The sequence below is a fragment of the Argiope bruennichi genome, chromosome X2 (genome assembly GCF_947563725.1).
Source record: "Argiope bruennichi chromosome X2, qqArgBrue1.1, whole genome shotgun sequence".
Lineage (NCBI taxonomy): Eukaryota > Metazoa > Arthropoda > Arachnida > Araneae > Araneidae > Argiope > Argiope bruennichi.
In genome coordinates this window covers 135,744,266-135,816,354 of record NC_079163.1, presented here as the reverse complement: position 1 = coordinate 135,816,354, position 72,089 = coordinate 135,744,266, and the positions used below count along the sequence as shown (strand labels likewise).

Below are 72,089 nucleotides of genomic sequence, written 5' to 3'. Positions count from 1 at the left end.
ATTAGAGCCAACAGTTTTTCACTTGCAACAGTTCAGCGAAGGCAAGAGTTTTTTTTTCTTTTTCAGTTGCAACAACTCATCAAAGGCAAGTTTGTTTGTTTTTTATTTGCAACAGTTCATCAAAGGCAAGTTTTTTTTTTTATTTGCAACAGTTCATCAAAGGCAAGTTTTTTTTTATTTGCAACAGTTCATCAAAGGCAAGTTTTTTTTTTATTTACAACAGTTCATCAAAGGCAAGTTTTTTTTTTATTTGCAACAGTTCATCAAAGGCAAGTTTGTTTTTTTTATTTGCAACAGTTCATCAAAGGCAAGTTTTTATTTTATTTGCAACAGTTCATCAAAGGCAAGTTTTTATTTTATTTGCAACAGTTCATCAAAGGCAAGTTTTTATTTTATTTGCAACAGTTCATCAAAGGCAAGTTTTTTTTTTTTTTTACTTGCAATGGTTAATCGAAGGAAGAGGTTTTTTCCCCTTGCAACAGCCATCATCACTTGATCACGACATATTCGATATATAGTTTATAATGGGTGGACATTCCATTAACCAATAAAGCCTTCACCAATTCATATATCTGATATCACTAACCTTCTCGCATAATGCATTATAAGTTGAAGAGAAGACAAGAAAGTAAAGAAAGTAGTATTTGTGGTACTGAATAACATTCGAAATCGTGTTTGTTTTTTCCTTCCTTCTCTTCTTAAGTTGCATATTCGTTCGTGCTCACTTGTGGAAAAGCTGGTAATTTTGAAACATTATGCTCATGCGCATCACTTCTACGCATCAATACAAAACATTAGCGGCGTAAGTTCAGTTCATGTCACAATTAACTGGTAACCATGACAAATTTATTTCCATTACCGTAGGTGAATAACTGGTAAGGTACACTGATGCAGTCAAAGAAGAACTTTACAGTAATGAGAGTTCTTTTCCAATAATCGTTTTACTACTTGCAAAAATCATAAGTTTAGTGTTATATATACAATTGCAGAACAGAAACTAATTTGTACATTTAATTGAACATTTGAAATATACAGAAACAATTTTGATGCTGCAATTTTTAAAAGAGAAATATAAAGTACTATATTCATTTCACATGTATTTAACTTAAAATTTGGTTATCTGAATTATTAGAAATGCTATTTTTATTTAAAAAAATTATTTATCACCAAACACCTTCTATAAAATAAACAGAATTTCCAAAAAAAAAACATCTTTTTTTACTGGGGAATAATCACATTTGATAAATATCCTTTGTATATTATTTGTATAATTATGATAAACAATAGTTTTTATTTCAAGACAATGTTTCGGAAACTTCATAGAAATGCTTAATGCACTGGTGCAAAAAACTATAATGTAAATTTAATTTCCTTTATAAATAATATTTTTGGAGTCTCAATGGTACGAGGAAAAATAATTACACATAATATAATTATATAATCAGTAATATAATTAATACATATAACATTCTCTAATTCAACGAACATAAAATATTGCAGAAACTATAAACGTAAAGCTTCGCACATAACATACACATATAATTTATATCATTCATCGATACAAACACTTTGATAATTTTTTCCACTTTCAAATTTACAATAAGTTTGCATTTCTAGATCAAATAATTATGGAATATACATTTACAATATGCATTTAATTGGTGCAATATACATTTAATAGTGCAAAATACATTAAGTAAAAAATAATTTCAAATAAAAAATATTAGATACAAGAAAACATTTAATAAAAAAAATTAAAAAATTAGATCAGAAGTTTCTTTAACATTTTTATATCCAATTACTAATTTTAAATATTAATATCTAAAATCACTTTTTAAAGTTCTTAAAAGTAAACTTTCGTAATTATTACTACTTCATGAGCAAACTAGCATTCATTTCATGAGACAAATGTCCTAATTTCAATTATTAATTTTAAAAATGCATAGAATTATTTATAATTATTATTAACCGAGTCATAATTAATAATAATAAATAGCAATCAATAACTTCTTTAATGTGCTGTAAGAATATTTAATCAATTTCATGAAGTCTTAACATACCTGCTTGTACTTATAAAATGAAATAATGCAGCAAACAAATAAACATTTGTTTTCTTTAGCAATTTAGATTTCATATTTGAGCTAATTCATTCCCATAATCCATAAAAATGAAATTGTGATCATAGAGAAAAATTTTCAGGATAACACATTTTTTTTGCAATAAATTCGAAACCGATATTTTAAACCAAAAATAAAATCTCACCTAAGCTTACTAATCATATTTTTGTCACACTATTCATTTCCGCAATTTTATATTCCTATATTTAAGGATGTCTCCTGGGACTTAAAATTGTATTTCCTATTGCTGTAATGACTGAAGAGATCTATTTATCATCAGCATTAAATGTACCATATTTAATTTTCAAGACATTTCCGTTATATCCATCTCGACAAAATTGCTCACAAATTCAAAATAAGGCAGTCGAAAATTTTATAAGCATAGAAAATTTCAATTCTATTACATGAATTTGAAGACAGTCCATTATAGTAAAATAGCCTTTGTTTAGCATTAAATACTGAAGTTCACTGCAAAAATGTTACAAAACAGATGAACATTCTAAATTGAATAAATTGTTGGAAGTTAAGCCAAATTTTGTAAGGATCACAAATTAAAATACAAAAACTAATAGAAGTACAAAAAAAAATTGCTCAAGATTATCATTAGTTAACTTGATAATGATAAGATTTCCCACAATTTCGAACGTTTTCTTAAATCAAATACGAATACGTTCCATTATACGTTCAATGAGATATTTTCATGGAAATGAATGTTAATAATTCTTATAATCCACATCAGCGAATTACTTCAGCCTATAAAATTTCGGGAAGATGAAATCACTAACAAAGGAATACTTTAAGTATATTATTTACACATATTTCATTTTTGAGATTCATCCAAATATTAAATATATATCATTGTAATAATATAAATCATTGAGTCCCATCCAGATTTTTTAGACTTTAAAATTTTATAAATTAACAATTGACGAAAAAATGTTCTGTTAAAAAATAATTTCTATATCGAGATTCATCTTAACATTAAAATTTTAAGAAAAAATTACTATGCTTGATGAGTAAACCAGAAAAGGAATTTAGACAGGCAAGAATCGTTAAAACTACAATGAAATAATACGTCCTTTCTAGTTGTATAAATCCTGTCATCTAAGTTTCTTGTAAAAAAATATGATGCTAGAAAATCGCAGAATTATATTTGTAGAAATTTGATCAATGGTTGACATACACATGAGCAGAATCATTAATGTACTGAAGAAAATATGACGAAACTTACAACAGAACCGTTTCTTTAATTAACAAATGAGTCATGTTAACTAATAGTTACAGTATTTTCATGATTAACCCATCGACATTTGATATTTTTAAGATTTCGTTGCTAATGCGATTTGAAAACACGGCAAATTGAAAAGATGTCATTTAGATATTAGAAGAGAATTACCTTTGTTCGATTAAGTGATGGAATTAACATACTAATGAGAAACTAAATTGCGTATTTTTTTTTTCAAATATGGAAATGTTTTAGTTTTGCACTAAAATCACAACGGAGGCAATTGCTATTACATATTTAGATTCATTGGCAGCCTTGTAAGATTTCCTTGCTTAGAATAGCCTTCGACTTATTTTTTTTATCTGTTTCACGGAAAACATGTATCGTGAAGTCAATAACTTCGATCGGTCGGTAGTTGGGAAATTGTTCTCCTAAAATTTGATTAAAATATATTTTATGGTTGAAAAAGAAGCCATAAAAATTAAAAGTAAATATAGATGCGCCATATTTTATACAGTAATCATGACTTTTAGTAATTGGTTGCAGTATTGACAAGATTCTTCATTTTTAGATTAAAGCTATGAAGAAAAATAAAGGTTGCTCGCAAGTCTTTTTGAGTAAATATATTATAATTATATAGCGGTTCCGATCATTTAGGCGCGTTTATTTCTTTTTAAAGATACGCTTGAATTCAAGGGAAACAATGCTACCATTCATCATTGAACTATTAGCATTTTTTTTAATTGTCTTGATGGAGTGAGAAATTGCTGCTCTTCTTTATAATAATATCCTACATAAGAACACAAGGATTATTTTGAAATAAATTTCGTAATTCTACATCGTGAACAGATGCCGTGGACGATACCTGAGCAAATTCCCCTCCAAACAACGATTTGAAGGTAGGTGTGGATGTTAAACCTGACGTCCAAGGTCACCATGTCCACATATGTCAGAAATTAGATTTCGGACCTAGGACTTATGAAAGTCGATAATGTACTAGTCTATTTCTATTAAGTTCAATACTTATTTTTGTTATCAATGCGCAATCCTTAATATTTTGCTATCCGATATCGTTTTTACCCGGTTTATATATGAAATGAATATTGAAGCTAAAACTAGTTTCTTCTCCCCCCCAAGAGACTCCCAAGGAAATGTTGAGAAAGGTTTCTTGGAATAAAACAGAAAACACCTTTTCTTAGAATTTTCTTTTTAAAGATCGCGAAATTTTGGTTTGGAATGGATCGAGTCTTTAGTGATGAACTTGATACCTAAATTATTCATTATGATCTTAATTTCCATAATAAAATTGAAAAACTGTACATTTTATTTGAATTTTGTTAGGTATTCAATCTTTGTCGGATTTCAGGCGAACCATGTTATCTATTTAGTTTTCCACTTAGTCAAAATACGCTTTTATATCTGTTAATGGCTATGCTTGAAAATTATCTTTTCGAATTTTCTACTGTTATTCGGGTTATTTACACTATAAAACGGTAAGATCTTTTCAATATCATTAGGGGGAAACTCTAGATATAAGGGAAAATAAGGAAAAGCAGAGATTGAATCGGAAAACGGAACTCTCTCAGCTAATCTGGGACAATGAGAGGTTTGAATACAGACAGAAATAAGATTTTCCAAACGCATTACTGATGGACATTCTACTGGATACAAAAATACTCCACTAAATGGTACTTTCCAGTTAACAGTAATTCAAATGAATAAAAGTAAGATATCCAGGTAAAATAATTTTAAAAATTATATTTTTAAATTAAAAATTAAATATTAGTGGCTTAATTCATTTTATTCATTAAGGATGATAAATGTAAGAAGTGCCAGAAGCGAAAATGTCAAGAAATCGCAAATATCTGCTTTTGCACATATCTAGGTATTTAAAAAAATTTAGGATTTTAATTCCCCCTCATGTGAAACTTCTTTTTGTTTCTGAAACAATAAATTAGTTTTAAATGCATTTAATACTTTCGGCGTCTAATTCACCCTGTAAAGAATATCTATCTTTATAGTCCGCTGAGAATTATTTAGAGATCTAATTTTTTTTTTCGTTTATGACATTATAAGGTATCATTTATATGCATGCAAGTGCAAAAACGAATCACAGATCAAAGCCTGTATGGTACATATCAGTCAGCGTGTAAGGCGTTACTTTAAAACTGCGAAAAACGGAAAGAATTTTTTCAAGGATTTGCTATAAAAACGTGAACGACCCATTTTAACTATTTATATATTTAAATTGATGATTCATGCATTTTAATATCGGACGTTACCAATTTTAGGGGTTTTTCTTTGCACTTAAATTTAGTTGCGCATAATAACTGATATTTATAACTCATTGATCATTTTGCACATCATTTAGTAACATTCATGTGTGAGTTCCTTCAGTTTTTTAAAAATAAAACCGATTCTGATTTTCGACTAGTTAAACAAACATGAATAATTATAACATTTTTAAAAAGACATCACATTAATGCTTTCAAATTTAAAGGTAGAATTCGACCTTTAAAATTATCTTAAAAATGAAGGTGGGTGGTAACAATAGATATGTCACAAAGAAAAATAGTATCGCATTTTTTTTTAAATTGGGGGTAACAGTTATTTTTAAAACATCTTTATCTAATTTTCACAGCATAACATCTGGAAAGATTAATAACAAAAATGGCAGCATACACAATTAATCTATTTCCAGAAAAATCAAATTACTCTTGAGAATAATCTCAGAAATTCGCCTACATATCCATACTAAAAATTAGTTTAGATAAGAAACGAACGTTGTATAAGAAATTCTTTTGAAAGTTTCGCATTGCATCATACCTAATTGAAGCATTTTTGAAAGACTTAAATTTCGAAGCTAGAACAGAAGTTATTGTCATAGTTTTTGAACTACAAAAATATATTAACATCTGGAATAAGATATTATGTAAAAAATCTTATGAAAGAATTATACTTTTCCATAATCGTTTTCATCGTGGGTTTTAACCTCATATCAGTATAACCTATTCCATTCAAGTGCCATACATTTCAATACTTCTGAAAATGTTTGAAATTTTATCCCTACAATTTTGGGAAATACAAAATGTTCACTTTGATAAATATTCCGAAATGGAAAAAGAATCTAGATCACTACAAGAACATTTTCTGTTGAACAGCAAATCGAATTGTAAATGAACGGAGCATTACTTTCGAGCTCATGTTGTTCAATGGCAAAAAAGAACTGAAGTAAACGCAAGAAATGAATCAAATCAAAAATAAAATTTAAAAAACCAAAGTGATTATGGTTGCATGTTTAAACTTTGCAACGACATCATTTCGAAAAATGTGCACATAATTCAAGCAAAGGAATAAAACATTATCATTAAGTGACAAGGCCTTACAAATCATCATCTCGATGCCTGACAATTATACACCAAAGAAAAACAATTTTCACGAAGGCATAACATCTAAAACAAAATCTAAAACAATTCCCATTTCAAACTCCAGTTTAAAGCATCTACTAAAGAGAACAGAAGATCCCTTAGATTTACATTTTCAAGAAAACAAGAAGCAACGTTTATTTCTCTTCAATATTTTTATTTAACATCAAAAGATTCAGTGGGGCAGAAAAACTGAATTTACTTTACTGAACTTTAACCAAAAAATTATAATTTATTCTTTTTATTCCGGACAGATTTAAATTTCAATTGAAGAAATACGAAAATTTTCGAAGCTCGTCAACTAAAGCATCAAAATATTAATTTATCAGAATGGAAACAAAGCTTAAAATATATAAATAAAATTTATATATTTTATCTTCTACACAACACATTATTTCACGTATCCATCCAATGAACATGTCTAAATTATTATACCCCGAGGAGATAGCACAAAAAACAGGAGTTATGCAGGCTATAAAAAATACGAATTCAAAATTGCAATGCATGTAAGAGTTTCCGAAACGAGGTAAGATTTTGTTTTAATCTCAAACTTCAGATCAGAGAGAATAACCTCTCCATCAAAGAATTAAAAACATATAAACGTATCAAAAAATAAGAATCCAAATAATGCATTTTGATTAAAACTTTGTCATATTCATTAATTAAACCATTCCGCCATGATTTTCATGAATTTGATTCGATTTTTCTTTAATATAACTTCGAATAGGCAGGTTCTGTACATAAATAAAACAAATAAACATCGCCCACTATTTTAAACTAAGAATTTAGACCAAGTTTTTGTGTAAGAATATAGACAATAATTTTAAAGATTTTTTAAAGACTCAATTTAATGATATCATCTAAAATATTACACGAGGCTTGAAAAAATTTAGTTGTAGATAACAGTCATTCTAAATGTAAATCAATATTTAGTACAACGTCAGAAGGTTAATAATGTATTTTACTGTCGTAACTGAAAAAAGTGAAAATAGTGGAATACTTTCGAAGTCAATATATATATTTCTAACTTGTCAGCTGGCACATATTTGACTATTCGTTAGATTGAGAAGTCAATGCACAGTCACTTCAAAAATTTATATTTTTTGAAATAATGCAAGGAATTTAAAATTTTATTTTTCAATATTTCACCATATTAAAAAAAATCCTACATATATTTAAAAGAGTTTTAAATGATTTTTCAATATTTTTGAAAAAAATTTCAAAATTTTTCGTAATTTAATTTTTTTTCACACTATCATTTTAAATTTAGTTAATTTCTAATTTATATAATTTAGAAAATTTTACTTTAAAAAATCTACGTGTTACATTAAATAAGCAGAAAGCGATTAATATTCCTGCTATAAGATCTCATTTAATACATTTTATTTGAACTGAGTGCTTTCATAATCTTATTAAAAAAATTTACAAGACACAAATAAACATTGTATATTAGACATATCATCACCTAATTTAATAATAAGCATGAATGATCAAAAATATTGTGCATTCTCATTGATAATTTAACTGTTATATAATTTTGATTAATTTAATTAATGACCAGTGATGGTCTTACATCTATTAAATTTTGAAGCATATTGATAATTAATAATATTCAGTTTTTATCATTTTATTTTATTTATTACTAGCCGCCTTTGGCGACCAGCAGGTTCGCCAATCTTAATGTCCGTTAAAATTTTAATAATTAAATATTTTATGCAATTTCTACTTTAATAGCTTCTTCATCAAAATATTTTAAAACTTCAAATTTTGATTATCATATAATTCATTCATAATATTATAAAGGCCTTCAGTCATAACGTAATATGTATCTCTCTCATTTTCTGTTAGCACCCGTAGAATTTATGCTTTAAATTAAAGTGGAAAGAATTTATCTTCAATTAATATAATAATATTTTTTACTGAAACAAAGCATTTTTTTATAATCTGATTACTGAAAATAGAGTCACTCAGCGTTTAAACTTTATGGGCACTAAAGAATATCTTTTTTAATTTATGTAATATCTCAAGAGTTGGTCAACAAAATTTTCTTAGATTCATTATGAGCAGATCGATTAATTAACAATGTTTAAATTTAAATGCATCAAACACTAAGAAAATAAAACGAATCGATTAAAATAAACGGTTGAAAACAGGTTTTAAAAAAACTACTTAAAAAACGATGTACTTAAAACTATAAGTATATACAAAAAATATATAACTAACATAAATACAATTTACTTACAAACGCATGCAACTAACCCAAAAATAATTTAAATCCATTGATAACGTTGTCATGGCAACAATCAGAACAGAATGCGCATGCGTGAATTTTCTTCGCCGGTTACGTAACGCAAATACGTGATTTTTTTCTACGCCAGTTGGGGTAACGCTATGCGGATTAGAAATTTTTAATTTCCTTTATTCTGTTTTATTTTAATTCAAAAGTACTTCAGAATGAATCTGAAAGATTGATTCATTAACAATGTTTAATTTTAAATTCATCAAACATTAAGAAAATAAACAGAACCGATTGAAATAATCCGCCGAAAAATTTTAACCCTAGCCTCATTACTGTTGGGAGAAAAAAAAACTGAAGCCTTTCTCGTTTGGCGCTGGGGATAATGGAAGATTTTTTTGGCGGAAAAGTTGGCGGTGGGGAAAATGGAAGATTTTTTTGGCGGGAAAGTTAGTTTTTAATTAATAATTAAAATTCTAATTAAAAATTCGAAAAAAGAAACCCCAGGTGCACATTCCCAACCTCCAAGGTATACATGTACCAAATTTGGTAGCTGTATGTCAAACGGTCTGGCCTGTAGAGCGCCAACACACACACACACATTGAGCTTTATTATAAGTATAGATTAAAACATTATTGCTCGAAAAGCTTAGCATTGTTACCTGAGAGAGGTTAGTTATTTCAATTCTGTGCTATTTCCAGAAACATTTTTTCAAATTACGTTATTTAAAATCACAAACAAATCGTTAATTAAAAAATAAATAAAGTTTGTTTTTTACCATGTTCTAAATTTCAGAAAGAAAACCAGTTTTCTAATTTCAATAAAATACTGTACATCGTTTAACGGATTGGTATAAACTAAAACGCTTAATTAACTTTGATTATTAAGCATTTAATTTTATTAATACAAAGACTAACTACTAATATATTTTGATATATAAAGATACTCTAATATATTATAAAGAATTTTTAAGATAATACTAATATGTTACAAGTTGGCATTGAGAATAGGTTTTAAAATTAAATAGTTAAGCTAATAAAAGTGAAAATTCATACTTAAATTGCTTATATTGCTTATTAATTATTATGTTCTTAATGCATGAGATTTAAATGCATACAAATAAGCGTTTGATTTAAAAAACTTAATCGTCTGACATTCTAACTAAGTATTAAGAATAATATGTTTATATTAATACCGTGTTTAGAAGTAAAACTGAATAGAATAAATCGAATAAATGCATTTAATATTTTTTTACTGGAGTTCTGATAAACAAAATGAGTTCCAGGTTTTTCAGTAGATTCTGCAGTGTCCTTAGAATAAAAGTGGTGCAATTTTACATTTTTCTTTATTATCTTTTACATTAATACTAGACAATTTGGTCTACGATTATTGAATTAAAGATTTCTCCTTTAGTAGTCGAGGAGAAGCAAGATTAAAGCTGAAAATTTATAAAAAGGAAAACGTATAAATGAAGCTTTGAATCGTCAATACGAAATACATTGTTAGAATGGTAACAAATGAATCAGAACTGCTATGAGATAACATAAATGGCAAACGTAAAGAACGATATTTTATAATCTCATTTTTTGCTTTGTAACTTGAAGATTTTAAGTTTTTATTCAAAACTGATTGAAATGAATATTTAAAAAGTGAATAAAATAGTTGGCATCCATTTTCCGTATTCTATTAATTTCAAACTGCACGATGTGACTCGATTATGGTATTTTAGATGTCATGAGAAAACATCATTCAACTATCAAATTCCCACGAAATAACTATGTGTACATATTATATCAAGCGCAAATACCTGAATGGAATGAATTTCCGAAAAATTCCAATGCTTCATTTCAAACCGAATGATTTGGTTCATTTTAATTCAGACTTCCCAAAAATTCTTTACAAATGATTATAATATTTACTATAAAATATTTCAACCTCTCTAGCTGTTGGCTATAATATTTTGTTGATACACATTACAGCAACTTTCTGTTATTGAAATTCCAATACTGACTCGCCCAATACGCTAAAATCAATTTCTTTTAAAAGTTATTCGTTTATTCGATCGAGATGAGTCATTGCTATCCCTAACATGAGCATTGTATTAATTAGGATGTATTATTTAAAGGCAATAACTCCAAATTTTACAAGTAAAAACCAGTGCTTAACTAATGCTAGTTCTGAGACAGATTAAGAAACGCAATGACATTCCTATTTATTCGTCTTTTCAAACTTTTTTTTTACTGAAAAAGCTTCAACTCATTTTTTTCTCATCACTCAAAATTTTTGCTACTCGAAATATGGAACACAATAAAATTCACATTTCAAGTACGAATGGAAATGAGATGCGAGTTTTCAGGCTTTTTATAGTTTAATTGGCTTCATAACTTCATTGTACAACAAAAAATTTCTGAAGACTGTATCTGTTTAAAATATATAAATTTTATTCAAGCACTAAAAAAGCATATGCAGGAACTACAGTCTTGGCAAGATGGTGAATTTTTAACACTCCATTCCCTCTAAAAGAACGAAAATCTGTTGGTGCAGCCTTTCCACAACCTATGAAAACCACATCTGAATCCATTTTATAATCAAGTGTTTAATCCAGAGCTGGAAACTTTTGTGAGCATTTCATTCTTACACAAGCGTGATGCGATTTGATATGCTTCATGTTTACCGACCTCTTCAGGCAAATATTGTGCTTTAACTACATAAAAGCTTAATTAAGTGATTCACATTCGTACACTAGTAAGACTTGTGTACTTAAAGATGAAAGACATCGCATTTTTATCAATGATAATATTAACTGCCGGTTTAAAATTCAAAAATTTGTTCTTTTATAATATTAATTTTGAATCCGAATTCATTTTGAAATCATATTAATTAAAGCCACAATTATCCAATACGTTGAAGGCTATTTTAAATAGGGTGCAATCTGATATGTACTATTTATAACAAATGAATGAAGTAGAGCTTCTGATACTAAGTCATAAATTTTCTAAAGCTCTAGTACAATACCTTTTCGAGTATTCGGATTTTCAATTAGGCAAATGATTAGAATTGCTGAGTTTCAGGAATGATGGGGGGGGGGCAGAATGCAGGTAGGTCTATTAAAAATATACATCATTGTAAATAAATTCGTCAAAAGAATAAATTCCATGAACTATAAAATATTAGGGCTATAATGTTTGTTAACACTAAATCCCTAAAATCATAAAATAAAGTTGAGAATAATTATTTGAATCTTAATTATTAATTGGTTATGGCATATTCAATTTTACAAGTCTTATAAAATAATTTTTAAAATTACATTTGTTTGAAATTTATTATTTCTTCATAATAAAAGTTCGTTCTTTTGATCTGATATAGCTTTAACCTTCTTACTGCCGCATTTTTAAAATCACTATTTAAATGCTGCGTTTGCTAACAAATTCAATTTTTTAAAGAATGGAACTGCTGTTATATGGCACCCGATAATGATATGATACGATTCAAATCTGTAACAGTAAAAAAGATAAGCACATGAAGATAAAAAAATAACGGGATGCAGTAAAATACTGACTGAATTACAACCTGCGAAAATGAGGGATAAGCATCCGAATGATGAGGGTCAACATCTAAAATATAACCTTTGAAAGAAAATAACTCGAAATATTTTTTATTCAACAAAATATCTGTCTTTAGAATAATTCAGTTCTGAAATTTTAAGAAAATATGCATATAAAACTGAGCTATTGACTTCTGAATTGAACACGAAAATTAGTGAAAGCTGAGTTGTTTGGATGGCAAAAAATTAATCTATGTATTGCCACGAAGCTATTTAAAAAATTAACAATGATAAGTCAAAAGTTCTGCTAAATGTCTCACTAAATTTGCTAGTTTTTAATGAGGGGGTTATAATTATTATTGGAACAACAAAATGCCTGCATCCGCCCCCCCCCACGATTTTAAACAATTCGGGCGATTGCATATTTATCGGCTATGATACACATTTCATTGTTAAACAGTAGTTAAACCCGATCCCATTATTATTAAGTTAAACTGGCTTTAAGTTAACAGAGGCGGCATTAGCAAGGGGGCATTTACTCTGTTGGCAACCACTTCCCTCTCCCCGTCTGCGAGAAATTTAAGAGTTCCATCATTTCAGAATGGTTATGGAGAGCTGAGTATTAACGATTATAACAATTTAAAAACCATCTTAAAGTTAATATACTGTATACAATCGAAACATCCGAATAAGGTTTAAGAGGTTAGACTACATTTGGCAAATTGATAAGCTGTCAAATCAATAGGATGTCGCTTTTATCGATAATCTTTGGTTGGACGTTTGATATCACCGATAATTTTTGGTTGGCGTTTTTTGGACAACGACGTCAGGTCCGCAGATTTTCCGCAGAAAAGAATCTGAGTATCTGAATTAAAAAAAAAAGGCCAAATAATATTTAATGTCCTTTAACTAAATTGAATTATTATGAATTATTTTAAAGAGAAATAAGAGAAAATAAGCTTGCCCTCTTGTTGGATTTATCGTGCCCCCCCCCACCGTAGACTATCTTCTGCCGCCGCCTCTGAGTTACCCCCCCCCCCCATCGTGTATGTTTCACCACTCTTGGCCAAGACTGCAGGGGAGAAATAATCTATACCGTTCAATTCCCTGCAAATGTGATGAATATTCATTGCATACATTTCATTTGCTGAGCGGAGATGCAAGAACAGAAACTGTGGTCTGCCGAGCATTGTAGGATTCGTTCCCAGTCACAAGGAATGTCGTGGTGGGTGAATCCCCCGAAACGCTCGAAGAACGATAGTGATGGGGCGGAGTCAGAAGTCGAATCGAGACATGAATCAGAGGGATAGAACTCCCTCAACATTGATTAAAACATTCACGAGTGCATAAATGTATATTTATAAATATAATTTCATTATAAAAACATACAAAGCTATAATTACAAAATTCAGAATTCAAAAACCTTTGCATTTTGAAGGCAATTTCTTTTGGTCTAATATCTTACAAATGTCGCAGTTAACGTCATATTTGACTTAAATTTTAAATAGATTGTTTTTAACAAATGCATTCCATATTCAATACAGGTGATTCATAGTCTATAACAACTGTTGTTCGTTCATTTTCTTTTAAATCGTTTAGATGAAAAAAAATACATAGTGTTTAAATTAATATTCTTTTAACTAAGTTTTTTTAAAAGCAATATTGAAACAAAATAAATTTTTCCAAAAATTACAATCTAAAAATAGGTTGTTTCAAAATTTAAAATCACAATTACTCATTCTATTTGAATTAATGAATATGGTTGATATTCTTGCAAATATAAACAATATGATAAATAGATAATGCACAGTAGATTTCAAACCGTAACTACTTTGATTTTGAGAGATTAACCCTCTCGATTCCAGCGGGGCGGTTTGGAGCGGCTGTTAGCCGTTTTAGGGGAGATGGGTATTAAAAGAGGCTACTCTACTGAACACTCAATGAGGTCCTCGTTATCTTCGACAATCGCGGCTTTTTCACAGTAGTTTCCCCTCTGCCTTAGGGCGGTAGGGGTTGAGGAGGAATTCACTAAATAGGTTGTTGGCGTACATTTTGTATTTTGAAAGGGTTTTAGTTTCTATTTTCACGTGTTGTTAGCTCAAAATTGGAAAGATTTTATGGCCATTTATAAAAGAAATGTTCCACTGAAGTTCTCTGGTAACGATGAATGTTATATAAGGATACCGACACGTTGTTTATTTTTCGGACAAGCATCAGAAGCCCTTTTCAGTAGTAAGACTATTGTAATGATATAAAGACAAACCATTGCATTGTCAATGCGGCCTATTCACATCGTAGTTTTCTCACAAAATGGGTAGCGACACTTGTTACTATGAAAGGAAGTCGTTTTACACTCCAAGCATCTTATTCTTTCATCAAAGGACTGTCGGAAATTCCGAGGCCGTGTACAAACTACCGCTTTTAAAATAGAATTAAAAGACAAAAAAAAAAAAAAAAAAAATTGGGAGTATTCTTTATCGCCCTCTTCAAAGAGTGAGATAAGTTATATAAATACGGAGTTCCTTTTTAGAATGCCATTCTGAAAATTTCTCTTCAGATGTGAATTTCTACTCTTTATTTTATGTACTGTGAATCGGGTGTTTGGATTATCAGAGTAATTTTTCTGTTGAAACGCTTATTATTTCTTCATTATGAGTAAAAGAAATCGTGAACACACTGAAGAAGAAATTAAAGCAATTTTACTTGATTCTGATGAAAGTGACAGTGATCTATTAGCGAAGATGATGGTTGGCCAAAAAATGATACTTTAGCTGATCTCTCATTTATTCTAAGCAAAGAAGCAGGAGATGAAACTAACGAGTGTCAGGTGAACGAGAGAGATAGAGATGAGGAGTAAAAAATGTTATATAATGTATATATTATCAAAAATTTGCAAATGATTCCCTCGTGTGTAAATTTGTGGAAGTTTAATATGAAGCTTTCGTTCAAAAATTTATCTTGTCTTAACAATACTATAGAAAACTTCACATAACATTTTAAAATCAGAAATTCAGCTTGAAAAATTCAACATGACAGTTCATACTAAAAAAGTAATATTTATGATTAATGTAATTTTAAATGTGTTAAATCTTCATATTTAGTTTATGAAGAATAATGTTTTAGTAAAATGTTCTGGCTGAAAACTGAAGGAATGTATTTTCGAAATATATTTCACTGAGTAATTTTTCCCCCGAATTTTATTTCATAAATTTTTGTATTTCATTATTAAATGAAGTTTTAAAAATATGTTATCTCATCTATCGAAACAATTCGATAGATGAGATATATAACGTTTGACGTAATATATTCCCTTGGTAAGAAAAAAATTTTAATAGTTATATTTTAAAAGATTAGTAAAAATGAGTGGCAAAATAAAGATATTTTTGGAATTTATATTCACCCTACATTCTTTTTCGATTATTTAATGTAAAAGCAAGAATGCGTAAGGTTTTGGGGGAAAAAAATGTGAAAACTTCTTTAAAAATTTAATTAAAGTTCTAAAACTTTTCTCTTAGTATCACTATCGAAAATGAAAAATAATATTTTAAATTTAAAAATTCAATAAAGATAATCGTTTATACTAAAAAAAATGCCAAAGACAATAATAAAAAAAATCTTAGCTGAGTGTCGAAAGAACATATTTTCGAAACATCTTTCAAAAAGAGCAATAACATTTTTTTTATCCAACGATTGTTTTTATTTCGGTATTAAATGAAGATTTAAAACATTATCTTGTTTATCACTGAAAAGCATTGACATCTATACTATGTAAAAAAATGTACTAATTGCATCGATATATGTATAATGTATGTTTTACATTACTATGTAAAAAATTTTTACATGGTAATATATGACATATTATTTAATTTTGGCAACAAAAAATGTAAAAGCCTATTGAGAAGTAAATGAAACATAAAGAGGTTTTTGAAATTGCTAGTAAAGCCAGTTTTTATTTAAATGGTTTGGAAGCCTAACATGAAACTTACAAAAAAAAAAAAAAAAAAAAAAAAAAAAAAAAAAAAAAAAAAAACTATTTTCTAAATTATAGAATAAATTTCAAATTTTTTGTAAAAAAAAAAAAAAAAATACCCCACAAAGATGATGAGCGAAACATTTCACACTAAAAAATATAAATACATTAGAATAAAACTCTTAAGCTGATGGAAAATGAATCTCGTTGCCGAAAACCGCAAGGCAATTATTCAAGGTAGAGCGTCGACAGTTTTATTACTTCAGAGTGCGGGGGGTAACTGCCCCTCAGCTAGTAAGAGTCCATGTCTTTCAGAGACCCGCTGAGAAAGTCTGGATGTTAAAGGGAGTGCCACTTGAAAAGTGCTTGGATTTTAAAGAGTTAAAGGGCGAACCTTAAATTTGGTTTTCTAAACTGTCCGAGTCCGAGCCATGACCATTGAGGAAATATGTGGCGTATCTTCGATTCTATGAATATGAAGTTAAAAGGACAAAAATCAAGTTTCGCGACGTTTTAACAGTTACTGCTATTGCATTCCAAGATTCATAAAGTAATTCCAGTGCATTAAGAGGTTAAATATTTTTAAGTTTGAATTTAACAATGTAGAAAATAATTTTATGAACGTGCTAAAATGAAATAAAAAGCATATGCATATATATTATACCTAAAATAAGCATTAAAATATCTTAAGACTTCCTAAACAATCGTATTAGATCAAAAAAATCTACAGATTCAAGATTCTCATATGATATTGCAGAATTGATTAAAAATATTGTATAGCATTTTATAATATACCGATGGCACGAATTTGCAAACTTCCGAGTCTAGATATCGACAACATAACTCACAAGCAACTTGCAAAAAAAAAAAAGGTACATATATTATATCCATACCAGCATTTAGAAATTATAAAAATTGTTAGAATAGAGTGTTTAGTTGATATTTTTAAATTTAAGTTTCTAATAAAATCAATGTATTATACTGTAAAGTAAATAGCAGGATTCTCATAAGAAGCAAAAAAAAAAAAAAAAAAAAAAAACTGTTTTCGCATAGCCAGAACCAGTTTTAATATTAGTTTACAATGCTAGGTTTTTTCCAATCTTTACATTTTGTACTACATAATTAATAGCATCATAAAAATATTTTCAAATAAAAAACGAATGCATTTTAAATGCTTTAGTTATATATCAAATAAAACATTTAAAACTTCTACTATTCAATCATTATTATTAAAATTTCAGCATTTTAATAAAATATAAATAAATATATGTTCAAGTTAAAACGTAAGTAACAAATAATATTTAATATCAATTACTAATTTTTTCCAATAATCCAATAGTTTTATTATTGGATTTTATTATTATTTATTATATTTAACCCAATAGTTTTATTATTAGATTAAGACATGGTTTGTTTAGTTATATTAACGTCCCGTTTTAAAGCAACACTAGGAGTATTTGGATTAATGCATGGATTCAGACAATGACTAAAAATGATTAAAATTTAGAATCTAACTCATTACTTTTAGACAAGCTGTGATATAAAATACCAATAATTTATGGGTAATACCGAATTAAATTCTTTTATATTGGAATTACCTACTCTCTGGTAACTTGAAAGTTCGATTAATAAATTTGAGAGCCACCAATTCCATTACAAAGAGATAAGCAAACGTTCATTACGCACAAATTTAGCACTTTCTCTTATATTGTCTGCAATGTAAAATATTTATCTCTGGTCATCTTCATTGTTCTTATTTACACAATTAAAAACATTTTATTAACAACTTACGCAATTACAAATTTGAACCGCGTTTGAGATTGACACGTTATACTGAAGACTGCTTTTATCAAGATTTAATAAAAAATATTTTACAAAATTTCAGAGTTTTAAAACATTAATCAAATGGTCATATTTGATATGCTATGTTAATAGAATTTTCATTTAATTTAAGCTCAAATAAGCTATCGCGGAGAAATAGAAAAAGTATCATAAAAGAAAGGATTGAAAAGTGAACAGGAAAAGTTACTTCATTCACTTAAAAGAAAATATATGGATGCCAGTCGAAGACGTTAAGTTGCGAAAAGCCCAAGAAAAACACACCATAATTTTGTGAACACACTTTAAGCGACAACCCCATGTGAAAGACATAAAAGAAACTTAATAAACTCCTGGTGTTTTACAAGAGCAGCTATAAAATATTTCATTTTTCCACTTACACCTAATAATATAATTGCTGTTTAAAAAGATCTGACAATTTAATATTTTTCATTTCGTATACTAAAAGATTTTTTTTAATCTTTATTTAAAAAATGTCAAGAAGTGAAAACTCATGAAAATGGATTTTTTAAATCTTCCAAATAATTTTCCAAACAGGAATTTATAAAATGTTTAAAACGTTTAACTGTACAGATGTAAATTTTGACGCTAGGGATTTGCAGTTTATGTTAAAATTTGTTGCTCTAATACAATATTCAAGATCCGCTACTGTTAAAAAAGTGGAGTTAAAATTATTCTTCGAAAATGAACGGACATTCATGTTTGCTAAATATTTTATACTGAGCCGTCAAGAATTGGGCCTTCAAAATGCACAGGTGTTTAAAAGTACATTATAAAGTTTGTAAAAACAAGGATACTTACCTAAATATCTAAAAAAATATTAACCATTAAGGGTTACTTACCATTATTAGAATTAATCTTTAACAATTATAATAAATAATGATTTCAACTTGATTATTGGTTAGTTATTTTAAAAACAATACCTGGAAAAAGAAAGCTAGAAAAAATACCTTAAGGTGCTAAAAATGTTCATTTGTTCTCACCTTCCCCCCCCAATTTTTTTCATGATTAAAAAAATACACGAGCAAGATAGCAATTTTGCACTTATTCTTGAAAACTTTCAAAGCTGTTAAAATGCAATCCAAATGAACTACTTTTAATGACTTGATATGTGCTATTATCCAATTATGCACTAAGAAAAAAAACTCCACAAATAAGAAATAAATTTACAGATGCAATTCTCTCAAGGAAGTCCATGAAACTAGAAATACATAAAAAACACATTTACCATAAAGGTGACTGCTTTTCCAGTCAAATTTATGTCAGCCTTTGTTTATAACTTCATGAATGTTACTTAGAATAGGTTCCAACCTTCTGTCATAGTTTGAAAAATTCATTCGTACTAAATAAACAAAACTTATACAAATGAACAAATATTTAAGTTACACTGAAATCTGAAATCAAGAAAATAAAATGAAAAGATTTAGTCTATTTGATTATTCGATATATTTTATATTTGATGTTCTCGGAACGATTACTAAAAATGAAAATTCATCTAATATAATTCACACGTTTATGATAAATGTTGCTGATTATTAAGAACTAGTGATCGCTTGAAGCTTTCTATTAACACGAATCAGTTGCAAGAACCGAATAAAAAATATCAGAACAATTAAAATACACAAGCATTAATACTCCAAACTGCTTCTAAAATCAAATTATTAATTGTAAACAGTCACATATTGATGTACAATTTGTAAAATTGTATATAAACTACCGAAAAAGGCAATTAGAACATTTTACAAGAGAAGCCCAAAGAAATTCTAAAGGGTCATGCATCGCATCCTATTTTTTTCTAACTCAATTTTTGACAACATTTTTTATTTTTTATTTCTGTAAGAAATGTGATCAGGAAATAAGTAAAAACCTTAAAACCAACTAAATTGAATTTATCACAAGATACAAAATTAACTTATTAACTAGAGGTACAAAATTGTAGTCGATACAAAATCCCTGAATCTCGTTTTGATGCATTCACAAATTTTAAATGCTACTTTTGTGCAATATAATTATTAAATGCTTTATCGGAAATTGCAGTCAAATAATATTATATCATAACTTCCCACATCTTATCAATGGCAGTACATGGAGTCTACGACCATATTTTCTATTTAATAGATACGATACATAGGATGAATAAAGAGATCTAGTTGGGTTTTACAGATATTTACACTCGTTTTAAATGAATTTGAGCATCATTTTGAGATGGACCTCATAAATTCAAACCGTGGTCAAATGACTAGAATGGATTCTGAGAATGCACTCGTTTCTCCAAACTTCCGCGTCACTTCAGCGGTGTGGCATTTGATTCCGCTTATTTGAATACAGACCAGACTTACACGACAGTTCTTCAGTGGAATGGAGTTTCAAACCTAGTCGCGAAGCTCCAATAATGAATATTCTGAGAAATCGAAATTTTAAATCACTGACAGAAAAAATATTCGATTCAGTTTAGAGATTCTTAGATTCTTTTAAAAAAATGCTTCTAAAAATATTAGCACAGTTCAAAACTTTCAGAGATAAAACAGTTCGAATTTATTATTCAAGCCCTTTTTAAGTGATTTAAAGAATTAATATAAACATTTCTTAGACATTTTTAACAAAATTTCATAAATTTTTGGCATAATTTTAAAAAAATTAAACATTTTAATGTGATATCACTATCATGTCTTTTAGATGAAACGCAATCCATATTTAATATATAATTTATCTTAATACTAAAGGAGAAACTGTATATGTCAATCCACTGGCATATTAGATCCAACTATTTGACCAAATTTAATCAAACTTGACACTAATCGATTTTGGATGGCAGGAAGTTACACCTTAAAGCAATTTTTTTTAATTTCAGTTTTAATGAATCAAATTAATAGAAATCTCTTGTCTTAGACTTCTGAACTTCTGAAAACATTACTACACAAAAATAACAGTGTAACATTTTTTTTTTTTTTTTTAATTTAAAGATAGTGTGACAAAAAAGTTCTCTTCAATGATAGATAGTTGAACAATGTTTCCAATTTTAACAACTTTTTGAGAATATTTTTGGATGCCATTAAATTGCCTATTATTCCATTTGATCGCATTGTTCGAATTAACTTGCCTATTATTCCATTCACTGTTCGAATATAAATTGCCTGTTTCGTTGTTCCATTATTCAATGAACTTGATGGATTCACTAGCTGCGATTTTAAATTTATATATAAAATTCCTGTTTATAAATATTTACGAAAAAAAAAATCGTTTATATTAGCTTACGATATTAACTGCTTCTTTCATTTATCATTTCACTTTCATTGAAAGAGCGCATTCATATTTTGCAATCTGCCTGCATTTGTATTGCCACTATTTCAAAAAACGGTATTAAATTCTGGAGAAGTTCATTACTAAAACTTTATTTCGTAAATGATTTACATGATTTACTTTTAAAAGAACATTATAGTAATTTTCTTAAGTTTTTGATGAATGGTAAAGTTTATTCTCTCTCAATTTCTCCAACTTCCACAGTACGTAAGAAGACAGTCACACTAATATGACCACACTAAAGAAACGATTTATTAAATATTTTTATTTATTCGTTTAAATCTGAATTTCATATGAATTTTGTTAATTATCTACAACCAACTGATTTTTTTACTCTGATTTTGTTTCAAATTTGCATTCTAAATCGACTAGAGATTTTTATTCGTTTCGACACGATTTGAGTTGATGGCTGCAGCAATTATGCAATTCGGAATCTACCAATTAATCTATTTTAATGCACGTAATTATTTAAAAAAATAATACATGTATTAAAATTACAGGAAAAAATGCTCAGAAATTTATATCACAAAAAAACTAATTTTTTAAACTTTAAAAAGTTTGTGTCAATATAATCTTTAGAAATATTGTGGAATAATGATAAAATTGAAGATAATTTTAATTAAAAATAATTAAAATATTAAAACGGCTCTTCCGAATGAGCACATACTATTCAAAAATATTTGTAAAATTAGGTAGTTTTAGAGGCTAATCTCGTATGGTGTCGTTTACCAATAAAGCAAAAGTTTTAAAAAATTACGTTGAATTTAATTAAAAATAAACATTTAATAAGAATTGATAACATATTCAATACAAGAATTACAATAGCCTCTCACGAGTCTAAAATAATTTAAAAATAAAAGCACATAACCTAATAAGGAACAACTAGTATACATAGGAATTAAATTTTGTTCATGAATCATTTTTAGAGTAGCATTTACTAAAATAGTTACCTTGTTATAAGTCGGTAATTAGTATAGTGAAATATATTCTTTTAAAAACTGAGTCTAGATTTTCTTATTGGATATTATTGTTGTGATTGAAAAATAATTCTGTAAATGCTAGTAATCAATTCATTTACTATTAATGCTCCAGGATTAATGACCTTTTATTTTATTAATTATATTTGATAAAAAGTGCTTTAATAATTAATAAGTCGTTTTTCTTCAAACAGCATGGCTGGCATTTCAAATATTTTATAATATATTAAATTAGTATAAATAAAATTTACATACATAAACAAATTTCAATCAATTTCTTTTCATAATCTTTTATAAAAATTATCAAAATTCGTTGAATATAATTTTATTTCTGTTTTTAAATAAGACGGTAAATTCACACTGATTAGCCGAGCTTTTGATTGATTTTAAGTAAAATTTGAAAATGTGTGTTCACCAAACTATACCGATAAAAAAAGTGATTGAAAGACCAAATGCAAAAATGTTATTAACTTATTAATTATTTAGTTAACTTAAAAAGTTACGCGATAATTCTTTAAAAAGAGCTCCATGCATTAAAGCTATAAATTTTCGATCATTCCCAAGTCTCGAAAACAATGACATAAAAAAAAATGTGATCCTATGAACTTTAACACCAATTTACAGCAGAAGGTTATTTTCTTAAGTCCAAAATAAAATTCTGTAAATGCTAGTAACTGTAATTGTAGTGCAATTCATCAATAGAAATGTGGATTCGAAATTTCACACCTGTAGGATTAAGGTCAAGATTTATTACGAAAATGTCATCTTTACGAACATGAAATAAATAAATCTGATATGGAAGCTTCAAATACATCATCAAAATTTGAAATCAGATTTTTTAACATTTTCAAAATATCAAAAAAAAAAAAAAAAAAAAATTGGTAAAAGTGAATTTTAGTGTGCACCCAGCTGCGCCAACAATGCCAAGTCGCCAATAAAGATGGCGGACAAAATAAACAAATACTTCCGCAGAACAGTTACGGTTACTATTTCCCGCCATCTAATTAGAACTTTTTACTGATAAGCATTTTTTTTTTTTTTTTCATACTGCCCGGTGCCTTCTACAGATGCCTTCGGCATCTGTAGATGGCACCGGGCAGAATTTTTTAACTTAAAAAAAAACATCCTACGGCTTCGCTAGCAGCGGGAGCGGGAACCTAGTAGCTTCGCTAGCACATTGAACATAAAGACTGTGTGGAAAACAGAAACAGTACATAACCAAGAGAAAAGAAAAAACGGAGAAATAAGCAATCGGAACATTCTCCATACAAAATTTCAAACAAACATACTTTCTCCACCTTCATCAACTTGTAAAAAAATATATTCCACTCACCTTCCATCCATTCTGCCGGTTCGATATCAAACCATTCTCAATACAAAATTTCAAACAAGCATCCTTTCCTAATTTCATTAACTCGTAAAATATATATGTATGCATATTTAAGTCGCCCTTCATCCATTCTACAGGTTCAAAATAATCCCGACATAACAAATTATGAAGGGAACCAACCGTTATAACACCAAAAGAATTACGAGAACTGCGAAGAATTCCATTTGCAGCTGTCTTTGAAAGTGAGAATGCAGACGATTTTTTTAAAGCGAATACTGACAATTAAAAATTGCAAAAGAATAAATATTTTCTGTTCGTATTCACATTCAAAAAAGAAAGAAGAAAATAACTTTTAATTATAAGCTTAAATTTCTTTATTTAATAAATTTTAATTATAATAAAGAACAAAAGTAAAATCTTTAATCGATATTTTTTTAATATTTTTAATTTAACATTTTTCATAATTTAATTGTAGTTTAAGTACAACTCAACCATTGCAAAAAGTAGTAAACAAAACAGCAGTACGGTTGCTATAAGAGGGATCCGATGGGTTGCAATATTGGCGATAATCGGCTGGTGCACACTAATCTTCACTCAGGCCAAAAAATTATAAAATGCTTAAAAAAGCGCGAAGCGATAAAGCGTTATGCGTTTCATTTAATCTCAATACTTTCAACAAATTCTGCAAGAAATATTAATCATTTTCCTCAGACCATTATTATCAATCCAAAATTTTTAGGTCATTAAAACATTCTAATTACGAATTACATGCAATCCTTTAAATCAGGCAAATAATAATCGAAATCAATGTAGACACTTTATATGCAAAAAAAAAAAAAAAATAAATAAATAAAAAAAAATAAAAAAATAAACACATTCTGCAAACAACTAGTAACGTATCAAACTTAACTAAAATAAACTACATCAATTCAAATTTTAACTTACAACAAATGCTCATAGAAACAAATATACAGCTCGTAACGATAATTTTTTTAAGAGTGAATCAAGAAACAAAAAAGTACCGACGCATAAAAAAAGCAAAGAAACTTACCGAATGAATTTTGTTAAAATAACAGCAACGTCAGCCTATATACGAAATTATTAAGTTGAAATGTATAATCCATTTTATAAAACACAGAATCGCTGACAGTTTGCTTTCCCATCGAACGACGAACTGAAAAAAAGTTTCAAGATTCAACTGCCCATGTGATGCGCGCGCATTTATGATAATTTTTGACGCCGACTCTGGGAAATAGAAAGCAAAGAAGACTAAAAACAAGCAGGTGGTTTGAAAAATGCTAAACAAAGTGGATCTCAGATCGGAATTGCCCTCTCTCCCTCTCTTTTTTTATTTATTTTTTAATCCTGAAAGTTATTATTCGTAAATGAATTGGAAAACAATGAAAACTCCGATTTTTTTTAATCCGTTTAGAAAGTTTTTCTGTTAAAAGATAATTCGATGGAACATTTATTTTGGAATTTTAAGTTTTCAAAAGCCGGCGTCCTGTCATAGGGATAATGCATCTTCCCCCTGATCTGGGCGTCCCGGGTTCGAATCCCGGTTCGGGCATGACGGTTGAAGAACGCAGAAAATACTGCAATTATGAATTGAGGGATTCGAACCACCGAAAAGACTTCGTTTCTATGTAGTAGCAGCGATTTCTTTTGCCGTATTTTTCGTATTTTGGATGGAAATTTGCATGTGAATGTGAGATAATGATGTTTGAAATTAATAAACTTAAATTCCGGTTCAAATTGCGTACTTTTCAGAAAAACACTCAAAACAAAGATTTTTCTCTTTCGAAAAAAAAAAAAAAAAAAAAAAAAAATCAACACTTAAATACACTATCTTTTAAAGTAGCAATTTATATAGAAAATGTTGACCTTTACAATTTTAAGCAATTTAAAATAAAATCACGAAAATTCTAACGTATCCTTTTTTCTTCCCTTTTGAAATTATTGCCTTTAGCGAATTCCAATACTTTTTATTCAAGAACTAGAATTTTTCAAACGTTGGTAAACATCATAAACAATTTTCTCGGATCAACTATTTCAAGTTTCACGATCGACTTTTCGAAATAGTACATGAAATAGCCAAAAATCCTGTTGTCTGCCCGAAACTGTTCAACTCCTTACCTCTGACACTTTAGTTTAGTTATATTAACGTCCCGTTGTAAAGCAACACTAGGGCTATTTTGGGACGGATCTCGTAATTTTGAACCATGGTCAGATGACGAGGACGACTCCTGAGCTAGCACCCCCCCTCTCCACACCACACCACACCAGTGGGAGGAAGTTTGGCATGACGGATTTAACGTGCAACAGACCCTCTCACACAACGGTTCTTTGGTAGAATCGGGTCTCGAACCTGAAACCCTACTTTTCACAAGCCGAGACCTTACCACCAGGCCACCGCGGCCTCTTACCTCTGACACATCAATTGAGGAACGAAGATTAATTTGGTTAGCATTTACTACTTTGCTTTGATTGAAAAAAGTTGTAATATTTTTTATTTCCTAATTGCTTCTTTTGATCGTATTCAAAACAAGGCGGTTTTGTATGGTTATAGCATGGTTAGCATTCCGAACTCTATCGGTGCAAGCTGGATCTCCAATGTTGAGTTGCACATCTAACAAGGGGAGGGCATGGGCTGGAAAATTGAGTTCGGGATGAGCTGTAATATAAGGATAAAAATATTAAAGCGCAATAGCGAAACGATTTTTAGAAAATAAACTTCAAACTTTTGTATTAGCTTACATACAATTAAATCGTCGCCAACGCTGAGCAGCCGATTAGTACAGTAGTCGCCAAGAGGTCTGTATCGCCGGTAAATTTAAAAAAAAAAAACAAAAAAACTTTTTTTTTTTTTTTTGCAAAATTATTTGTAATTCGTTAACTCTTCTTTTTATGCAAAAACAAATATTTATTCTCCCAAAATTTGAAGGTTGGCTTTTAAGTAGGAAAATAACAAATATGATTGGGTATTTTTCAAAATTACTTAAATTAACAATTCAGTGGCTAATCAGAATTGTAGCTGAAGTAGTCGTTTAGAAATCGGGAAGTCAGGATTCAACCTCATATATTTTTTTTAATTTCAAACTATCAATTTGCAAATGTATCTAATTTAAGTTATACGTTTTTTATACAAAAATAAATGTTCATTCAACTAATACTTGAATGATAAAGACAATTTAATTTTTAACATGTGAAACAATTATAAATGCAATTTTAAAGCTGATAAATTTAAATTACTGTAGCCATTTTAAAATCGTCGAAAGTTGTAATTGTTGGATTTTGTGAGTCAGAAATTATTTACTGTTCAACCGTGTACTATGTCTCCGAAATGAAAGAGAGCAGATGAAAATTTATAAAACATTTATTTTAGCAAACGTTTCTTACTTTGATAACCGAAAAGAAATAGTAGAAAGCAGGTGTTAATCTATTGAATTCATAGACAGATGAATCACAAATTTTGATGATTGTGCAGTTCCATCGAAGACTATGAAAACAAAGCCTTTTCCAAACATATTCTTATCGCCATGTGATCATAGCCAAGGCGATGAAAATTAAATAAAGATGCCCCTACTCATGTTAGGGTTACTCTAATCGAATAAAAAGTTTATACTTTGAAGATTCTCGTTATTGCAAATCGACTTTGTTCGTTTGTGCTCTTACTATAATTCTTTGTGCTATATTAATGCTATTTTTGAATTAATTTGAATTCCATCATTTTTGAAAATTTGTAAAAGTAAGTAAAATTTAACCACCCTTCATTCACAAAATAAGTTTCATCAAGATATGAAATTAGCTATCCATACTCCATATTTATATCTGAATGATAGTTTTGTAGATTTTTGTTACTTTCCATTTCGTAATTCAGAACAACTATGTTTAGCTAAAAGGCTTTTAACTGATTCGAACTTACAATTTTAATTAGTTCATTTTTTCATGTTAATGTAATATTTGAAATGTTGTATTCCTCGATTTCCAGTTTTTATATGATGATGCATGCCATTAAGTGCCAATTGATTAAAAGGATATTTTGCATTTTTTAGCATCGTGCGGAATCGTAGGTTTATAATTTTTATTGATATAACAAACCGCAGTCCGATTCTTATTTATCGGTATTACCGTATAATCGGTTATGTGTTTTGATTTCAAATGGTAATTCCAGTCAAATCAATGCACTACATCCCTCCGGTCAACTTGCTCTTAGATTTCTAGTAAATTAGTGCTCTCTCTTGTAAAATAATTTCCCTTCATTCATATCTGATGGCATATTAAAAAGCTCCTCCGACCTCTGTTTAATGCGAGATCGACACGCGTTTTTGAACTAAAAACAATAAAGCACCGAGAAACTGCACGAAATAAATATTAGTTAAGATATATATGGATATTAACTTATTTGGTGTTTCTTGGTGTTCTTAATTTTTAATAAACTTTATTGAGTCCTTTAGACTACTGCGATTTGCGTATCTGTTTTAAATATTTGTTGATATTTGTGTCTTTGTGCTTATTGGAATTTTCTGCTTTAAAAACAAAAAGGTTTCTTGCATTAATTTTGTTTAAAATTTTTTCCTTAATGTATAAATAGTTCCATTTCGTATAAAAACCGAAAAACTTCAAAGATTCTATATATAGCTCGTTTATTATGTTTTATATATTTATCGTTTATATTATTACTCTTTTATATATATTATTACTCGTTTATATGTTATATATATAATACAGAAAAGCTTCAGATTATCGGAAAGTAATTTAAACTTGACTATGTCAAGAAATTTAAGGCATTTTATTTTATCTGTATCAGTCGATGATTAACATTTCCAATTTCGCGATTTGGTCCCCGAAAAGTAATTTCGTATTTGCCACAATAATTCACTTTTAAATTATAGTATTGAATGATTTATAATTCCAGTATCTTCTTCCCAACGCTTCATTAGTTGTATTCCGCGTCATCAATGTGACGCAACTCTACTTATGCTCTCAATGAGTCTCCTCATTCAAGATTTATTTTGTTGACTGTTTAAATGGAAGTTTATAAATAGTTCTACAGCCATTGATATTCCATTCCTTCTTTTATTAGATTATTTGCAGTTGGAAGGTAATTAGATGCAATGAAAGTTTTAGAATTATTGAATTTAGATTGAGAATTTCAGAATGTAGATGTATTAAATTATTCATTGCTCATTTCATTACTTAAAAATAATAAAATTGTAAAAGTGACAAAACATAATGAACGAGCTAGTGGTCTGAATATCTATATTTAATCGGGATTACTGTAATATATAAAACTTTTTTTTTTTTTTTTTTTTTTTTTTACTGAAACCATGTATTTTTTTTTATATGAAAGCAGAGCCTTTCGGCATTGAAGTCGTCACTGCAGAATAGTTTTCGTAATTTATGTATTTTAAAGAGTTATTCAACAAAAATTTCTGATTCACCGTAAAATTCTACTTTCAAAATATTTAAATGATATAAATAAAAATATATTTTATTTCTTTCAATAAACTTTATAATTTTTTCATAAATACGTTTAAATTTTACAGTCCTTTTGTATTAAGAAATTATATTCTGCCAAGTATTCTTTACACTTTGACGTTTAAATAGATAAATAAACATTTCTATCTTCTGCTATCAAATTTGACTGATTTATGAAATTTCTATATATCAATTTTAGAACAATCAACATTTTCCTAATCATAGGCCAATCACTGTTGAGAAACACTGGCAGAAGATTAGTGTTTCTTCTTTAAGACGGTCGATGAAGTGGCCTGAAATTGCCAATTTTTATCGAAAAGTGATTTATTTAGTTGATTGGAGTTCAATAATTTTTATTTAAAATATTGGTATCTAAAGTATATTTTGTTAAATATGATTCAAAGGGCAGATGGCCTATGTAAAAATTTAAAATTTGTAATCCATCGAAGCATTTATTGACTCAAGTTGCAAAAATTAGTCGATTTAGACCATTTTGTTAATAGATGTATGCCCCAAATTAGCTGATGGGCGATGATTATTGTTATTATTATTTATACATTGAACTATGCTTACCTTAAATTAAACGGTTTCAATTGAATTAATAATCTAGATGTTGTAAAAGATCATAAAAAAACTTTTCCTCCATTTTTATTTTTTAGAAAATATTATAATTCAAATTTTTTTCACTTCATACAGATATGTGCTGAAAATTGCACTTTTGTATGTTTAATTTGCAATAATTGTGGATTTATTTCTCAATGTGATAGCAACACGTTGATAAAAGCTAATTTTACCCTTAAGAATTTTCCCCTTATTTTTTCCCATTCCCTTTCCAGATTAAGTTTTATTATTATTTCGTGAGAAATATATTAAAAAAATTCGTTGAAAATCGAAACTTAATTTATAAGTTGGTATTTATTTTATTATTTATTTATTAATTTATTGGTATTATTACAAAGATAATCTTTTGAACATTAATTTGATGCAAAAATTTTGTGCTGTAATATTTTCGGACATTATTGCAGAAAAACACTGAAATTGCGCTTAATGTTTAATTACAATTCTAATTAAAAATTCAAAAATTGCTCCGAGGTTTCCCATTCCCAGCCTTCAAAGCATACACATGCCAAATTTGGTGGCTGTTGGTCGAACGGTCTGACCTGTAGAGCGAGCGCGCGCGCACACACATAGAGCTTTATTATAAGTATATAGATAAGTGTTTGCAAGAAAACTGTTTAGCTTGAAATATCCTTTTATTTGTACAAATTTGTATCACATTTGTATGCAATTTTTTTCTATTCTTACAATTCTGAAATTGCTATTAAAATACAATGAATTGTGTAAGGACTATAATAAATTTTAAAAATTACCGTTATAGCATGTCTTTTTTATTATTGAATAATTGCTAAGTGCTTGCATGGAGACTTTATACTGAAGATACAAAAACTGTTAAAGGAAAATCTTTTTTTTTTCCTTCTTGCAAATAAAGCAATGACATAGCTGTAGGTTCTGGACTAGTATAAAATAAAATTTATAGAAGAAACTATTTTTTATGCAATTAATTAGAGGATATAGTGTTAATTATTTTGTGAAACAAATTTTTTATGAATAAGAATAACGTCTTTTTATTAATAAGCCAGATTAAATGTTCAATGTCAAATCTATTTTCAGAATAATAGTTAATGACCAAGTTTATGATTACCGTTATTATATAGTTTAATGAAAACTCATTTGCCTACCTTTCGTCTTCAAGGCTCTATCCACCTGTATTTTTTGTCTTTTCATTCAGCAAATTTTGAATTAGGTCATCAAATTCGATTCTTCTAGCTACGCTTTTTTCAAACAATGAAGTGGCTAAACCAGAGAACCGCCTCGTTCTCTGTGGATGGGAAACAATTCTTAGTTTGAGGTTCGAAAAACTCCTCCAACAGAATGTTAAATTGAGAAAAATCTCAATAATACTAAATTGAGATCGAAACAAAGTCGAAAATTTCATATTCACCTGCAAACAAAGTCGCGTTAATACAAAACCGACAATTTTTGACTTTTTTCCCCACAACTAATTATGTTTTGTACTCGAAAGGATCATTTAAGATACCATGCTAGAACTCATTATAATCAGAGTAATTATGCAACTTAAACTTTCTATTTTTAAAAAAAAAAATTTTTTGAAAATCGGATATGTACGTACATTAAAAAGCCTGTTACGTAAAGGCAACTCAAACATTCTCAGTCAACATCCATTTTCACTGCACTAAAGTTAATTTATAATCTTGATAGTTAAAAGCAAGCGCATATAATATTGCAAAAAATTACAGCAAATTTTTTTTCAAAATAAATAAATAAATCACTTTACGATTTAAAAGAAAAAAATATTTTTATATAAAGCTTTGCAGTGAGCCCTTACGTCAAAGGAAATATGCGTCTGCGCAACACTTTTGTACTAAAGGCTGAAAAATAACTCTTCATTTGCACCTCTGTCAGTGCAAAAAGTTCAAAATACCCCGAAGTGCATTGCGGCGTTTCCTTTTTAAATCTGTGCAGGAATTAAATTCGATTTTACTAAGGACCAACACTTGCACACTTGTGAAAATTCCCAATAGTTTGGAAGATATCGACCATAACAACTACTCTGGTAAAATTTTCAAGTTTACAAAACTAGTTTATCTAATGCAGGGATCAACTCCAGTAAGAGTTACGCGTTGTTTCGGTGTATTCGTCTAAAAAGTGCAATCGAATGAAATAGAATAATTAAGAGAATTTTTGTGTTATTTTAAAATTAAAAATAAAACAATAATTCTAATAATTTTTAAATCGCTCTCTAAAATATTTTAGTTTAATTATTGATAATGAATTCAGAGGAATTTTAGAATTTCCTGAAATATTTTTGTTCTTTGATTGCCATTTGAATGCATTTTTTTACCAAGTCCTTACACAAAATCATCGAGCTTTAACACGTGGAATTCTCCGAGCAATGCTTGGTACATGTTGGTTTATATGCATTTCAAACGATGTTTTCATTTTCAAAAACAAAAAAGGAAAATATTGTTATGGCGAAAATATCGACTTCCATATTTCGATAAGTATACGACGTTTATATCATTCTCCCTCCCCCACACGAACTCAAAAATTGCATTTTTTAATTATGTGTATGAAAATGAACCGATGTATTTTCAGTTATACTAATGAAATTCGATATGCTGTTTATACAAAGTGCGTCTAAGAGAAGTCGTGTGTATGCGAACGTAATTCAAAGACGCATCTCTCTGTATAAGTGAAATTTGTTATACAATTTCATCATAAAAGTGAGATCTATGCTTAAGAATTACAAATTTTTAATTCTGAAGTGTTCCTACTTAAAATGACTCAGAGAATTGCACTGAAAAGGATGATACTCGGATTTTCCATATTATATTACATAGTAAAAATGTATTAGTAGCAGCATTATACACGAATAATATTGGGAAGTAATGAAATATTTTTAAGCTGATAGTTGATTTGCAGGCTTTATTACTCCCCCCCCCCCACCCTGCGTCCCGTCCTCCGCTGATACCACTGAGAAAATTCACTCTTTGTAAAGTGTTATTTTGTGTAAGTAAGCTAAAGTATCGAAGGATGGTTGTTTTGCCCTTTCAAAAAGGGCTTCGAAACTGAGCATTCTAATACCTTTAACCCTTTGCATTCGGTGAGATAATTTGATGCATAATTATTCATTTAATTCATGGATCTGTTTATTAGACCAAAAAATAAATACATACAAATGTTTTATTGTAGATTTAATTTTTAGGGAAACTCATCTTTTTAACATTCTGTAGGTATTTATAACAATTGTAATTAAATAAAATGTCAATGATGCGCCATCTTGAATGAGGACTGAGAGAAGACATTTGAATGCAAACGGTTAAATGTCGTCGTATTTTATTAATTCAATATTTTTTGGCCGTTATTCTTTCTGCGAATTTCCTGATATATATAAAAAAAATCGATGTTCTCAAAATGCAACGGCTGATTGAATCAAGGATTGAATTAGCCGAAAATCAAAGGAATTTTCAGTGGTTCGAAATTTAAGGATTTTTTTGACAATAAAATTGAAGTTCTCCTTTGAAGTGATTGCTTTTTCCGTTTTATGATAAAAATAATATTATACGAAATTGAAGATATTCCCAAAAATTTGATCATCAATGTAAACTGTTTTCTACACGTTAAAGGACAATAGGTTTTGCACATCACTTATATTAACAGATCGTTTACGAAAACGAGTTAACACGTTCTCTTTCAAAAGAAAGGATCACGCATCTTTTAATGGAAAACTCGTATTAGAAGGCATAAAAATGACGCATTATATTGCATTTTACAAATACTTCACGATTCATAGAATCAGGTTCTTAGGACGCAAAATAAATCGGAGGACATGAAGCGGTAAATCTATTTGCCGTTCCTTACATTGCTTCAATATCGTTTAGATAATAATGACGCATTTGTCGAATTCGACAATACTTAAGATGGGAAAAAATTTCAGAACTTTAATATATTATAACAATTTTTTCAAAACTTTGATATTGGAAATTTTATTATTTTTATTACAATCAAGAATTAAATAGAAAATTTTTAAAAAAAAATCTGAATGTTTATACGTGAAACGTAATTTCGTGTATAAGTAGAAAAACTGCTTTTCCTTCTAAATTAACGAAAACTACCCACAATCAATTTTTTAAATTATATATAATATCACGAAATTCGTAAATGTTGGATATATACGACTTAATTTGAAAAAAGTGTGCAACATGCCTCCCCCCCCCCCAAAAAAAAAAAATTCCTAGTTTGTAAGTTAAAGAATTCCTCTTTATACAGAATTCTGAAGAGTGAAAAATTGTAAAGGATAAGATTCAAAATTGACGAAAGACAGAATTTTTCCCTTGTACCGTGATTCACAGATCACTAGAACATCTCGCTGTCATTAAGGTATCGAGAACGAGCACACAAATTCTGCAGAATAAAATCGCAATGATAAGTTTTCAATTGTTAAATCTTCTAGGAAGTATATTATTTCGCCAAAAATTCAAACTGGTTCTGAATTTTCGACTTGGCTGTATCTTTTGCAATCCGACTTGCCACATGTTTGCAACAAATGTTATAGCTTTTAACTAGCCAGTACCCCAACAAGTCATTTACATGTGTAAGCAACCACAATTTACAAAAACAAGCTGTATTGGAATAATTTTAAAATATAGCTTGAGATTAAATGCAAAAGGTGGTTGCTACGCTGCGAGGGAGGGGCCTCTTTCTAACTGAATTGTAATAGAAAAAAATGACAGGTAAATGATGCAATCCATGTTTAACCGAACATACATGTACAAGAGCATTTCAAAATCGATAAATAATGGCATTACAGCATGTCTTTTACAATGGCAAGTAGGAAAGCAGTCTCCGGAGTGTTCAAAGACTTGAAACTGTCTAGGTTTCAAATTTTTTATAGAGATTAATTGTTGTTGCGACATTGGAAATTTTCATTGTATTAAAATATGCGTTGTACATTTTATCCTTTCATGTTCAATAGCAAAAATGATGTGCTTCTTCAAGTATGACCTGCCTTTTAAATTTGCTAACAACTTTATGGAGGACCTTTTTGAAATAGATTCTATGTGAATACGAACATATTTGTACTCAATGTATAGGCCATTTTAGAGAACCGAGATTTTACAATACCATCTTCATGTAAACATATTTGCTCATTTAAATTCATACATTTACGTATTCAAACGATTCGAAATTGACAGTTATAGAAAAAAATATTAGGACCTCAACTATACCGAAATAAACCTATTTATTTTAGTGAAGTTCATTTTTACTTTCTCGCATGTGAAATATACAATTTTTGAAAATACTGTAATCATTACAAATATTCGAACTCAATATTCAGACTTGCAAGAATTGAGAAAGCGCATATTTGAATTGTCCTTAATTTGAAATTGTAAAATATATCTATACAAGTACCGGTAAACACTATAATTCAAAATGAATGAGCTATATGGATGAAATTTGTGATGAAAAGCATTCGGTGAAGATGAATATCATCATTGAATGTTCGTCACATTTGTAGATTTCTGAAAAATTTATAATGAAATTCATTCAAAGTCTGTTTGACCAGCTATCCGATTGCAAATGAATGTGATATTTAGGAAAGGGTAAAGAGCTAGATAGATAAAATTTGGTATCCAAGTTAAATATAAAATGTTGGGAGGTATAAAACTTTGAAAGAAATCCATCCATCTTTCTTTTCATTCGTCTGTATGCTAACGCAATTACTTAAAGGAAATTTGTGTGATCGTGCGACTACAATTTTAGCTCTGTGCCAAGTTTTGGTTTCAATCGGTTCGGAAACATTCAGCTTTCTGGCACTTGTATTGTATTGCTAATGATTAATCGTCACTAAAATGTCCAGTCATCGCATTCTAGATGCAAGCCAAATGTCAGTACTCTGAAATTATTTTTTCGCCATTTAATTATTACACAAGTACCGATACTCTAGCACGAAGCTCACAACTGACGTATATGGGATTCAATATTTGAGCACTCGCCCTTTCTTTTACGCCCTTTCACAGGGTATGCGTTATGATAGGCATAATATCTTCTTTAGGGAGTATGCGAGAAGGTTTCGAGGAGATCACTGCCCTGGTTATCCGTGATAGAATTTTATTTTAATATCTGAAACACGAATTCCTAATGAATAAGCCAGACTAAATGCCTCAACTGAATTGAAAGTTAGGTGAAGTAGAAATTACTAAAGAAATATTTGCAGGTATGCTTTAATGTAAAACAAATTTTTATTCCTTCAGTTGAATTAATTTAAAATATTTTTCGTTCAAATATTTGAAAGCAAAATCTAAATATTTCTGGTTCAGAGACTGGTGAATTGTGCTTATGAAATTCGAAAACGTTTATCGGGCACAAAATTTGGCAGGAAAAAAAAGTGTAATGCAAATTTTGAATGCAAAATATCATTATAATTATTCTTCTCCATTTCTGTTTATCATAAATTTAGTTTCTAATAAACTAAGATATTTCGAACTTAATGTATCTGAATATATATTTATTCCTTAAACAAAATATTTTGTCTTTCAGATGAGTTCCGACAAAAATGATGGAAATGGACGTAAGTCACCTTCATTTCTTTCAATTTCACTTCTCATTTTTTTAAATATTTTTGCATGATTGTTTTTCACTTCTGAAAGTTGTCTTGCGTTATTATATATAATTATCTACCACAGTTTTTTTTTCTTGTCTTACGCTGTGAAATCTTTCCACAAATTTATTTAAATTCTATTGACGATCTGTTATATCGGTTTAGCAAAAATAAGTATTGATGCGTTATCAAAATCTGAACAATGAAATGTCTTGAAGCAAGTTCTGTCTGCGTAGCTTTGAAAAAGAAAAAACTATCATTAATTTTTAAGTTTTTGGAGGATAAAATCTTCTAATAAAAACAATACTTAAAAAAATAAAAACCCTCATCAAAACCTCATCAAAAATAAAAACGTCACATCATGAAAGATAAAATTAAATGAATTTTCACCTTTTCTCAATCCTGTGATTCCTAGATTTTCTTGAGGTGTCTGTAATTGATAACAATCAAAATCGTTCGAAGCGGTTTTCTCTCCTAAGGGATAAAAAGAAGTCCAAAAAAATTGCCATCTGAAATTGTTTAATATGACGAAATGATAGCTCTAATTTGAATCATCGTTCACTCTTCAATAATAAGTTGTAAGGAGATGAAAATTCAACCACGCTCCTCCTATGAACAGGATGGCCCATTCAGGAGATCGGGCGATATTTTCACCCTTTACTAGCTTTTGTGTGGATTTAAACAAGGGTTTTAAATTACTCTCGGATGAGCGGAGCACCTCTGTGTATCAGGGATCGCACGGGAATGGCATCGGGTTTAAGTGTTCTCTTTTGGGAGCGGTTGCTCCATAGGGTTTCAACAGTCAAAAGTTTGGCTTTATCACCGATGGCTAGTTTCAGACCTTGCACACATCTTGGTAGACTCGGTTCATATGGGCTTTCACTAAGAAATCGTTAATTAAATGAATCGAACCATTAGTGGCGTCGCACCATAATGAGAAAGTGAATCGAGTGTGGCATGAGAACCTTTCCATCTGATTCGAGATAAACAATAGTAAACTGAAGAATAAAAGAACTTTTGATTTAGTAATTTAACAGACACGATTAAAAATTTGTGTTAATATTTCTGGCATTCCTTATAGAATTCTTGTCTTTGCAGAGGGGGACAGAAGAGAATCTTCCGAAGAAGATCCACAACGGTCCAGACATGCGGTAAGTCGAAGCCAATTTTATTATGCTTATTCCCTTCTCCACTTGAACCCTTTAAAGGGCCATTTTTTTCTAGTCATATTATGTTAAAATATTTTTAGGCTTGAAATTAGAATAAGGAAAGGGATTCATTTAGCTTATTAGATAAATTTAATTTCATTAATTAATTTGGTTCATTAATAAAGTAACAAATAAAGGCGCACCATTTTGTCTGAGATAAAGAACTGAAGCATCTAAAATTCTGTCCTACTAAAAAAATGTGTCAGAACTTCCAACCTACATAATTTCATACAAAGATTGATAAATTTGGTGGGAAGCTTACTTTCCATGGCCCTAGAAAGGGTTAAGAGAACTCGTTAAAAATATTTGCAATTCATGATAGTCGGGACAGATCATCAGATTTATATATGAATTTATAATCGGGTTATATATTATCAGATTGATAAACTTATATATACACTTACAGCTTTGCAGTAAACTGATTCAATTGAATACATGCTTTTCAGTATTAACAAATAACAAGAAGAAATGTCTTTAATCGCATTTCAGAAACCATTTAAAGGCCTAAAAAAGTCAGTAATCTGGGCGAATAAGCTAGTTGCTGAATGAAGTTTTATGAATGCTTACAAAAATGGTCCATAGAAACCAAATTTTAACACTATTCTGTTCACATGTCTAATTGGGATTCTTTTGTTTGGCTTCGGTAGATCGTTTTGGTTATGTTTAGATCAGATAGTTTTTTTGGAGGTCACCAACGTAGTGTCACCGGATTGTACAGTGTGACCTATTTTAATTTTCAAGAAATTTTGATGGTTTCTTGCTGATCGATTTTAAATATTCGCAACACATCCGATTGGTTAATTTTTTTTTCCTTTGCTTAACTAAATGCCTTAATTTCCAAAATTGAAAAACAAATTCTTTCAAACTTTAATTTATGTCACAATGTATCTGTCCAAAACATCTAGTGTGCCAAAATAATATTTGAGTCCTTTCCTTGAATGTTTTGTGGCCTATAATTTAAGTATGAAATCGCTTGAAAATCTTTTTCTTCAACTTTTTCAGTTTAATAAATCTTGCAATTCTAAACTTTATTAGCCATGAATTTAGGATGAATTCCCTTCAATAACAAATACAAGTTGGACGCTTTTAATTTTTCAATTCATGTAGTTGATCCTTTATTTCCCTTTGTCTTTATACCTGAATTTTGGTAAGCATCCTGTCATTTAAAAACCATAGAGAAGCAATTTTTTGAACTAATTACCAGTTCAAAAAAACAATTACCATTTTTTTAAATCGATCACCAATCGATTAACATTTAATCAGATTGTAGTTTTCTTCGTGTGTTGTTGTGATTTGCTTAATTCGAATGTTTAAAACTGTAATAATATATTTATCTTTTTATTTTCAGCCTTATGACATCAGGCGATTTTTGAGGAGGCGAACGGGCACAGGTGGTCGACCAAGACCAGCCCGGGTATGTTTCTTGCTCTCGTACTTTTTATTCTTGATCCTATAAACGGACATAAAAATACTAAAGCTGATTTCTCTACATGAATAGCTTTGTCATTTTCCTGTTGAAAGTGCTGGAAGAAGTTTTACAATACCAGAAAATTAAGTAAAATTTGGCACTCTAAAATTTGCTTTCTTTGTATGCATCAGCTCGAATTAAAATTGTTCACAAGAAGTTCATGATCATAAAAATATTGCAGCCTAGTATTTTACTAAGGCTGTAAATTATGACTCAAAATAATGTGTTAATTTAACTATAAAGTAAAACAACCTCATATTGAAAAAACTCGAATTAATTAATCTTGAATAAATTAAAATTTACAATAATTGGCAAGAATGAAAGTGTGTAAGTATGGAACATTATCTTGTATGGATTAAAAGTTACTGTAGTGCTATTTTAAATTTCGTACCGTGTCTCTGGATTTAATGCTTAAATATTTTACTGCATCTTTCGGGAACTTTATGGGGAATAATTTAAGCGTTAGAAGACATCTACACAAACTGCATAAAGATATAAACATTGAGAATCTTAAAAAGTAATTCTGCTATGATTTCATTAAATCTCTAAATTCGTAATTTCTCTTAATTCTCACCATGATGGAAGAATATATAGTGGTATATAGTCCAATATATAGTGGCCAATAAAAAAAATAATGGGACACATCTGTAACTTTGCTCTTTATTATCGCATCTTCATAAAACTGGTTTCGATGAAATTGGCCCAAGTTGACAAATTTGTTTGGATTGACACATTGACTAATTAAAATGGTTAATATCTCGAAATTTTCCCATTGCGCCTACCAATCATTTTAACTCAATCAATAACTTGTCACGAAGTTTGTCACCACAGATTCTCACCAGCATCTGCTGAAACTTTCTGGAGTTACGAAGTTTCGAAAAATGACATGTCTAATTTAAAATGAATAAAAAAAAAATATATCGCATATACCTTGAAAATTATTTCTGATTTTTTTTTATGGATGGGTTGCTCATTTAAAGAGCATAATTTTATTCATTAATGAGTGAATAAAATTTACAAATTAAAAAAAAATTACTATTTTTTAAAAAATTTTAAACACTATTGTGGTAAATTTTCTGACGTTACAATTCATTTTATGGGAAAGCAAAGCTGGAATATTTAAACATCGAATTCCTAAAATTACATGCATATCTGTAAAAGTTTTTGAAACATTTTCAAAAAATGCAACTGCAAACTTCCCATCGTTGATTGGTAACAACAATGTGACATGCTGCTTGTTGTAGGGCTGTTATTTCTAATTTTCTATAGATCTGCATATCATAATGGGGAATTTTACGTATTATAAAATCACTAGATAATTTCCAAATCGGATGATTTTATCCAAAACATTTTATTTATCGGATTATATTTTATCGAATCATTCATATTTAATTTTTCTAAATATTGATAATCAATAAATAATTGGGCAAGTAATGTAAATTTAAGAATTTTTATGTAGAATTTAAGCATTAATCATATAATCTATATACTTCCGATTTCAGTTAACATAAGGATTTGAAATAAGGCCGATAAAAGTTGTCTTGTTTATAAAAAGCCCTCAAAGATTGTTACAAGTTTCTGTTTTCCAAATAGTAAAGTAATACTAACCGTAAATGAAAGAGAATGCCGTTTTATGATTAAGGTACTCTATTGATTGTAATCACAATCTTATCAGAATTTAAAGTTGATTATATAATTTTTTCGGAAATACGCAAATTAAGAAAGTTTAACTTCAAGGAATTAAATCATTAAATCTAAGTGAAATGGTAGTCAAACAATTATCACAAAGATTGAAATAAAAGAATTTTTATCTTTACTTTTTTCCGTCGCAGTAACAAGACCGCGTGCTTTCGACTGATAACCACATTTTTAAACAGTTTCGTTTTATAAATTTGGAATATAGATAAACAAGTAAAGATTCTCATGCAAATTATAAGTGGAGTCCATTAAACCGGTTTTAGAATTTTCCTCTAATCCGACTCGGACGTGGATTTTTTTTCCTCTTTCAAATGCATTAGTTTTTGTATTCCTCTCAAGGCTGAATCAGCGATCTATTAATGAATCTATCATTTTATATAGCTAAAAATCTGCACCCTTATTCTTTTACGTTAATTTAATGTGTGATTAGAAATAGTAATGCAAATATCATTCTCGTGTAAACTAGACATTCAATACCTTGTTTTAACACATCTCATTGCGTAACGATGATTAAAATAAAATTTTTAAAAAGGACGAAAATTATACAGCCGTAAAAGAAGTATATATTTTTTCTTAAAATCTGATAATTCGTAGTTTATATATCATACAGTTCTGCTATTTGAGTACCCGCACTTCTTTCTGTGGGTTTTGGTTCCAGTAATAGAATTCAAACTGGGAGATGCAATATAACAAAGCCCGTATGCAAATTAATAGTTACTTTGTTTCTTTTTTTTCCCTTTAATGCTTTCTACAAGTGATTACCTTCCGTGGCCGTATTCAAATTGTGACTATATTGCAGATGAATATTCTTATTGAAAATATTCAAAAATTGATATTTTAGTTACTTTATGAAGTAAAAATGAATTTCTTATTGCTTTTAGACATTAACTCTTGGATTAGAAAATCGACACAGGAGTACCATTTTAGTGCCAAAACTGCATGCCAAATTTCATGCGTCTCGATTGTTGCATTTCTGAGCAATCTCATTTGAACGCTCGGGAATTGACAGACAGGTAGTCAACCATTGGCCAATGAATTGACCCAAAATTTGAAACAGATCTTTAAGTTTTATGATAAAATCAGATGTCATATATAAGACATAATACTAATTTTCACAACTCTAACCAGTACTATTTTTGAATTTCCGTTTTCACAGACAAGCGGATATAGTTCCAAATAAGTTTTTTGCTTCTTGGAATTCCAAAACATGAAGATTCTCTTAATTCACGGAGACAAATTATTAGCCCATTACAATGCATAGTGTTGTATATTTCGCATACGACAAAATAAGAATTTAATTCTAGCGAATAAAAAAAATTATATATAAAATTTCAGTGAATGGCTTCAGCGCCATAAATATCTTCCGTATGCGTTTTTTAAAACCGGAAGTCAATTTCCTTTTGTGAATCAACCTTTATTCCAACCTCAATACCTAAGGTATTCTGTAATTTCAAATCCTAAACTTGCTTATTCTATTGATCTTATAAACATATTGTTGAAATCAATTGAAAATCAAAAGTACTTCTTATCTTAATGAATTTTCTATCTGATTCACAATCGCTCATACCTGAAAACAAAATATCTTCTTTTAAATAAAGGCTGATAAATTCATTGGCGTAAAATGCCATTATGCGAATTATTTTTCTACCAATGAAGTAAAATTTCACTTGAAAAATTTCACCTGCTTTAACCCTAGAAAATCCATGTTTTTCACATGGCAAGTTGTATGTTGCATGCTCACGAGTCGGACGGCCACAAAATTTATTTTTTTAGCTGAAGATGGGGAAAAATAAATACTGTTTATCTTAAGACACTCGGAAAATAAAGTTTAAAAAATGGAATAAATATTATTTATACTTCACCTTTATATATCATTCAATTTCTATAAATGTATTCACTGTCGAAAAGAAAAGAAATATCATTATTTCTATCTTTCCTAATCAAATAAGATAGTGATTCAAACGATTTCAAAATTATTTCTTCTGCGGCAGGAACACACCGGGTACTAGCTAGTTCACAATTAAAATTTCTGAGTGTCATTAAAATGTCTAAAATTGAAGCGAATTCAAAAAATATTTTGAAAACTTATGTTTAATTTATGCTTAAGCTTTGAAAACTATGCTTAAATTTCCAATTGCAACTTTCTATATTATTTGAAAATGAATATCCATGTTAAAGATCTGACTTATCTGAATTTGTTCAATTTTTTGGAATATCGATGGAATAAAACCGAAGAATGCATTTTTTGCTTTTTGTAAATGTACAAAAATTATATCTACATGGTCCAGTCACATTAATGATTCGCAAGACAGCTGCGAAACGTGCAGAAAGTCACTTAGATTCCTCAAGGTGTTCACTGAGATGTTGAACCATGCCAGTTCCAGTGCCGTGGCCAGCTGCTCTAGGTTACGCGGTGAGGATCCATGGAGCGAACAAGCCTATCGCGATGATACCACAGATACTCGATTGGGTTCAAGTCCGGGGAATTTGCTGGCCAAGGGAGTACGGTAAACTCGTCCCGGTGCTCTTCGAACCACGCACGTAATCTGCGAGCTTTATAACTCGTCGCATTGTGCTGCTGGTTAGATTCGCAATTTTGTGAAAATGTGATTCTGAATAAAAATGAGATTATTTTTTGCGACCGTATCCATTCTATTCATCTAATGAAATGGTATTTAGTGTCGTTTATCAAAATTCAATTCAATTTTAAATTCAGCTGCATCTTGAGCTTTAAGTTTAAATGCATCTTAAGGTTAAATGGAAAGATTGCTGAATATTGCTGTTTGGATTACCACGGCACAATAAAAAGAATGAAAAAGTTTTAAAACTTTCGAAAGAGGAGTAAAAGAAAACTGAAGTACTTTTTTTTTCTCTCAAATATTCACTTTTACTGCCACAATAAATATTTATTATATAATAATTTTGCCACAATAAATCGCGAAAGAACCGGATTTAATGAGTTTTGAAATCCGATTTTCAAATACATTTTTCAGGCATTTATTGCTGACGACTGTTTGCTGAGGTTATAAGCTAAAATCTGAAACGTTTCTGAAAATTAAAGGCGACGCATATTTAAATTCTTGTTTAGAAAATCATGTATACTAATCTAAGTATCAACATCAAAAGTTTGTTCTCCCTCAGTCAGTCCGAGTTGCCAAGTTTCTTCAAATTTTGTAAAATTAAATTATTAAGAATGCAACTTTTATAATGTGTATACAGGCAACGTTTACCAATTTGAAATGGTAAATGAAAGAAATATTTTCTTTCTCAGGAAAAAGGTTATGCAAACGCTTTACGCTTTTTGTGTAAACAGCGAAATATTTAGTGACACATAAATCAATGCAATGCATAAGGGGCAATAATTATTGCCACTGAATGAAAAGGTCAAATCCTTTCAGTAATATTTTGTGTTCCATACTTGATGAGAATGGCACTGCTGTACTTTGTTTTACGATTAATTATGTAATATAGAAGCAATGGATTTAATAGTATGCATTTTTATAAATTTCAAAATAAAAATTGGATATCCCGAATTTTTTGGGGAATCTTGAGCAAAATAATAAAAAAAAATAACAAATGGGATAACCGAAATTGGAAAGAAAGTGGGATACGGATTTTCATGTACCCACTTCATGGTGGGTTAAAAAATTGAGGAAATTATCACTAAAATGCATATTATTCTTACAGGGAGCACAAAGAGAGGCTCCACCAATTGGATTTGAGGAGCAGAGAAGAACCACACGTGAGGAGGTTCGAGCTGAGGTAAGACTTTCCGCCTTCTCCTAAGTAACCATGCTAGATCTTTTGCTTTTCAGTTTCTGCATATTGCTATTTCGTCCTTTGTTTTTCATTAATTCATGAGAATGTCTCTTACTGCATTACTTCTTGGGACCAGAATATATCGATGTTTCTTTTTCTAAGTGAATTTTAATTCGTACTTTACATTCATGGCTATTTTTTAAAATATTTATTGCACAATCGTGGGCGGAAAAAAAGAGCCATAGAACTTTATCTGTAGAACATCGTATGTGAAAACTAAAAATATTGTTTTAAAGTGAATAAAAATATATACTAAAAGACAACGCGTTCTAAGATACTCGTAGAAGATCGTCAGCAGAGTTCGTATAACTCTAATTCTTTGACTACACACTTATTTGAAGCGCATTTAATTATTTCAACACGTGAAAGCAGTGGCTTTTACGTAAGGATTCGTTTTTTTTTTCTTATTCAGAATATATACTTATGCTTGATACTGAGTTGACTTAAGCTAATTAGAATTATAGAAAGAAAAAAAAAAAAAATACGGAACATTCTGATACGTCAAATGTACCCAAAGGGTTAAACCCTTAAGCGTCGTTATGAATAAATTCCCAGTGAGTATCTATTTTAGTTAATATACTTTGATTAAAAAGGGAGGTATTGAATATTTTTCGTTAAGGAATATTTTCCATATTTATAAGGGCAAAGTTTAGCATTCTCCTGACCTCGGGTCTTTTCCTTGTGACACTTCAAAAGTATCTGTAATGTTGCAATTTACATGTTGAAATTAATTCCTACAGAATGCATGACAATAGAATGAGAATATTACCCATGAACATTGCTGAGAGAAGTTGGATTCTTTTTCCCAAAGAATTATTAAAGAGTACTGAAAATGTTGTTTAAATCACACCGAGTCCGAGTCACCATTACGCTCAAAATAGTAAAATGTAAAGTATCATTCATGAGTGAAGTAATTGAGAAATAGAGGGGAAAAAATTCTTTTTGAGCTGTAATTTTGTATTTCTTTATCGTATGTGCTATTCCTAACCTCAATGCTTACCACTCAAAAACAGACGTTAAACAATTAACTTCTTGATTTTATGAGTAGAAAAAAAATTAGAGCATTTCATTCGACGATAAATAGAAAATCGGTATTCTTCTATGCTTTGACGACCATTTTGTGTAGAACACTGCTTCTTAATTGCAAAAGATTTCAGTACATGAAGACCTTTATGCATTATATAAGCATGCTATAAACACGGAATTCAAATTGCATAACATCACCCAGTTGTATATGTGTGTTTTAATGCATCAGTCCACTTGGATTAGCTTAATCTTTTTATTCTTGATTAACAAATGATGAATTTTACAAATGAGAATCTGATAATAAAGAAGGAATTTATATTACATGAAGATGGACAGTTGATATTGTTTAAAGGACCTTTCCCACCTATGTGTGGTACACAGGCATTTGCAGAGGAATTCTTCTTCGCAAGAATTCCAGTTTCGGCCCTTTTTCAGAGTTTCACGTCTTCTCGATTTCCGGTCGCACCTTTCTCGGCGGACGTCAGTTCTCTCCCCCTGTCCAGTGAACTCTGAACTCTGCCCTCCGACTGCTGGCTATCACCGGAAGAACGCAGAGCGCCCTCTCGTGGAGTTAATATACCACATATATACATCTTGAATTTACATCAATGTGTAGTTAAGATAGCGATTCATCACTTATTTTGCTGCTTCTAATAAATGAATAGAAATTTGAACGCAGGAAATAATAAGTATAAATATATTAGTATAGGTATAATATTACGATGTATATTTACGAGGATAATTATTTCAGAGAAAGTCCTTTCAGAAGTAACTAGCTTTAAGGATTTTTCCATTATTAAATAGAAACTTTTTGATTAAATTAACTAGGCATTGAAATGTAGCATTCATCAAGCAAATGTATAAATGGAGTAACAAAATCAGTAAAACATATAAATCGTAATAATACGACCAAATGCAAGTTATCAAAAACATAATAATTTATACTTAAAAGTCTAAAAATAAATGTTGCTTTAATTTTTATATTCGCTCTTAAAAGTCCGTAATTTTTCAAAAGATACAAGAACAAATTTATAAATCGGTATTAATTATATAACTGAGATAAAACAAATTAAACGCAAGTATTTAAAGTCATTTTTAATCCTGCCTGCTCTGTAAACATTAAATCTTTAAAAAAAGTAATAACACACACTCAAACATTCGAATGAAATTCATTTTTATCTTGTAATAAAACATTTGTTTACCAAAAGAAATTCTAACAAAGGTTTGTTTTCCAAGAAGTTTATTTTGACATTCAAGTACACTTTTATTTTATTTTTATTTGATCTGTTCCATCATTTATTTAAATATTAAGTAAAAAGTGATTTCACTCATAAAAGGGAACGCCAATAAATATTTCGCAAATTATTTGGAGTTCTTCGTTTTTGCACGTGCTAGGAATTCGTATCGGACTTGTGCATCTAAAAAATACGAAATAGCCAATCGAATGCCTGAATTTTTCTATTCTATTTACGATTATATACAATATTATAATAATCGGAAATACGGCAGTTTCATTTCATGGGGACTTTTATAAAAAATTTTTTAGCACATAAACAAGTTTAAATAAATAGCCTTTTCTTTGATTGCAAAATATGAGCCCTTTGTGTATCAATTGTAAAGTGAAATAATTTTTGCAGAATGTTTATAAAAATAGTTGCAATCCTATAAATGCAATTTGCAATTCTTGATTGCAATTAGGTTTTTATTTGAAGCAATTCTTTTTTTTTTGTGCAGCTTTCAAAATGATCTATAAAATATTTTTTCATTATTAAACAGATGAATAATCTATTTAAATTTTTAGCTCGGAATATAATTCATATAAGAGTTTAATTTTATAATTCATATGTTTTGTTTTTGAGTATCTGATAATTTTTTTCTTTTTTGTTGCAGCCTCCCGTGTTGGGACAGCTAGGTAAGATCCCCATCTTGCTTTGTTAGGTTTTTCAGCCCTTTTCGGAACACACGCAGAGTTGAATCGAATATAAATTTGACAAGTTATCCTGTTATCAATTTTGCTAATTTAAAAAAAAATTGCTTTTAATATCTCCATATTTATTTTCCGCACCCATAAATAATTAAATTATATTTTGGACACATATTGAAATAAGGGTAAGAAATGTTTTCATCGGTTTTTCCATAAATTTTTCAGTTTCCTTCCTTTTTTAGCCCATTTTTTTCCATATATAAAACCTATTTGCAAATAATGCGATAAATAAACGTCTATTTGTCTATTATAACATATCTTTCTAAATGGGCTGCAGTATGGTATTTGTGTGTGCCCTACTGCTGTCCACTTCTATATCAACGCTTAATTTATATATCGCTCTCTATCAACTAGTTTCAACGGTAAAATATTACAAATTTTTAAAGACATTTAATGAAACGATAAAAATTTTTGCATTTAGTAGAATTTCATCCAAAAAAGAAATCTGAAATAATTATTGCACAAAATATATTTATATATTATCATAAAGATAAGAGTTCTTTTTTTAAAAAATAACTTAATTACCTAAAATTTTTTTTTTTAATTTTGAAAAGTTTATAAAAATTAATGCTAAGCGCAATTTCCAGTAATATTTTCTATCGAACTCAAACCAGTTTTGTTTCGTTGAAACCCGCATTCGCGTGTTTTTTCCACTTATAAAATTAAGAATAAATCTCTTTTTTTTCTTTGAACATTTTTAAAAAAAACTTCCTCCTTTATTTAGAGGAATGCACATTTTTTATTCTGTATGCATAACAGTCAATGACATTAATTAAATAATTCTTCATGTGGAGTTCCTTTGATTTTTTTTTTTTTTTTTTTTTCCAAAATTATTGAAGTCTTTGGTCACTAAGAATTTTGGAAAGGAAAAAAAAAAAAAAAAAGAGAATGATACTTTGGGAAATAGAAATGGGACTCAATAGTAATAAACAGCCATAAGAAGGCATTCTTGTTATCGCTCTAGAAATGATAGAGAGCGGGAAAAAAGGAATATCTTAGCTTGTTACAGAGAGAGAGAGAGAGAAATGAAAATCAACATAAGACGCAATAAAAAAAAAAATCTGTTTTAGAAATAACAGTGTTATTTACGAATGCAAAATATTTGTAATCGAACCTACATATTTCGGCTAGTTATGCCGAAAAGAGTTTTCATACGTGAAAGTATTTAATTCAATAAATATCAATATTTTACAAATGTATATTTTTTTTCATGGCCAGGAAGTTAAATTAAATGAAAATGATACTTCTGCACAGTCACAAGGTAAATATGGCTTTTAATAAAAAATGACCAACATGATTCATTTAGCATTTGTTACTTTGATCAAAATACCTGTTCAGAATTCCTAATTACATTCCAAATCACCTATAGTAGTTGTAAATTTTGAGATGCTATATATTATTTTAACGAAAAGAAACCCTACGCATTTTTTATACATTAAATATATCTGTTATGGCAAATGTAATAAAGCGGCGATTATTGTTACTCTGCATAATCGCATTTGCTGTAGCATAATCTATATTTTTCTGTTATTTTCAGTGTGAGTAATAATTCTTTTCTTGATCTAGGACCGTCCGCCAGCGCGGTCTTTCAGGGGCCCTGGGTATCAGGTAAGTTTGATTATCCAATATATTTTTCTTGCAAATAATTAATTTCCAAAGATTATTTTCCCCTTTCAAGATTTGTTAAGTGACTCTACTATTGAGTTCCTCAAAGCAAGATGCAAAAGAATTGCGCAGGTTTTAAATGTTTTTTAAACGTAATTCTTCTATAACACAAAACTCTCTCATTTTACCGTTTCCCTGTAGTAAAATTCGCTCAAATTTGCACAGTCAAAACTGGAACTCCTTTAAAAGCAGAAGGTATAAGGCACCATAGAATTGAGATATAAATGGAGGGAGCTAATTTCTAGTTTCTAGAAATAATCGTACCCAACATGAGTCGTATGACTGGGGAGAATTTTAAAGAAAGAATACCTTTCTTGGCTCCATATCGCAAATCTTGGCATACTCAAAAACTGTTGCGCACCATTTTGCTTCCCGATATTGGGTCCGCTCATTTCCTGAATTTTTTTCTTCTTGTTTTTAGATTATCATTCTTTGAAGACTAAGCATACTGGCTTCGTACATAATGGTTTCTTTTTCTTAACATCAGTAACTGAATGTGTTGATTTTAAATCGTGTTTAGTTTTTTACTTTGTTTTTTGCATTAATTAAAAATGGTTATACTTCTTTAAGTAACATTTTAATTATTTATCTAAAAACTCTTAATTTTCCAGTACATGTTCAAATACTTTGATAAGAAAAAAGAATGTATTATGATATAAAGTTATATTAATAAGAAAAATTGTATGAATCTACAAAAATGTACAAAAACTACCAATCTGTATGCCAATTATATATATATAATCTGTAATTAAGTAGTGAGATTGCAAGTTTTTTTCTTTAGAGGAGCATCGTAAAGGAAAACTGTCCTGTATGGTAAACATTGTTTTGCAAAAGTAAGATACTGATTGTAACGTAACAGGATAATTGCAAAGTAAATTAAGGTTAAATGACAGTTCTTTAGCATAAATAACTCAAACTGCTGTTTGGTCACATTTTTAATATTTCTATAACTTAAAATCAGTTTTTAAAAATTTTGTTTTTGGTTTTAATTCTGCCAGTAACTTTGCTTCTAAAAATTGCAGAAACAAAAGTTAAACCGTTTTGGAATCTTAAATGTATTGGCTTTAATACAAATTAATACAAATATTCGAAATTTTTACGAAAACGTTATTTTTTAGGTTATGAGCACATTGTAAATCATTAATAAATGTTTATGGATGAAACTTTTGTCTGAATGTCAAGATAACATCTTTTTGCCTTTAACATTTACTGATTTTTACATTATATGTTAGTTTCTTTTTAGATTTAAATTAAAATATATAAAAACGTGCAATTATTACTTGAACATTTATAAAATTTTAACATTTTCAATAAAACATACGTTTTAGTTTCACTATTTCATTAACAATGATTATTTAATGTTATTCACGGCATAAAAAAATTGGATATTTATAGTAAAACAGAACTACATATTAGAAATAATAAGGAAATTTATTTGTATTAAAATAATTACACAATTATTAATCAGTCAATATGGTTTATATGTACATACGTATTAGTGGAAAAAATAATCACCCCAAGCTTGCAGCTATGCTCATGCAACAGATTTGAGATTAAAATAAAGCATCAAAATATAATGCAGTTATATCAGTTTAAATGAAGCTTAGTAACAAGTTAATTAAATTAAATACAAATAATATACAAATAGAGGTATGAAATATCATTCAGTTATAACATCAAAATCACCGAGTGATCCAAGTTGCAAATTCTAAATTGATTTAAAATCAAATGGATATAAATAGTATATGTCTATTGTGCATAACTGTGAAATGATACAGGACTATCCTATGAAGCTCTTTCTTTTCATACAGTTGCACAGCAAAAATGAACCATGGATTAAATAAGCTTTCAAACTTAACAATTAACAATTTTTTTTTTTATCGAGCGTATAAGTAATTGTTTGATAAGATTCTTTTTCTTTAGCAGTAAATGTCTGATCCTATTATTTTATTAATGTATAAACGCCATTACTATCTTTGAAAATACCAGTTAGTGTATCAAAAAACTTCCTTTTCAATTCTGAAAAACCAAATATTTTTACGAATAATTTGTATAAATATTATAAATGGACGTGAACGATCAGAATAAATTTTCAGAAAACGTTTTTTAGTGTCCCTTTACAATTTGAATCGGATTCTTTATTGATGCTACTTTATTTTCTAATAAGATAACTACTTTCTTAAGGGAGAATTCTCCTGTGAAAATTCTTTTTTTGTTGTAGTTGTTGCATATTCTCAAAGATTTTGTTATTTTAGATGCCCCAGCCACAGAGTCACCTCCTGTAGTGGGAGCCACAAGTAAGCATATTCATTTGTTTGTCAATTCATTTGTTTTATTGTCAATTCATTTTTGTTCTCAAATTTAGCGAGTACGATTTTTAAAAATTGTCCTCTTTTGCAGGAACACTACAGGAGATTCTGGACCAGGTAACTATGCTTTATTTTCTTCCGTATATTTTTGTTTCAGCCATTTATAAAATGAAAAGGCAGTTTGCAAAATATCTTATACATACAGTATTTTTTAAATTCGAGCTTGTTCAGCTTCTAAGATCGGTACTGCTAATGGAAAACAATCAAAATAATTAAAAAGAAATCTGAAACGTTGCTTGCTTTGTCTTGTTACATAGAAAAAGGATAAACTGCTTTTATACATGGAATTTAATAACAGAGTTCAAAGGATGACGCATAAAACACAATGAACTAACTCATAATAAGCAAAAGGGAGAAATCCCTTTGAGAAAGGGAATGCATCATGGAGAAGCATTCCTTTAATTCTTTTATTCGAAATTCATGGGTGCAGTGAACATTCGGAGCAAAGTTTCTTAATTTTTGAGCCACTGCCATGAATCTTGGATTTAAAAAAAAAAAAAAATATCGTGCTGCTACTGCAAAAAAAAAAAAAAAAAAAAAGGCAAATGTTTAGTATTTTATATAGGAAATGAATAAATATGTTTCAATTAATCCATGAACATTACATTTTGATATTTTATAAATATTTATTTCCTTAATTCCTTTTAGTTCTTGAAAAGTATGTAAAATATTGCACAAACTAAAATTGCAATTTTTCATTTTTTAATCGATATAAAAAGTAATGAATGATTTGTGTGCAAAATTTTATAATAATTGAAACTTGATGCACAGGGGTCGTTTCAAAGTATGGATGTCGTCATAAAATTTATTTTTAAAAAGAAATCATTGAATATAACGTAATTGGATGTAATCTAGAAAGTGCCACATAAAGTTAGTTTCCCATGGACTTCAATATACTAAAACCTTCCCCAATAAATGCCCTACAAAATGGTACAAATATCTCCAATATCAGTTAACTGTTTTTCGAGTTCAAACATACAGACGCTTTCAGGAGAGTTCATCGTATACTATGTATAGATTTGTGTTCATGTGTTAATTTCAATCAACTAAATCTTTATTTTTTTTTCAGCTGCCAGATCCCATTTCTGCTGTTCCAGAGCAACGGCCACCTCTGCGTAAGTGTCCTTGTTTTTAGCGATACAAAGTTTCAACTAGATGTCCTTTATTTCAGAAATGGTTTAATTTTTTATTGCAAAGTAGTTAAAACTGCAAAAACGTCTTGTAACGTTCGCCAGTTGCTTAAAAGGAAGCAAAATAGTGGGAATATTTCTTGTCGACTTCGTCGCATGCTTTGCATTCCATTTCGAGACGGAAATAAAATATGTATTTCCTATCCCCATCTTTTCGCTCATCTTGTGGGAACTCCGATAGATAGGATTTGGGTGTCAAGGCCACGTATCAAGATCCATTTATGTACATTTTTATTAAAAGCTTTACGTGCGCAACAGTGTAGACAGTTGACTCTTTGGCATTACATTTCAAAAACTAACACTGATTCATAAATTTGGGTTTTTTTTTGTTAAACCATATGCCAAGTTTGAAACTTATCTTTTATAGGAATATTTAATTATCAAGTCGTTGGGCAGGCAGACAACTTTCCAGCGATATAATAAATGAAACGAACAAAAATTTTTAAGCAAAAAATTTATTAAAATATAATTTTGGTATAACGAGTTATCGTGATACCAAACACACTCAAGACCAGTTTTTTCCAAACAAAATTGTATGTCTCCACAATAATAAGGCGTGCTTTGATTTTCTGCTTCGTTTCTAACCTGTTTTTTGGGATTTGCAAGATTTTATGTGACGTCTTGTTTATAGAATGACCTGCAGAAAAACTGCAATATAAATAAATTTGATTTTATCTTTTAAACATATTTATTTTAATGCGGTTAAAAGTTTTCCTATCTTCTACTTCTTAGTCTTAAGGTAATTATCATAGTTCTCGTAAATGCACAAGCGTGTAAAATTTCAGATCGCTAGATCTACACAAATAAGTGGAAAATCTATTATAAAATTCTATCTCTGCAAATATATGAAATAGCAAGTGTCTTTAATTAAGTGACAAGATTTTGTTATTGACTACAAACGAAGTTTTTTTTTAAAGAAAATAATAAACTGTTGTGCATTACATGAAAGAGACGGTAATTTATTTGATCGAATAAAAAAATCAATTTAGCAGCCAGACGGTATTATTTTAGGAATTACACATTTAAGATCCATTATTCAATTAGATCTCGCCACTTTTTTTAATCCATAGGTCACTCGAGTTCATATTCATTGAATTATACAAACTCTAAAGGGAATATAAATAAACACTTAACCCCCCCCCCCCAGGATACACCTTTGATAGCAACTGCCATCGAACTCGTTGCTCTCGAATAAAATTTATATTAAAAAATACAGTCACTTTGATAGTTAACAAGAAAAAAAAAAAAGACATTTGAGAAGCAAAGTGTCTTTGACGATTTCGCTTAAAAGGTGAGTTTCCACTGAGAAATTTATCTTCGCGTGCAAAAGCAACTGTGAAGCATTAGGTCTTTTAATGAAGTATCGTAATTTCACTTGATCGAAAACTTTTTCGATTATTAATTTTCATCCGAAATATTTATAAACGTTCTTTTTTATAGTTGAATTGTTTTATCAAAGCGATAATTCAGCAGTAGTTGCTTTACTGAAATATCTGAATCGGAATAGGATGCGAAAAATGTCCATTGAAAATCATTCTTTAATGGAGTTGAAATTTGAAAAGAAAAAAAGTTCGTTTAATGTTTATTTTGGAGAAGGGGGGGGGGGACCTTTTCCCGCAGAAACCATATCGAAGTTCGCTTATTTCGATGTTCCAAAAGCAAGAGCACAATTTCTGAAGTACAGGCTAGCACGAAGTCCATCGTGTTTCAAAAGGATTGGATAGCCTTTTCTACTGCTATGTTGCGCGGCAAGGTACATCCATACGATTTCAAGTCTCGACATCAGTTCATACTTCAGTTTCTTTTTGTCTTTGAGGTTGTTTCAGAATGACCTTGAAATATCATCTGGATTGAAGAAGCCTGCTTTCATTTGGAGGGTTCGATGACTGTTGGCAACTGCCGAATTTGAGAATCTTCATGTTCAATCTTGTAGATTTCATTGCAATCCTCAAATGCAACGGAGTCGTGTGGTAACTGGGAAATCTTGGGTATGTCGATTATAAGCGACCTTCGTTGTGACATTCTGGAACTAGGAATGGAGAAAAAAGTGCGCAAAGATTTTTTGAGCCGGATGATAGTAGGATTTAGGATGTTCTTTTGTAATTTTTGAAGGCGTGTCATCAGCCACCAGTTTTGCGATCTGTGGCCTCCCTGATCTCTAGATTGCAATCCATGCGGCTTTTGACTATGGGAGCATTTGAAACATCTTTATCTAATCGTTAAAATGACATTTCACGACTTGTTCTTAGCATTTCTATAGAGCAGACTTGCCAACCCTGGTGTTGTTAGGGCAGTGGAAGTGACACCTCTATCCCCAGAGCTCATTGCTGGTGGAACACTATTTTACGATCTCTATTAGTAGATGAAAATGCTGCCTGCCGTCTTGAAACATTTTCTATAGTAAAGAACTTCAGAATTGATCGTAAATGCTAAATGTGCAATTTTAAAGCGTCCTCTGGTGACGACATTTTGAACTAAATTATTATTAGATCAATAAAATTCCCATCCTTTCATTGGTCCTATTAAATTTCGTAACTTCCTGAACAATAGTTGTAGTATGCTTTGTAATAGGACCGTTTAACTATGAACATCCTGTATATCAAATAAAATATGTACAAAAAAAAAAGTAAATTTGGCCGAAATTTCATTTGAATTATTTAAAAATATTTTAGGAAATGATAGAATAAAAGCACATTGCAAACAGTGTAAAGTAAACCTAGTCTTAATCGAACAGTATATCTCTCGAATTGAGTATGAATTTCAATGTTGATGAGGATTATTTTCGATTCTCATTTACATCTTGTTAATACAACTGTTGTTGAGCACACTTCTTTCATTGGCATTCTTTTAATTATAAAATTTGAATAGAGATTTTAAAATTTATTGAAGTTAACGTTGTAATATATTATGAGATAATAAAGGACTAGGAGATCTCCGCTATTAGCAGAAGATATTGTACGATATCTTTACAATGTTATCCAACATTTTGAATACTCGCCAGTATCGCATAGATATCATAATAACGTCGTTGGGCATTTTCTACTAATAGGGTTGACTTGCTCGCTTGCAAGTCATTTAAGAAATGATAGAAAGTCAAATTTTAGAGAATTTTCTACTTTTTGGTTGCGCCAAGTGGAATTGTAGGCAGCTGCTGTCTCACTCGAAAATCAATAAAGAAAAAGAACTGCAGAGACTATGTCATCTTAATTCTACACCTTAAGAAAATAAATAGGAATCAATGGTTCATCTATCCTAAACATTGATTACCCTCAAACAGAACTAATCATATTTATTAAAGTTTGTTCGGTAAATTTTTGTGCCACCTGAAATACTTATTGTTTAATCTAACCTAAATGACAATAATTAACTGTTTTTATGAAATCAAAAATTTATTGAAGTTTTACTCCGGGGACTTGGAAAAATATTAGATTTAGTAATAGGCCAAGACGAATTAAGAAGTTTCAAAACTTCTTCTCTAAATCTTTCTTTCTTTAAACGCAGAGGTTTCTTCAGGAATATAATAACATTATTGAACGTTTATCTGTAATATAAAATGCCATTCAGCAAGAATCTCTTTATTTTGATAGTTCTGTTCTAATAACGCAGGATGGTTGAAGATGTCCATTCCTGTAGATTTTTTTTTATTTTAAGCTTTACAGGAAATACAAAGGGGAACATACTGCAAAAGCTTATTTGTGGCCCAATTTCGATATTATTTCAGCACTTAGTATCTTATTACACAAAGTTACGCATTCGAATACCATTGTTATTTTATATTCTAATTTTAATATTCAAATGCATGATTTTCTCGTTAAAGTCTCGAGTCAGTTCCTCTGAATTTCTGAATGATTCCAATAATTCTTGTGAAAGAAAACGGTGTTAATGCGCATTTCATGCGTTGTCTTCCAAGCAATAGTGTGCACACAAATTTCTTATCAAATGAATGATACTTTACAATTTCGAAATGGAGTTTTCCTTGTTTTTAGAGTGAACACTGGTTCCTAATGTCGCTTCGAGATGGCTCTGGAATTACCGGGCAGCCACTTTAACCAGCCTACACTACAATCATGTTAAGTGCTACTGCTGCACTTACATAGAGAGTAGAGAATATATGCATCTTATCGATGAATATATATATATATATATATATATTATAAATGAAAAGTATGAAATAAATTCAATACACCTTTTTCGTTTTACAAATCCCATAGGTAAGACGGAATATTTGTAATCAATGATAAGTAAAATTTTTTCAAGTCTAAGAACAAGGCGTTGGTTTGTGCAGAAGTTTTACCTAGAAAAATGACTCATTCATTATACGTATTCGAAAAATTGTACTCGTTTATTTTTAATGAACTCTCCTTTTTCTGATTATAACAATAGAATTTTGGAATCTCTATTTTTTTTAGCCTCCTGATGAGTTGGGGTTTACAAATCTGATATTTATAATCTGTAATAATTTTGTATTTTTCATGGCAGTATTCTAAAATTTACAGAATTTACCAATTAATTTAGCAAATTAAAATTTCATGTAATGCATCAGCCACTTGATAATGAAGATTCCGAAATATTTATAACATTTAATTACAAAGTAAAAAATTAAAAGCAGAAAATAAGAGTAATTTCATTAGTGTACTTGGTACTTTTTAGTACACTGATGAAAGCATGTTGTAAAACATAATTATAATTTTAATTTTGTTATCGGAATTTAATATTCACTGAAATCCTTTAATGGAAATACATTCATTTACTGACTTTTAGAAATTGTTTTCCTATATTTATATAATTCCAGTATATTAGTGTCATTCTTTAATTTTCAAAAGCTTTTTTAAAAAAAATACTTAAATGTTTGTTTATTTTCCAGGGGGTGACTCGGATTTGTTGCAGGTATGTATAAATGTTGCAATAAAACTTTTTACACTAAAATTTGCTTACTAAAATTTTTTCATTCCGTCAATAAAGTAAATGAATTCTTTGTGTAATTAGAGCGGATGATTATCACATAATAAAATGTAGCTTTTTCTGTTGATCTGGAGAAACAGTATTTAAAAATATGGTTATGGTTCGTGCACATCTTATTAAAATTCATACTTGCTAAATTTTTCTCAAACGGCAGACTTTTAAATATTATTTTAGACAAATAATAATACAGATTTGACGATTATTTTTTATTTTCCCGAATAATTCAAGAAGGGAGAAAACGAGAAATTAATTCCACAAATCGATTCAATTTCATTAGTATTCGAAAGAAAGAAGAGCCCTGTATTCATAAAATGAAAATTGAATAAACGAAAAATAAACAGAACTGTAAGAAAAACGATTAAGGTAAAGATATGAAAAAAAAAAAAAAATTGAAATCTATAAATGGGAACCTGAAGAGGAATCAAACGTTTACGAGTATGTTAAGGAATTACTCTTACGACGATTTAAGTTGAGTGCAGAAACCTTTCGATTGCGGTTTGTGCAACATCAAAAGAGAATGGAAAGTTCATGGAGGGATCTGGCCTTTGAGTTGAGAAGCTTCTTGGAGGAGTGGTTGGATGGTGTTAACGTAAAGGATTTCGAATCATTGAAAGATTTTATGGTTGTAGATCAAATTAAAAGAAGAGTTGGAAATGAAGTTCGGGAACATTTTGTCGACACATGGACAAAAATCTCGTCTTCATCTAAGCTAGCCGATCTCCTTGATGATTACGACGGCGTAAGAAGAAGCTCAAAAACTGGACATATTCCTGGTAATGATAGGAAACGAACAAATGGGAATTTTGAAAAGAAAAATCCAGTTGTCCATGACAAAAATGCAATGAACACTGATTATAAGAGACCGAATAGTCCTCGGAATTGGAAGCAAGAACGTTCCGATCGGCGTCAATGTTTCGAGTGCGGATCATCGCAACATTTAAGAGCCCAGTGCCCAAAGCTAGCTAAGATGAAGAATTTCTCAAGGATTAACCGCGTGACAAGACGTTTGGTAGAAACGACAAGCGAGAAAAGTGGATCGCAGAGATTTCCAGAGAATGTTGCTGAAAATCAGACTGATGAAGGTACGATTCTCACAACACAGTTAAAGGCACCAGAAAAAGAAATAACACGAATCAGCCCTCTACAGAAAATACCAGTGAAAATTGAAGACAATACATTTGAAGGTATCGTGGATACAGGTGCTGAAATCACCGTCATCAGACAGGATATAATTGATTCTTGCTCTAAACAAGGAGAGGGCAGCATAAAAATTATATCAGCCTTTGGGGAAGAGGAACTTGCCCCATTAGTTACTATCAATGTAAAAATTAATGATGGGAAGCATGGCAATGTTCCTGTTACTTGTGCAGCATCGAAGAAACTAATAAGCGACATGCTGATCTCCTCGACTACATACGAAGCATTATGTAAGAAAATAGAGGCACATACCTTATTACCCGTGATAAATAATGTAGATTCGGAGCAACCTGTCCATGAAGAGCCAAATCAAGAAGATAATGAAGAAAGTCCATTGGAGGAGAAAATTTGTTTCTCGAAGTTACAAAAAGATGACTCTCTGAAGACGGCATGGGCATTTGGCAATTCCCAACAGAATGGTTATTCAGTTGAAGATGGCATCTTATTGCACTCTGAATGGGTATGTGGAGAAAAGGTGAAACAGGTAGTGTTGCCAGAATGTAAACGGAAGTGTGTGCTTAAGGCAGCGCACGAGTTACCATTGGCAGGTCATCTGAGAGAGAGAAAGACGAAGGAAAGAATAAAGTACTCATTCTACTGGCCAGGAATAAAGAAAGATGTCAAAGAATTTTGTCAGTCTTGCAAACAGTGCCAAGTTAGGAGGGCAATTACATACAGAGATAGGATCCCAATACAGCCTATCATCAGACCAGAAAATCCTTTTGAAGTTTGGAGCATTGATTGTATAGGTCCACTGGAGCCTCCGTCCAGGAGAGGACACAAATTCATCATCTGCGCTATTGACCTGTGTACACGTTGGGCAGAAGCTATCCCAGTAAGAAATATTACCGCGAAAACTACGTGTGACGTGCTCATGAAAATTTTTACAGCTACAGGATTTCCTGAAGTCGTTTGCACTGACCAAGGTACTAACTTTACATCGACTTTAACTAAAGAATTCCTGAAAGTGATTGGCACCGCACCAAGATTTGCTACTCCCGGGCATCCGGAAAGTATGGGTGCAGTTGAGCGATGGAATAAAACCTTAAAAGAAATGCTCAGCAAGAATATCCAGGAAAATGGAAAAGATTGGGACATACATCTGCCATATCTGTTATTCGCGTATAGGGAAGTACCACACAGTACAACAGGACTGTCACCATTTCAAATGGTCTATGGAAGGTTACCCAGAGGGCCCTTGTCTCTGATAAAAGATTTCTGGACCGGAAAAAGAAGAATCCCCGTAGGTGTTTCCAGATCCATTGAGAGTTATTTAGAAAATTTGCAGGAAAATTTAGGAAAGGCTCATGGCATTGCCATGGAGAATGCCGAAAAAAACCAGGCAGAATATGCAAGAAGATATAACTTGCGAGCTCGTGAGAAGACCTTTCAAGTAGGAGAAAAGGTTCTGATTTTGGATTCAGCTTCTTCTCATAAGCTGTTAAAGAAATGGATCGGGCCAGTGAGTATTGTTGCTTTTACAAGACCCCATTCAGTACTCGTCAAGATGGAAGATGGTACGAATAAAGAGATTCATGTCAATAAAATTCGACCATACATAGCACGACTTGAGCAAGTCGGAGTGATATATGACCAAGACAATGAATTTGGAGAAATATTTCCTGCCCCAACCAATTGCAATCAGAAAAGCAAAATCAGTCGTGATATATGAACGCAAATTCATAATCAAGAAGAGGAGTTATCATTACAACAAAAAGCTGAGCTGATTGATATCTTATCTAAGTACACAGACAGTTTCAGTAAGTTTCCAGGGAAAGCTAAGGTGCCAGGACATAATATTAAGGTAACTGATGACTGTGTCCCTAAGCGATTGGCTCCATATCGTGTCCCAATTGTTTTGCAAGGGGAAGTCGAACGCCAAGTTCAAGAACTTTTAGAAGCAGGACTCATTGAACATAGCGAGAGTGACTGGGCACATCCCGTAGTGTGCGTTGCTAAGAAAAACGGTAGTATCAGACTGTGCGTAGACTACCGTCAACTGAATAAATATACGATTGCAGACGCCTATCCAATGAAACTGGTTACTGAATTATTGTATGAAATTGGAAAAGCTAATTTTATATCCATATTAGATCTCACCAAAGGATATTGGCAAATTCCCATGAAGCCTGAAGCGAAGCATTATACCGCTTTTATCACTCATTCTGGGTTGTACCAATGGAATGTGATGCCCTTCGGTATGAAAAATGCAGGAAGCACATTCCAAAGAAGCATGGATAAGATCCTCTCAAAGCATCGAGAGTATTGTCGTGCATATATTGATGATGTCGCCATTTTCTCCAAAAGCTGGGAAGAACATAAAAAGCACATTATGGAAGTATTTCGTACGTTTCAAGAGTCCAACCTTACCTTAAATCTAGAGAAGTGTGAGTTTGGCAAAAAGGAAGTGAAGTTTCTTGGCCATATCGTCGGATCAGGAAGGCACTCCCCAGATCCCGAGAAAATTGAAGCCATAAAGAAGTTATTGAGACCTACAAATAAGAAAGAAGTCCGTAGTTTGCTAGGACTTGCAAATTATTACAGGGACTATTTCCCAAACTTTTCTTCATTAGTATTACCACTAACAAATCTCACCAAGAAAAATGTACCCAACAAAATTCCATGGGCCAAAGAACAAGAGCAAGCATTCCAAATCTTAAAAGAAGAATTAATCAAGATGCCTTCATTATACACCCCACAACTGGATAAACCATTCCAGTTATACACGGATGCCTCAGCAACAGCCGTTGGAGCCTGCTTAGCTCAGATAGGGGATGATGGGAAGGAAAAACCCATTGCATTTTTCAGCAAGAAATTGACTGCAACTCAAACACGGTGGGCTACTATCGAGAGAGAAGCCTACGCCGTACTGGAGGCCTTGAAGAAATACGACACATGGATATTTGGTGCTCGTGTTCAAGTTATCTCCGACCACAACCCTTTGACGTATCTCACTCAACAAACGCCTCACAGCGCAAAACTTACACGATGGTCGTTAGCCTTACAGAGATACGATGTGACAATATCATATCGGAAGGGGAGTAAACATTGCAATGCAGACTCTCTATCTAGATTGCCATTGCAGCAGTAAGAAAGAAAAGCTTTCCAGAAATGTACGAAAACATTTGTGCATCTGCTTTGTTACTTTTATCACCAATTTTGTGCATATTTGATATTTTTTTTTATACATATTTGTTTGTCTTTATATTTTGAATTTGTGTATGTGTTGTTTCTTTTCTTTGGGAATTGCATATCAGTTGCTCTCCCACCCTTTCCTGCTCCTTTCCTAGTTGTAGCGACAAATACTGCTTGGAACTATGTTTCATTTCAGGATCAACCTTTTACCATGAGAGATGATCAGTGATAAGCAACCCGTCCAGTTCTCAAGACGCAGCATTGTCTCTAAGGTAACAATGTGCTTCTCCAAGGGGGGGCATGTAAGACCCGCTCCTCCGCTCCCAACGACGAAGCTTGCAAAACCAGTCAGGAGGGGAAAGGTCACGTGGTATCCGAGGGGGTGAAAACCAGGAGAGACGAACAGGAAGTGGACTAGACAAGATAAGGACGAGGGACGACGAGCGAAGGTGGCGTGGTTCGCCATGAACGAGAGGCGTGATTCACTTTTATGTTTTATATTTTAAACCATTACTGTAAATATGTAAATAATATAATAATCTAGAATATAATGGGTTCCTGTATTTATTTCTATTCAATCAACATGATTGAACCGGGCGATTATTAAGATTGAACTGGATTTAAAATAATCACTCAGGCCTAGACGTTAAGTAGGCGCCAGCCGTTGTTGGAACAGCCACAAGAAATACACGTAGGATGTGTAAGGAAATCTTACTGTCATCTTTAAAAATTTATGGGAAATTTAATGATATGCTAATTTACTTTCATATTTGCTATTTTTTTATTAAAAAAGTACTTGAAAATTTTGTCATGGCATTGATATTTACCTTTTTTCTATTTTGGTTGAAAACTATTTTAAATATATTTCGTAGATAACGTATCTCATTTTAGTTTATGCAGTTTTAATCTTTAAAATTATCATTTTTAAACTACTTTTAAATTAATTTTGATGAAGAAATGTTATTTCATATTAAATATTTACATTTTTTCTGATATCAGGATTGTTAAGGACAATGACCAATGTAACTGTGATCGGACTGTTATGGCACTTCTCCATATTACGTTCTTGCAGCCAAATAACGAATCAAGTGCCCATAACTTAAATTCGAAAAAGAGTTGCTGAGAAAATTTTTCATCAACTTCTCGAGGAAAGAAAAATCATAGGATCATTTATCTCTAAAAATGGATCGCTTCCTGTCTCTTTGGTCTTGAACGCCCAATGTCTCGCACTCTGTAATAAAGGAAAGAAACTGCACTACATCTTCCATATTCATTTTCATCTTTATTATCATTATAAAAGAAATTTATTTTCTTAGTAGCTATCGTTGAAATTCTTTTTCTAATTTATAATGGGTTCTTTTACCGATTTTTACCTGCCTCAATATGGTAACAATCGAATTAAGCACTGGGCCACTGACTTTTTTAAAATTCACAATTCATAGATAATTCTTTTTCCATTTTGCAAAGAAAATTGTAGCCATTGTTTACAATTTTCTTTATTGTTATTTTAAAAATTCTCGTTTTAAATTTCAATCGTCCCGTCCATTAAACCGTCAGTGACCGCAACGGGAAGTGCGAGACGATGTTTTAATTGCTAACAGCATTTTCTGTCATCTTAAAATTTTCTAATTCATTATAAAAATGGAATTCTCATTTTACTTGAATTATGATCTGAAGAGTTCACTTGATGCAAGTTAAATCCGATTTCGTGGAGCAAATATTCTTCCAATGGCGAATACGAAAGTTTGGAAAGAAAGTTAGGTCACTATATCTGTTCTGCAAAGCTCTCAAACCTTTTTAAATTTGAAACTATTATGATTAAATACTAAACTCGAGGAACATTTGTGTGATCTCTAAAAATAAATAAAATAAAAAATATAAATTGTTTTATGTTTACTGTGAAACCATATACAAAAATGCATTTGATATTAATGAATGATTAAAACTTCTTGAATTCTTCCTGCAACGAGAATCGCTCCTCTGAATTGAAATAATTATTATTAAACTCCTTTGCAGAAGAAATGAAACGGCTCTCATTGAATGAAAAAGGCAATTGCATGAAACTGCGCATGAATGCAAATTTAATTCCTGTGGATTTCTAGCAGTATGAAATATCGAACCATTTCCATACATTTTTACAAGATGTAGTAATTTTTATTTTAAATGTAAATTTGAAATTGATATATTTCCAGAAATTTACGAATTATTTTTAAAACTTTGTAATTTCTTTTAAAATTAATATGTTTCTGATGTTTTATCTTTTGCTATTCTAGAGGATCCAAGCCTTGGAAATCGAGGCTTCATTCTGGAAGCACAAATACCAGGATGCCCAAGGCACAATAGCAACGCTGCAAGTAAGCTGCTTTAAATTGGTAGATGAAAACTTATATTAATACCGCATATTAAAAAATTGACTGTGTAATAGAATCGGTATACCGTCAGTCAAATGACAATTACTTACACTTCAGGGTTCGAAGCATTGAGTACTGTCCAATGTGTAAGCGCCGAACTCATACTCATGTATCTCATGCTGTGCTAATTCTGACAAAAAAAAAATACTCATTTTATTCAACTTTTGAAAAATTTAATGGAAAACCAGAAAAATGAGAACTTTTTTTAGATTTCCGTAGAGCAATCCTGAATTATTAAAAAGATAAACTGTCGAAATTTGAAATCGTTTTTTAACGAATGAAAAATTTTCACAGAATTCTAGTTTTTAATAATATTTATAACAGAAAATATAGTTTGCTCACAATTTTTTAACCATTTTATTATAACTGAAATAGAAAACGTTTTAATGATTATTAAGAGCAAATGACGAAACAATGTTCAATTAACTTTGTATATGCATTTTTTACATTTTATAGAATAAAATTAAATTCGATAAAATTAAAAAGCATATACAACTGTTTTACGAAGTCATGCTGCATTTAAAAGCCATCGGATTTCTGTATAGAATTTTCAAGCACTTATTTCGGTACTCTTCTTAATTTTCGCTTGTTTTGCTTTCATGGCGCTTTTAAATCTCGGTTACTTTCGCTCACTCTTCTTCCAGAGCTTTCGTAACCATTCACTCACCATTTAAAACTTTCAATCGCACCTCTCGGTAATCTAATTTTTGTATTTGTTTAATTAGTTAACATACAATCTATGGTAAAGAAATGCTGCATTTACTTATAGACTTATTTAAAATACGTGATCATTAAAAATACGTGACGTGGCCACTGCGAAATCCCTATTCTTGAACTGTTATTTAGTTTAATTTTAATTGACAATCATTTTACTGTTATTTAATTTCATTTTTAATTCTAGAGAATAAAAAAACATTCTAATAATAACTTAATACTAGGGTTTATACAAAAACCGACTTTTGAAAAACCGGTTTTCAAATTCGATATTTCTAAAAAAACCGGTTTTAGCCGGTATCCGAATTTTTGCCCAAAAAAATTGAATAGGGAAAAATATTTTTCCCTATTTTGGGATAGACAGTTATATTATATCCGTCAATTATTTTATGAACTGCTTTCAAATGATTATGTAGATTGCTCGTAGATGATCCTTTGCAACTCAACATTTTATTACAATGATTTCAGATTGCCTTGTCTATCCCGAACATTTTGAAATTATCCCGAACTTCCAACTAACTTCTCAAACTTTATTTAAAAATGAAATTAAAGTTATTGAATAAATATTTTCGAAGTTTATTTTACAATTTTATTATTTTAACTATTAATATTAATGCAATTTAAAATAATCTAATCTATACATTTTCTAGGAATTTTGAAAAAAATAAACACTTTTTAATCTAATTCCGATGCTTGCTAAAGACATAATTTATGTTAAAACGTTGCGAAAGAAAATATGGAATATTTTAACGCCCTGTGTTTTATTTAAAATTCCAATTTTATTTTAATTGAATATTTCTTATTGATATGGCTAGTTCAAGTGGTGTAGTAAAAAAGCTTTCAGGAGTGGTACGAAGAAAATTTTAAATGATATCATTAAATATTGTGATCAGGAAGCAGAAAACGGGGAATTATTTATTCCATTCACACGTTCTTCGAAACGAGCCAGTCAAATTGCTGACGTATCTATTGACACCGACTTCATACCGATAGACAAAACATCCGATGAGAAGTGAGATGAACTTTATCAAACTTTTGTTTCACCTAGAAAAAAAAGTGAAAAGGGATGTTCATGAAAAACATAAACTGACGAATTCGAGGCGCAACTGGGCAGTGCACAAGCACTGGCCAACGCAACTTGCAACGTTGAAAAAATGTTTGCTGGCCGTTACATAGAATGAATAGCAAATCAAATAAGTTCAAAATTAATTTTTACATAATAATACGAATTTTTAAAACCGGTTTTCTTAATTTAAAAACCGGTTTTCGAATGTGATAAATTTACTTTAAAAAACCGGTTTTTTAAAACCGGGTTTGAAAACCGTCAAACCCTACTTAATACTGTATAATAATATATTTAAATTCGACTATTTCTATTTTTTTAATTATTTACAAAAAGCATTAAAGAATTTCTTAACTTCAAAAGTTAAAATTAGAAATGATGATGTGAGGACAAAAAAATAGATACAGAAGTTTACACGAGCAGTTGATGAAAAGCGAAAGGAAACCGATAAAAAAAAATGATTAACATTATTACTATAAGATATCGCCTTATTTATGACAAATAATAAATTCCTTCATGCTCTTCAAATCTTTCTGGTGTCGGCAACGAAAAGAAACATCTACTAAAATCCTAAATACTCCTCAGTTTTTCTTAAAATCTATTATTTATTGAAAGTGGGATAAAGAAATGACATACTATTTTCAAAAAACATCCTATCATACTCATACATAAAATATAAGATATAAAATTCAATATGAATTAACAATATTCGGAGGATTTAAAAAGTTTTAATTCTATTAAATCATCTCATCTCCCTAAGGGGGTAAAAGGTAAAAATGGAGGGTCGAGTATCAGTAAATGCAGCATGACTTTTCACCCACCCTAAGCTTTGAGTTACAAAGTTTTTCACTTCAATCTTTCAAATAAAATAAAATGCATATATAATATACAGGGTTATTAAAAAAGGAATAGACTTAAAATATTTATTTTTAATTAACAATAACTGATAGATAACCTCATGAGTTACATTACTGAATAAAGGGGATTTTGAAGTTTTATTGTATGCATTTAACCTGAATTCAATTTATTACACGGCAAAGTGAAATCGGAAATCCATTTTTTTTCTCCTGATGAAATATTGCTGGTCCCTGATTATTGAATTCACTGTTGTAACAGTTTAATTTTGCAGATTAGATAAATTTCAAATACACCCCGTATCTGTAGATTCGAAAGCTCGTGTTTTCTCTGCTTTTGTATGTTTTGTGCATTGTATGTTCGAAAGCAGTTCCGATAAGCTTGCCAGTTCCATCTGGCATGCAAGGATGACAAGAATGAAACCATCTCTTTCCACATTCAACCATCTTCTACGAATTTCTTGCATCGGATGTAATTCTGTTTATAAAGATGCGGATATTAGCATAACAATGAAATGCATGCTGCAGTGCAACAGTCGATAAATCCTTTGATTATTAAAGAAAACATTACATTTTATTTATTTATTTTTTATTTTACATAAATATTCGAATTTTTATATATAGTTATGCACTGCATTTCTATTTCTTGTCTTTAATTTAAAATCTCGCATTTATACCCTCTGTTTTTGAATAACACTCTGCGTATTGATTTAATATAAGTGGCGGACAAGAACCAAATTTGGGATTTAACTTCAATTTATTTTTGCATGAGAGGGCCTGGTTTGTACTCGGGCAGAAGCAATGACATACGTTTGTTCACCTCAGGACCTAATCTAAAAATGAGAAATTACATTGGTGCTTTTGCTAGGAGATTTATATGGTTTCCTTTTAACACATGTCAATTCATTATAGGGAATCTTGGATATCTTTCAAAGGAATTCCGTAGGCATTAGGGATTTTTATTTGCTTGAAGTCTGAGAATTAGTTAGCAATTTATTAGAGTACATGTTAGAAATAAAAAGAAAAGTGAGATTTGGATCAAAAAATAAGAGAATTGTAGAATAAAGTAATATGGACAAATTAAAAAAAAATTATTAGATTAAGAGATATTATTTGTATTGTGCTTATTTTGTACTTAACAGTACTTATTTTGTAACGGTATTTGTATTGTACTTTTTTGTGCTTAACGGTACTTATTTTATACGGTATTATTTTTGCAAATCGTAATTACCGTGATCGATTTTATGGTGCAAAACATAGGTTAGTAAATTTCAGTGTATATTTTTATACCTTTAAAAATGTGAGTGTGGTATTCTAATTACCACAACATTAGATCAGTATTTGTTATTCTTACCTTCAATGTATCGTGAATGAGTGTAGCAAAGTCTCCTGAAGCAAGTCTAATCTTGTGATAAATTATGCGCTATGCAACCTTTTATTTAAATCATACATTGATGAAATCCTTGCTTTCAAACAATGTCTAAATTTAGAATTAAACAATTTCAATATTTAGAAAATTACAAAATGCATAAATGGGTTTCAGTCTTCAAATTTAAATTTTGACCACACATTTTATTTAGGAGCTATCTGTTGCATCTATTCGATGACAACAAACTTTTTAAATAAAATTATGTAATAAGAAAAATGAAAATTACAATTTCCACCATTGACTTCTTTTCGCCGCAAAACATTCTGCACTTTTCCTGCATAATTTACATAATTTAAAACCGAGAACATGTATATCATTTCATGAATAAAAATAAAATAATTTCAAGATGGAGTTTAGTGCTCGTAAGTCCAGGAAAGAACGTAACGAAGGGAGCCCAGCCGTAACCTAAAAAATCGTGTTGCGCTTTTGTGAGGAAATTTCACACCAGTTTGTTTTTAAATCTTTTTGAAGTCATTCTGACAAATTATACGAAAGACCACACTTTAATCTGAAATCAAACGCGAAGGATTCTTCGTTCTTCCTATCGCAAACGAAATGCATTTCTTTTAATCCCTTTCATGGGGGTTATTCTTCCTTTCATGAATAATTCGCAACTGATGTCACTTGTTTGTCAGCCATTTCAAGATATTTGACGTGTTCAGCACCTCGCACAGTCTTTTTATAGAATTCGTTCAAACCTTATCAAATTGGTTTTATTATATCTCGTTTGATAAGCTCGTACGTCATACTATTCTTATACAGGAAAAGTTTCACGATTGGAATTTCGAATGCATATTTTCTTCAAGTTGAAATTTCATCAGATACAGAATGTATTTAGAATCTGAAAGCTTCTAGTGAAGCGATTGTGACTCCACTTCTGGATTCGAAATTATAAGCACCGATGTGGTGCCGGTCTCGACTTATTCTGATGAACTCGTGTCTCTGCAAAGAGACATTCATTTCAAATGGGGAGAATATTGTATTCCCAGAATTAGTTGGATCGTTGATAAAATATAGTACAATATCTTAGACACTCATTTTTCCAAAAGAATTGTAAAAGTCTATTGAACCTTGGTAACTTCCAGTGAAAGGAATAATGACTAAACATTTTAATAAAGTGTTCAGATATGAATAAAAACACTTCCAAGGAAAATTATTGCAGACAACGAAATTTGGAAGGTACTGACAATGAAAACTTAAATGTTTTCTTTACTTACGCGTCTACATAAAATAATCGTGAGAAGTTATTAGAATGGGATATATTATTTTTAGGTGTGTTTATTTTTGGTGTATTGACTAGTTATACATTTAAAATATAATATTCATTTTTATGTTGGTTTGTTTACTTGTAGATACTAAATTATAGTGCGACAAATTAAATATATCATTTCATCCTTTTCATACATGTTCTCAGATTAGCTTTCTTTGATATTTTACGTGCTGTCACATAGCCATGCACAAAAAAAGTACTTAGTTTCGTATCATAGTTTAATAATTTTTTTTATTTGAAAATGTATCTTCTGAAGTGGTGACAGATGTTTACCGATTGGGGGGTAGGGGTGGGAGGGAGACAAATCATTCAAGTGGTCAAGCACTGTTTCTCTAATTTAGTTTCAAATAATTCCAATCTCATAGTTGATAAAGCGTATACTTCTAGTTTGAAAAAATTACTCTAAGAGAAATAAACAATTATATCGTAAAATCATTAAAGGCAATGTTGAAAAAAATCTGGCAGTCTAAATTTGTTTCTGTCCGCTGTTTTTAATTTATATAATTTCTTGTTCAACTTGCATTTGGATCAAAAAAAGATTCATTATTGAGACTAAATTTCTCTAATTATGAACTTTTGAATATATCTGGAAAAGAGACCTTAAAAGACTTGAGAAATATCCGCAATCATTTCAAAGCTCTTCCTTCAGGCGATTGTTAAATTGTTCAAAAATGAAATTCAAATCATGATATTTCGTACAGTTTTAATAGAAGAGTGATACATTTTTGATTAAATTGTTACCGTGTTATTTTACTAAATTCCAACAAGAGTCGACCGAGTAAAATTCACCAAATTTTTCATCAATGCATTTATTCATTAAAACATGAAACACAATCATTTATATATCATTTAAAGTATATTTTATGCTAGGACATATTTCTAGTTTTAGGGAATTAATGAGTGCTTAATTGTGAACTGCAATCGAATAACACAGAAATGAAATCGAAATCCAGTTCTAATTTCTGAGAAACAAACAGAACTAATCGAATAGTCGTACCTACTCATTTAATTAAGCAAAAGCAGTTGGTTTCTTTACGACAGTATTCATCTCTGAAGATTAAATTGCTTCTATTCTATTTCTTCTGTTTCATAATAATTCTGAAATTTTAATTTGTTCTCATTAATTCTAGCAAACCATCCTGCAGCTGGAACAAAAATCGGCTGTGCAACCGCCGATTGTGATACGCCCAGCAACACCACAACCGTTGCTGGTTTCAGAACCAGAACCCTTGAGGGTATCCACGCCGGTAGGGACACCAGAAAGTGTGTTCACAGCGGAAATGTCTCCCACAAGTGTTCCGCCTCCATCACCAAGAGCGTCACCCCCCCGGCCACGCAGGCAGCTCTTTCCTGCTAGTCCACAAGCAGCGCAACCTTCACCTAGGCGTCTTCGACAAACAGTAAGAGTAGTTTTTATTATACATTTTTAATTTGATTAGTTTCGTTTTAATAAGGATGGAACTTTGTACATTTGCATATTACCAATAGCAATACTCTTTCAAAATATTTTGATTATAATTATTAATCAATTTATGAAACTAGTAACTATTTTAATCCCAATTCGATACCTGAATTTCAATTCTATACTAGTGTTGAAACGTGGTAGTACATTTAAATAAAAATGTAGTTTCAAAATTTCATAATTTATAATCCATTTTTTTTAATTTAAAATTTAAGAAAACGTGTGTGTGTGTGTGTGTGTGTGTGTGTGTGTGTGTGTGTGTGTGTGTGTGTGTGTGTGTGTGTGTGTGTGTGTGTGTGTGTGTAAAGAAAACCCTTAAAAATGCTGAAAATCGAGGGTAAACCAGAGTAGAGAAGAAAAAGTGCTTAAAACTTATAATAAATAGGCAATGTTGTACAAATTAATGAGTTGTTAGGTTTCATATTCTATTTCCATTTTTAATACTGATTTAAAATTAGATGTAAATATTAAGGGGAGGGGTGTTAGCGAACATCTGCTATTGATAATTATAACTCGAAATTACATGATTCAGATCAT

At 30.2% G+C, this 72,089-nt stretch overlaps 1 protein-coding gene across 1 annotated transcript; it reads left to right on the top strand.

The window, feature by feature from the left end:
- The first annotated feature begins 27,646 nt into the window (after positions 1–27,646).
- Positions 27,647–58,004, top strand: LOC129961115 (uncharacterized). Its single transcript, XM_056074953.1, has 11 exons — positions 27,647–27,712; positions 36,568–36,598; positions 37,727–37,779; positions 39,185–39,250; positions 44,690–44,764; positions 47,738–47,759; positions 49,398–49,439; positions 51,752–51,793; positions 51,897–51,922; positions 52,935–52,980; positions 57,920–58,004. Exons 2-11 carry the CDS (start codon positions 36,568–36,570, stop codon positions 57,991–57,993), a joined length of 477 nt encoding a protein of 158 aa, XP_055930928.1. The 5' UTR covers positions 27,647–27,712; the 3' UTR covers positions 57,994–58,004.
- The last annotated feature ends 14,085 nt before the right edge of the window (positions 58,005–72,089 follow it).

Excerpts from the sequence above, each read along its gene's own strand:
- LOC129961115 (XM_056074953.1), top strand. The coding sequence starts at position 36,568 with ATGAGTTCCGACAAAAATGATGGAAATGGAC. Across the intron at positions 44,765-47,737 it reads GTGAGGAGGTTCGAGCTGAG|CCTCCCGTGTTGGGACAGCT; the intron begins GTAAGACTTTCC and ends TTTTTGTTGCAG. Across the intron at positions 47,760-49,397 it reads TCCCGTGTTGGGACAGCTAG|GACCGTCCGCCAGCGCGGTC; the intron begins GTAAGATCCCCA and ends TTCTTGATCTAG.